At 42.8% G+C, this 62,459-nt stretch overlaps 1 long non-coding RNA gene across 2 annotated transcripts; it reads left to right on the top strand.

Annotated features, from left to right (window-relative positions):
- The first annotated feature begins 41,247 nt into the window (after positions 1–41,247).
- Positions 41,248–58,529, top strand: LOC135968465 (uncharacterized). 2 transcript variants are annotated; one of them, XR_010583295.1, is made up of 4 exons: positions 41,248–42,104; positions 43,755–43,863; positions 46,395–46,463; positions 57,920–58,529. It is a non-coding gene; the product is annotated as an uncharacterized lncRNA (long non-coding RNA). The 2 variants fall into 2 exon arrangements; XR_012428102.1 differs by lacking the exon at positions 41,248–42,104 and adding an exon at positions 43,473–43,568.
- The last annotated feature ends 3,930 nt before the right edge of the window (positions 58,530–62,459 follow it).

Here is a 62,459-nt window from a genome sequence, read left to right as displayed (position 1 = left end):
TTTTGGTCTTGTAGGCATGCTTTGCGTTTACAAGATTTAAGAGCAGTAAATATCACTATGATCCTTATGGGTGCCTTACAACCAGGATTACCTTCACCGGTTGCGATTCCTCAAAAATATTTTAAAATCATTATTGACCTTAAAGATTGCTTTTTTACAATTCCCCTTCATACTGCTGACCAGAAAAGATTTGCCTTTAGTCTTCCATCTACAAATTTTAAACAACCAATGAAACGCTATCAATGGAAAGTCTTACCTCAGGGTATGGCTAATAGTCCTACCTTGTGTCAAAAATATGTAGCTGCCGCTATAGAGCCAGTCAGAAAAACGTGGGCACAAATGTATATTATACATTATATGGATGATATTTTAATAGCAGGAGAAATTGGCGAACAAGTCTTACAGTGCTTTGCTCAACTCAAACAAGAGTTAGCAGCAGCTGGACTACAAATAGCCCCAGAAAAGGTACAATTACAAGATCCATACACCTATCTTGGTTTTCAAATTAATGGACCCAAAATCATTAATCAAAAGGCCGTTATACGTCGTGATCATTTAAAAACTTTAAATGATTTCCAAAAATTACTGGGAGACATAAATTGGCTTCGACCGTACTTAAAACTCACTACAGGAGAGTTAAAACCTCTTTTCGATATATTAAAAGGAGACTCTAATCCAAAATCTCCCAGGTCCATTACTAAAGAAGCATTAATGGCACTCCAACAGGTAGAACATGCCATTGCAACACAATTTGTTACCGGTATTGACTATTCTCAGCCATTAATATTCCTTATTTTTAACACAACAATAACCCCTACTGGCCTATTTTGGCAGAACAATCCCATTATGTGGGTACACCTGCCCTCCTCCCCTAAAAAGGTTTTGTTGCCTTATTATGATGCCATAGCTGATCTAATTATCTTGGGAAGAGAAAACAGTAGAAAATACTTTGGAAAAGAATCCTCTACCATTATACAGCCCTACACTCAATCACACATTCATTGGCTATTACAAAATACGGAAGCCTGGCCAATTGCTTGCGCTTCTTATACTGGCTCAATTGACAACCATTACCCACCTAACAAACTTATTCAATTTTGTAAACTTCATGCGTTTGTGTTTCCCCATATTACCAGTAAAGAACCTCTCAATGACGCATTACTAATTTTCACTGATGGATCTTCCACAGGACTTGCCGCTTACACCTACAATAATGTAGTCGTTAAATTCCAGACCACTTATACATCAGCTCAGCTGGTCGAATTGCAAGCTATAATTGCAGCACTATTAGCTTTTCCTTGTCAGCCACTTAACATTTATACAGACAGCACCTATCTGGCTCATTCAATACCCCTCTTAGAGACTGTGCCTCAAATTAAACATATTTCAGACACAGCTGACCTATTTTTACAATGTCAACAACTTATTCGAAAAAGGACTACTCCCTTTTTTCTTGGGCATATTAGAGCACATTCAGGATTACCGGGACCTTTAACACAAGGTAACGCAACAGCTGACGCGGCAACAAAAATCATAGCCACAGTCACTACAGACAATTTGCAACAAGCACAAAAAGCACATGCCTTGCATCATTTAAACGCCCAAACCTTAAGACTCATGTTTAAACTTACCAGAGAACAAGCTCGACAAATAGTTAAACAATGCGCCAACTGCATAACGTATTTGCCTGTTCCCTATCTAGGAGTTAACCCCCAAGGACTCATCCCCAATGAAATTTGGCAAATGGACGTTACTCACCACTTAGAATTCGGTCAGCTAAAATATATCCATGTATGCATAGACACCTATAGTGGATTCGTCAGTGCAACTCTCCAAACAGGAGAGGCCACCAAACATGTCATAGCTCATTTATTGCATTGCTTTTCTATTTTAGGAATACCCAAACAAATCAAAACAGACAATGGCCCTGGTTATATAGCCAAAACCTTTTTACAATTCTGTAATACCCTACAAATTAAACATACCACAGGTATTCCCTACAATCCCCAAGGACAAGGTATAGTAGAAAGAGCTCATCTGTCTTTAAAAACTGTTATCACAAAATTAAAAGGGGGGAGCTGGTACCCCGTGAAGGGTACCCCTAGAAACATACTCAATCATGCCCTGTTTATCCTTAATTTTTAAATTTGGACAGTCATGGAAAATCGGCTGCCGATCGTTTCTGGCATCCTGAATCTCAAAAACAGTTTGCAATGGTAAAATGGAAAGATCCACTTGATAGTTCATGGCATGGCCCCGATCCAGTTTTAATTTGGGGAAGAGGCTCAGTATGCATCTTCTCACAAAAAAATGATGCAGCCAGATGGCTGCCTGAAAGATTGGTAAGACAAATCATAACCATTGTCAGTCCAGGGAAGATAAATCTCCCTGAGAAGTTCTCTCCTTCTTGTTTTTCAGAAAATGAAGCCTAACATGAGATTCCTTTGGAGAATAATCGCTCTATATAACATAGTGACAGTCTATGCAGGTTTTGGTGACCCTCGTAAGGCAAGAGAATTATTACGAAAACAATACGGCCAGCCTTGTGATTGCAGAGGGGGACAGGTATCTGAACCTCCGTCAGACAGAATCACCCAGGTGACTTGCTCGGGCAAGACAGCTTACCTAATGCCAGATCAGTCATGGAAATGAAAAGTGTTGTTTTTACGCCAACAAATCCGGAATCGTCAGAGATAAGATAAAGACTTTACAGGAAGAACTAGAAGAGCGCAGAAAAGGTCTGGTCGCTAATCCCTTGTGGACTGGACTCGATGGACTTCTCCCCTATCTCCTGCCATTTCTTGGTCCTTTACTTACTCTTCTACTCTTTCTCACTCTCGGGCCTATAATCTTTAATAAGCTTATGGCATTCGTCAGACAACAAATCGAGGCCTTCCAGGCCAAACCTATACAGGTCCATTATCATCGCCTTGAGATGACTGAAAATGGTGAGTCTTATTTACCTTAATAAGACCACCTCCCCTGTGTGCTGAACTGGACGGTCAATGACGGGTAAGAGGACACTATCTCCATCGGAGCCTAAGACAGGAGGGCCGCCCTTGCTGCTGCCTTATCCCATGACGGGCCTAGAAGGTGGGGATGAGTTGACCCAACCTAAGACAGGCGCAGTTCCCGAGGGGTCGTTTTCTCATCATAAAATAATTAAAAGGGGGACCTGTCCGGAGCTGCACGCCCCGGCCATAGCGAATGATAGCTGACGATTGGGAACGCCTGAGCTCTATTCATTTCCACCCCACGCCTTCTCCCTATCTTTGCCTTTTCTCCCTGTATTAATACCTCATAAAAGATGGCGCTCTTCCTGCTTCTTCTTCACCTATTTTTCCCGCGCCCGTGAAAATTACTACCTGACAGCGCAGGTGCAACATGACGTTCGACCAGAGAAACCAATACCTATCTGGCCACGCCTCCACTATGAGATCATTTTCGCCTTGGCCCAACCCTTTTCCCTCCAAGTGTATATAAGGCACTGCATTACCGCCATTAAAAGAGAGAGACTTGATCAGAGCACTGTCTTGTCTCCATTTCTCGTATCTCTTGTTCCCCAAATTCCCACCCCCTCCTCCAGGGCCTGCTTCGACTATCCCGCGGGCCGGGAGAGAAAGAGATACAGATGGAAAGAGTTTAATGCAATTTAGATAAATTTTTATTGTGTTTATACTTACTTTCTTGGGACTTGTGAATCAACTACTAGATCTGCAGGAACAGAAAACAAGTTGCTAAATAATGTTTCTGCAAGCACTGGTTTTAATAAAAAAATTTGAAAAGTAAGATCCTATAATACATACTTTATGTTTCCCATTTATCTGTTGGGTTGCAGAAAATGTTGAGCAGCAGCTCTAAAAAGGCAACAGGATTCATGACCCAAAACTCTGATCTCTTCTAATCAGTTCTGCGAGGCAAGACGCCAGGGTAGAGCCAAACATAAATAAGGACTCTAAAAAGGGTGAATATGAACAGGGCTGGGGCAGAGTGTACAGCCGATGTACAATTAAGTTCTCTGTGCCACTGGGGGGTATTGTCAGTTCATTTTTTTAAAGCTTACTTAAGTAAACCTAAGTCTGAGTTTGTATAATTTTAATCTTTTTTGCCACTGCCCTGCAAATTTTATATTATATGCTAATAAGCAATTTTTAAAAATCCCTTAAGGTTATCTAGAATAATTTTTTTAGAAGAAAAGTAAGTATTCTGGCCAGGTGCGGTGGCTCACGCCTAGAATCCCAGCACTTTGGGAGGCTGAGGTGGGTGGATCACAAGGTCAGGAAATCGAGACCATCCTGACTAACACGGTGAAACCTGTCTCTACTAAAAATACAAAAAAAAAAAAAAAAAAAAAAATTAGCTGGGCGTGGTGGCAGGCGCCTGTGGTCCCGGCGACTCAGAAACCTGAGGCAGGAGAATAGCATGAACCCGGGAGGAGGAGCTTGCCGTGAGCCGAGATCGCGCCACTGGACTCCAGCCTGGGCGACAGAGCGAGACTTTGTCTCAAATAAAAAAAAAAAGAAAAGTATTCTTAGCAGGCTAAAATAAATACAAATAATAATGACGACTCTTCTAAGTTCAGGTGTAGACATCAGAAGCCACAGTATAAAGAAAGTGGCCCAAATAAAGCCCCAATTTTTTGCACACGTCTATTTACTGTACCCACCATCTGATGTATATTTCAACCATATTTCCAGTTGCTAGTCTAGGCTAAAACTGCCAGGATGGTAGGAACTATGACTGCTTCATCTATTTTTCTTTTCTTTTTCTGTTTTTTGAGATGAAGTCTCACTTTGTTGCCCAGGCTGGAGTGCAAAGATGGGATCTCGGCTTACTGCAGCCTCCACTTCCCAGGTTCAAGAGATTCTCCTGCCTCAGCCTTGCAAGTAGCCAAGCCTACAGGCATGAGCCACCACACCCAGCTACTTTTGGTATTTTTAGTAGAGATAGGATTTCACCATGTTGGCCAGGCTGGTCTCAAACTCCTGATCTCAGATGATCCACCCATCTTGGCTTCCCAAAGTGCTGGGGTTACAGGTATGAGCCACTGCACCTGGCCTGCTTCATCTATTTTTTTTAATGACTATATGAAATGAAAGCAATTAGTTTATCTATTTGAGCCTCCAGACCTCCTGATTTTTTACCCAAGTACCAGGGAACTGGAAAAACTCTCATCTGGGTACCAATCAAAGATACTTCTTGTGTAAGGGGCAAAACAAACACAGGATGACTCATTTCTCTCACACTGGGACAGAAGCAGAATTAATCACTCTTGTCAGCCTGACACAATTCTGTTCTGGACATTCTCAAATGTCTCAAAGATTCACAGGTGATTGTGAGAGGGTTCCCAGTGACCTGGGGCTGATGGTCCACTGATAAGCCAGGCAGAGAAGACTCAGGATGATTCTAAATAAAAAATGGAACTGCCTTGGTTGAACTCCAGAACCTGGCTCATCCATCCTGATTTGCTAGCTGTCCTGATTTGCTAGCTGTTGGGTAAGTAGAAGGACAAGAATACTTTACTCCAGTATCACATTTTACAGGTAGGTATAGTTGTGGTCGTGGCTCTGGATACTTTGTGGCCTTAAGATGCTTGTTTACACTTACAGATTCTGCCATCAGATTCTATTTACCCCTGGAGCCTCTCACATAACTATGGCAAGTTAATGAAAAAGATGTGAAAAGGTCAAAAAGCCACACTCTCAAAAGAGGAATTCAAAATGTCTATGTTGATATCTCACAATGCAGAAAATGCCTCCTGTTGGTTTTCTATAAATTCTAAATCCAAAGTCCGGCCCTGCCTTGTAAATCCCAGGCAGAGGTCAGCCAGACCTTATTTGCAAATTCTAGGTGAAATCAACCTCACTCTGCATTTTTGGGTGTTACAGCAAGTAAAGTGAAATCAAAGGAGAGATTCCCTCATAGAGGCTGCTCTAGAACATTCTAAATAATAGTTAACCTTTAAAAAGCTGACACGACATGAACAAAAGCAGACAGTTTATTTGGGTCAAGCTGAAGGATTTTAACTTGAGACGAAATATTCAAGTTGCCTGGAACCTACACTTTGATTAGCAGCACTTACAAGTGGATTTGTAAAGGCAAAAAAAAAAAAAAAAAAAAAAAAAAAAAAGGAACAGTGAGTGCTCACTGATGCAAAATTGGTTGTGAGAAATTCTTATTTCTGTAAAGAAATAACTTTAATAATTCATTGGATATACATCAATGTTAAGGATATGGAATGTAGTGTCCAGTGTGGAATTAGTTTAATTTATAGCTACTTGTGGCAACAGTGAACAGTTTCAAGAGATATATAGCTGAAAAAAAAGGGAGAGAAACATGACTGTGCTCTCATTTTAATGTCTCTCTGAGTTTGATACCTAAAAGGACTTGCATTCCTCAGATAAAAACTTGTTTTTTCCGTCTCAATTCTCAAGACCTAGATTTAGAATTTGGAGCTGCAAATTCAGGCCCTGCATGGGTAAAGTAGCAGCAATATTCAAGGTAAATGTTACCTGAACATTTGTGGGCATTTTAGCATGAGGAAGGAGGGAGAAATGGAGATTCTCATGTCTACAGGTCTACTCAATGCACATATTTTACTGATTGGGTTTCGGTGACACATGGTCACTGAATCAGTTTCAAGTCTGAAGACACAAGTCATCAGAAGAGGTAAAATGGTTAATATCTGACCTACGAAGTTTGTAGACATCTGGTCTAGCCTCTCTAAAAGTGACTGTAGAGGATGATAGATACCAAGTAGGCAGAGACACAATTCCACCTGCATATTTAGGGGACAGCATGCACTTCACTGCACAATTGTGAACTGACTGGAAGCCAAAAAGGCCCATCTAGAGTAAAGCTTAGTTGGTACCTTATGTGTTTACATTATGTCTGGTAATTCTAGACTGGGTTTGGAAAATATAATTAAAAGCAATATTTTCTTTAGCCCCAAAGGAACTCCACAATAACAGAACAGAAAGAAAACTGTTTTATGATACAATTACACGTGAATGTGACATGCATTACAGTCAATTTGCTCAAGAGATTGCAAAGACAGAAAGACAATCACCATAATTCATCTACAAGTAGAATTTACAGCACCATGTCACACATAGTTCATCCTAAATTCACCTGGTAGTTGGGAAGGCCATCCATGTATGCTAAGTGGTTATAAACAATGAAAGAATAAACTTTTCACATCTTCATGACTGGAGGTAGTTGTGCAACTTGAACCCCAGTGTCTGGTTAAGGTAGGCTTTGACTCTTCTACAAAAATTGTTGATTCGGGTGCTATCTTATCGGCTATTTAAATTTTAAAGTAATAGCTCTCTACTTCCCGAGCATTGGGCTTGGGCACTCCTGTTTCCCTCTCCTGGTGGCTAGTGTATTCTCTTGACCCCTACCATCTGCCACTGAGGCACGGCCCACAGCACAGGGCTCACAGTTGGAAACTCACATCTTAGTTGAATCCCAATTGCCACAGCAGCACTCCGGTGCCACATCAGAGAGTGAAGCCTGAGCAGCAGGAGGAGAGTCTGCAGACCTCCTGGGTAGAATTGCACCTTCACAATAATAGAAAAAGGAGCAGTGTTTCAGCCTGAGTTTTTATTTATAATGGTGACATGAAAAAATACTGCTGGGTTTTAGCATGACTCCAGATAGAGATAGCTCTCAGAGTTCTCACGGTGACAGCCCACATCTTTCACAGATACCATTGGATACTAATAGGGTTTCTGAAACAGACACGCAATGCATTCGAGAGAAAAACAGCTCTTGTTCTGAGAAAAATTATATTGAGAGAAAAAAGTTAAAATGTCTTAAGAAAAAACTGAGATTGGATATAAAATTGATCAAGTCAGCCAGAAAACACCTCCCTAAGAAGAATTTCTCTCCAAACACCCAAAGTGCATAGCTACTCTCAGCAAGAGAAACATGAGCATTATTGAATAAAGGGGGCATATTCTCAGCAGAATTTTTTTTTTTTTTTTTTGAGATGGAGTTTCATTCTTGTTGCCCAGGTTGGAGTGCAATGGTGTGATCTTGGCTCACTGCAACCTTTGCCTCCTGGGTTCAAGTGATTCTCCTGTCTGAGCCTCACAAATAGCTGGGACTACAGGCATGCGCCACCACACCCGGCTAATTTTGTATTTTTGGTAGAGACAAGTTTTCACTATGTTGTCCAGGCTGGTCTCAAACTCCTGACCTCAGGTGATTCACCCACCTTGGCCTCCCAAAGTCCTGGGATTAGAGGCATGAGCCACCATGCCCAGTTCTCAGCAGAATTTTAAAAGATTTATCTTCCATCTCTGCTGCTCTCTTATTTCCTAACCATTGAATGTGAGATCTATATTGGAATATATCTGACAGATTCCACCAGCACTTTTTTATAAAACATTGAAATCTGTGTTAATATAGTAGAATATATTAGAGCTTGCAACATAGCTAACTGGAGAGCTATTATGGTTTTTGGGTAGCCATATCACCTGTCTTTATTTGTTCCGTAATAGCAGCATACTAATTTGGTAAAATATGACACTAAAATTATGCTTACCTATAATTATTACTATTGGATAAATTAATAAGCATGTCAGACTAATATCTACTGTAACAATTTAATGGTAAATTTCTTTGGATATCAGATATACATATATGACTAATTTTATGTACTTGTCATAAGGTATGTAAGATTTTAAAAAATTATCTGAACTATAATTCAGTTAAAACACTGTATTTCAAAAGTATGAATAACAATATTAAAATAACTAAGGAATTCAGAGTAAACATTGTGGCCTTATATTCATACTATTGTAGAAAATACTGTTTAATTTATATGAATGCAAGTTGTCTACAAACACTACACATAACTGCACTAACTATACTGAAGTAACCCAAGTACAACAGACTCCACTGTTCAGTTTATACACTGAACTCTTCTGGCTTTTGCAGTGTAAGTATGTCAGCCTGCAAATAATCATCTTGGATAATCAGGTTTCTGCCAAAGAACTTACTCAGTATCTTTTAGTCTATATTATTCTGTATTACTAAATTTATTCTGATCTTCGTGCTCAACTTTTTAATGCTCTTGAAATGAAGTTTACTCTGAACAAATCTGTGTCTAGTTTAAAGACTAAAGATAAAAAAAAAATAATCTTTTGCCAAGACAAAAAGAAAGCAATGAATCTCAGGTCCCAAATAAAGACAATTCTGATACAAAAAGAATGACAAAAGGTTTGTTTCATTGTTAATATGATTTACATATATTTCAAAAAGCAGAAGAAATATATACACATAATCTAAACCTTTTTTAAAAAATCAGCAAGTTATCCTCCCTTATTTTCACATATGAGAATAAAGCCTCTTGTTGCAAATTTATATTTTCTCTTAAAACAGCCAGGTCTCTGGACAAGTTCTTGAACTCTTGGACATCTGAATTTTGCACACTGTGTGCACTTGAAAGGACGTTTATGGGGGGGAAAGCAGAAGAGAGAAAGGTGTTATAAAAAAATCCATGGGTTCACATGAATAAAGCAAGTTCTTAGAGACCTATGAAGAGACTTAGAATCTGACACAGTAATAATCAGAGACTACATCTCACAGGCACTAACGGACAGATCACTGAAGAAAAAAATTAACAACAATATTAGGACCTGAACTCAACACTTGACCAAATAGTCCTAATAGACATCTACAGAACTCTTCATCTAAAAATACCATAATACACATTCTTCTCATTACCACGTGCCACATACTCTAAAATTGACCACACAATCAGAAATAAAACCATTCTCAACAAATTCAAAAATCCCAAAATGATGCAAACCACACACACAGACTATAGCTTAAGAAAAATATAATTCAATACCAATAAAACAACTGGAAACCATACAATTAAATAAAAATTAAATGGCCTACACTTGAATAACCTTTTGGTAAATAATGAAATTAAAGCAGAAACCAAGAAGTCTTTTGAAACAAATAAGAACAAAAATACAACATACCAGAATCCCTGCAATACAGCTAAGGCAGTATAACAAGAAAAATTTATGGCATTAAATCCTCACATCAAAAAGTTAGATCTCAGTTTAACAACCTGACAACATAAACAAAAGACTGAGAGCAGCAAAAGCAAATCAGCCGCTAAGCTAGCAAAAGACAAGAAATAACCAAAATCAGATCTGAACTGAAGGAGATTTAGACATGAAAAACTACAAAATATCAAGAAATCCAGGCATTCAATCTATTTTTTTAAAAAAAGGTAAATAAACTACTAGCTAGATTAATGAAGAAGATAAAAATAAACACAATTAGAAATGAGAAAAAGATACATTACCACTGACCCCACAAAAATATACTGAAGTCTATGAATATACTATGCACTTAAGCAAATATGAAATAAAAATATATATATATATACTGAAGTCTGTATGAACATACTATGCACATAAAAAAACAAAACAAAACTCTAGAAGAAATGAAAAAATTCTGGAACAAATACATCCTCCCAAGACTGAATACACACAAAAACATCAAAGCCCTAAGTAGAAAGATAAGCTCAAAAAACTGAAAGAGTAATAAATAACCTACCGATCAAATGAAGCTCAGGACCAGACATATTCACAGCTGAATTCTACCAGATGTACAAATAGAAGCTGATATTATTTCTACTAAAACAATTTCAAAAGATTAAATTATTTCTACTAAAACAAAATCAAAAAATTAAAAAGAAGAAACTCCACTCCAACTCATTGTGTAAGAACAGCATCATTCTGATACCAAAACCTAACAGAGAAAAAACAAACAAAAAAAAAGGCAACTTCAGGCCAATATCCTTGATGAACATTGATGCCAAAATCTTCAACAAACGGCTGGGCCTGGTGGCTCACACCTGTAATCCCAGCACTTTGGGAGGCCAAGATGGGCTGATTACCTGAGGTCAGGAGTTCAAGACCAGCCTGGCCAACACGATTAAACCCCATCACTTCTAAAAACACAAAAAAAATTAGCTGGGTATGGTACCACACAACTGTAAGCCCAGCTACTCAAGAGGCTGAGACAGGGGAATCACTTGAACCTGGGAGGCAGAAGTTGCAGTGAGCCAAGATCACACCACTGCACTCCGGCCTGGGTGACACAGCAAGACTCCATCTCAAAAAAAGAAAAAAAAAAAGAAATCGTCAACAAACTACTGGCAAACCAAATCCAGCAGCTTATCAAAAAGCTAACCCGCTGTGATAAACTACGGTTTATTTTGGGGATTCAAGGTTTGTTCAACATACACAAATCAATAAATGTGATTCATCACATAAACAGAATTAAAGAGAGAAACCACAAGACTATCTCAATAGATGCACAAAAGGCTTTCAATAAAATTTAACATTTTTCACGTTAAAAACCCTCAACAAACTAGGCATTGAAGGTACATACGTCAAAATAGTAAGTTATCTATGACAAACTCACAGCCAACATACTGAATGGACAAAACCTGGAAGCATTCCTTCTTGATAACTGGCACAAGACAAGGACGTCTTCTCTCAACACTCCTATTCAACATAAAATTGGAAGTCTTAGCCACAGCAATCAGGCAAAAGATAAAAATAAAAGGCATCCAAACAAAAAGAGAGAAAGTCAAACTATCCCTATTTGCAAACAACACGATTCTACATCTGGAAACCCATATACTCTAAGCAGAAAAGCTCTTTAAACTGACAACTTGAGTAAAGTCTCAGGATACAAAAGAAATGTACAAAAATTAGTAGCAACCCTATATATCAAAACATCTAGGCCAAATCTGAATGGAAAACACAACCCCATTCACAACTGCCACAGAAAAGAATAACATATCTAGAAATACAGATAACCAGAAAGGGAAAAGATCTCTATGACAAGAATTACAAAACAATGCTTAAAGAAGCCAGAGATGATACAAACAAATGGAAAACCACTTTATGCTCATGAATAAAAAAGATCACTATCATAAAACGGTCATACTGCTGAAATAAATTTACAGATGTAATGCTAATTTAATCAAACCACCAAAATATTTTTTAACAGAACTAAAAAAACAATTTTAAAATTCACACGGAACCAAAAAAGAGCCTGAATAGCCAAGGCAATCATAAGCAAAAACAACAAAGTTGGAGGCATTACATTACCTGACTTCAAACTATACAACAGGGCTACAGTAAACCAAGCAACATGGTACTGGTACAAAAACAAACTCATAGACCAATGCAACAGAATAGGGAGCCCAGAAATAATGACACACACCTAAAACCATCTGATCTTCAACAAAGGTGACAACAGGAATGTGGGAAGAACTTCCTATTTAATAAATGGTACTGGAACAACTAGCTACCACTATGTAGCAGATTGAAATTGGATCCTTTTATAACACCATATAAAAAAATCAACTCAAGGTAAATGAAAGACTTAAATGTTAATCTGAAAAATTATGTATATAAAAAAAGAAACCCTGGAAGGTAAGAAGTGCCATTCTAGACATAGAAACTGGCAAAGATAATGAAGATATCAAAAGTAATTGCAACAAAAGCAAAAATTGACAAATGGGACCTAATTAAACTAATGATCTTTTTCACAGCGAAGGAAAGTATCAACACAGTAAAGTGACAACCTACAGAATAATAGAAAATACTTGCAAACTATGCTTCTGACAAAGGTCTGCTATCCAGAATTCATTAGGAACTAAAACAAGTTTACAAGAAAAACCTCACTTAAAAGATAAAAACATTAAGAAGATGCTTGTCTTCAAAAGAAGACAAACATGTGGCTAACAAGCATATAAAAAAATGCTCATCACTAATCATTACAGAAATGCAAAAGAAAACCACAACAAGAAATCATCTCAAACCAGTGAGAATGGCCATTATCATAATTCAACCATTGTGAAAAGCAGTGTGGTGATTCCTCACTAAACTAAAAACAAAATTACCATTTGACCCAGTAACCTCACAATTGGGTATATACCTAAAAATATACAGATGATTCTATCACAAAGACACATGCACAATCACGTTCATCGCAGCACTATTCACAATAGCAAAGACATGGAATCAGCCTAAATGCCTATCACTGGTAGACTGGATAAACAAAATATGGTATGGTTATATGATGGCACATGCCTGTAATCCAGCACTTTGGGGGCCGAGCCAGGTGGACTGCCTGAGCTCAGGAGTTTGAGACCGGCATGGACAACATGGCAAAATCCCATCTATAAAAAAAAAAAAAAAAAATACAAAAAGAAAAATTAGCTAGGCATGGTGGCACAAGCCTTTATTCTTAGCTACTTGGGGAGCTTAGGTAGAAGCGGATAGCTTGAGCCTGAGAAGTTGAGGTTTTAGTGAGCCAAGACCACACCACTGCACTCCAGCCTGAGAAAAAGAGTGAGACCCTGTCTCCAAATATAACAAAACACAAAAAACTTAATAAAAACAAAATATGGGCCAGGTGCAATGGCTCACACTTGTAATCCCAACACTTTGGGAGGCCAAGGCGACGGATCATCGGAAGTCAGGAGTTTGAGACCAGCCTGGCCTACATGGTAAAACCCCATCTATACTAAAAATACAAAAATTAGCTGGGTGTTGTGGCACACACCTGTAATCCTTGTTACTCGGGAGGCAGTGGCAGAAGAACTGCTTGAACCTGGGAGGTGGAGGTTGCAGTGAACTGAGATCATGCCACTGTACTCCAGCATGAGTGACATAGCGAGACTCCATCTCAAAACAAACAAACAAATAATGGTACATAAACATCATGAAATCATGAAATCCTGTGTGGCCATAAAACAAAACAAAAAAACAAAACAAAAAAAAAAGATTATGTCCTTTGCAGCAACATGGAATGAAGCTGGAGATCACTATTCTTAGAAAACTGATGCAGAAACAGAAAACCAAATGCATGCTATTATTTATAAGTAAGAGCTAAATAACAAGAACAAATGAACACAGAGGGGAAAAAAAGACACTGAGGCCTAGTTGAGGATGGAGGGTGGCAGAACTAAAAGGGTCAGAAAAAGTACCTTTTTAGTGCTATGATTAGTACTGCAGTGACAAAATAATCTGCACACCAAACTTCATGACACAATTTTAGCTGTACAACAAACCTGCATGTGTACCCCTGAACCAACCAAAAATAAAAGTTAAAAGAAAAAAAAGTCCCTGGGTTAGAGAGAGTGCAATGCAGGTGGACAGACTGGTCTGCGCAATAGATAGTGGCTCAGGTGGGGCTGTGCAGGGAGATATGATCATGAACACGTGGTCGACAACCCTAGGCTGGTGGAGAAACAGGTCACTACTGCAGATTCAGTGTCTGAAAACAGAGATATGCCAGGAGACTTGTAGATACTTTTGTAGGTTTTTGGCCAAAAAAACCACTAGGGTCAAAAATGCTGTGGTAAAATTCCTGAGGGTGGTGCCTTGTCCTGAGAGGGGTGTGGACACATCAATGTCTAGTGTTTGTGAGTGGGTGGAAATCCTCTGCTGGCAGCTTTCGCAAAAAGGGGTTTGTCATCAGATCTCTAAGTTTTCAGTCCTCTGTCACCCTGGGAGGAGATCTGAAATCAAAGAACAAGGGGCAGTGTGACAGCCTGTGTAGAGGAGAGCAGAGCCTCCCATTCCCAGACACCTAGAGTTTCATTCCAGGCCAGAAGTCTGTGCTATTTTTCTTCTGGCACCAAATCTGCAGAGTTTGATGAACACCAACAATTCTCCAACATCACCTCATTGTCTAACACTTGAATTCTGACACCACCCAGAGTCAGCATAGATCCTGATTCAGGGCTCAGTCCCAAAACACTGTCCTCACTGCAGATGCCAGTCACAAACTCCATGGGCTCATCTATGCTTCTGACCTACTGTTTAAAAGTTGGGGACTCCCATAACCTTTTTGAAATTCAGTAACCCGATAGTTACTCACAGAACTCAGCAGAACACTGTAGTTATATTTACTGGTTTCAAATAAAATATACAACTCCCAAAAAGCCAAATGGAAGTATAGAACCAAGAAAAGAGGTGGGAAAAGATGAAGCACATAGACAATAAACAGCTGTGATTAATAAAATTCTCTATCCTCTGTGTTCTCCAGGAACACTTTATGAAAAGACTCACCCTTCCCATTATGACTTAGATGGTGCTCTCTTTACTTACCTAATACACAGCCAGGAAAACACTCGCATATTTTCTTCTTTTTCTCATTAAAAAAGCAGCTGAATTTGTCTTCAGTGATCAACATAAAATATTTCTTAATCAAAATTCACTTAAGTTTATTTTCTTCCCACAGACTCCTGAACTCTGAGCTATGCTCAGTCTAAGCCACCATACAACCTCATTTTATATCCCTCCTAAGAACACACTGACTTCAGGGTAAAACATTCTCTGATCTAAAACCTGATTATTTCAACCTTCATTTAAACATTCCCCTCACCTTTTTACTAAACTTATTTTCTTATCCTTAGGAAAAAATGCCCTTTTCTGCCTAATCTTTGCAATCCTTAAAGATCTTATAGTTGGTACTTCCTCCTGTTGCCATACTCCTTTGGAATTCAATTTTTTTTTTTTATTAACATACATGTAACTGGTTTAAAACCTCTCAAAACTGCCTCAAAACAGTAACAATTTTATCTTCAGTAAGACACTCCCAAACCCTTTCTATCTTAACCTTAACTGCATCTGCCTGTGGGGCCCCAGCTTTGCAGGGCTCTGTAGCTTCTCTCACTATGGAGGCTTCTTCCACCGCTGGGGTAAGCAGGCTGGGACATCTGCAGGAAAGGCTTTCCAGAAGGAACTAACTGGGCCTTTAATAACCTCCTTTTGCTCGCTCAAAATTAACCTCAGTTTGCAGTCATTCGGCTCAAGCTTTAATTACCATGTCAGAGTCATTCACTTAGTTTTTGAAACTAAGTGTTTGAAAAAATCCAGCAAAATGATCCAAAAACATATAAGAAAATTTTAAGGTGCTTGTATTTTGTACCTCAGTAAGAGAAAGAAAGGTATTTATTTCTTTTGGACAATAAAGTATTATTTTACATTTTGTATTAAAAATCATGTGGTAAACAGTTATATGGGAACACTTCTAGGAGGTACCAAGTTTCATCACATAAAATTTAGCATTAAACTCAGAAATCGAAATAACAGGATATAGAACAAAGATATTTACTTTAGGAAATTCACCCTGTAAAAAAAGAAACTGATGTTTTCACGAATCTATGTAACTCCCCAATTATCTACCACATTTGCTTGTGGAAATATATTAATTCTCTACAGCCGAAATGGAAGAACAATTTTTCTTAATTTTTTTCTCAGTAGCTAACATTCTAAAAGCTAGATGGAATTCTGTTTGAAATCATTCAGCCATAAACAACACACCAGAAGGCTGGGCACAGTGGCTTACACCCGTAATCCCAGCACTTTGGGGGGCCAAGGCAGGCGGATCATGAGGTCAGGAGATCGAGAGCACCCTGGCTAACAAGGTGAAAACCCGTCTCTGCTAAAAATACAAAAAAATTAGCTGGGCATGATGGTGGGCACATGTAGTCCCAGCAACTCGGGAGAGTGAATCAGGAGAACGGCATGAACCTGGGAGGCAGAGTTTGCAGTGAGCTGAGATCCCACCACTGCACTCCAGCCTGGGTGACAGAGTGAGACTCTGTCTCAACAAAAAACAAAACAAAACAAAACAAACCTGAGAAAACTTCTAAATTCACTCTGAGAAAAAGGTGAATGAGAATTTTCAACAAATATATAATTAGGTATTATTTTCTGAAACTCACCTTTTTTATGCCCTTTGTAAATATTTTCTTACCTTTCAAGCCCTACTAATAAAATGCAATTTACAGTTAAAAAACTGAGGTCAGCCGGGCACAGTGGCTCACACCTGCAATCCCAGCACTTTGGGAGGCCAAGGTGGGCAGATTACTTGAGGTCAGAATTTTGAGCTCAAACAGCCTGGCCAACATGGCAAACCCCCATCTCTACTAAAAATACAAAAAGTAGCACTGCAGAGATTGCACCACTGCACTACAGCCTGGGCGACAGAGGAAAACACTGTCAAAAAAAAAAAAAAAAAAAACACACACACACACACACACACACACAAAAACCTGGTCAAAATAAGTGAAGAAATCACTTAATCATTTCAAGGTACAGATATGTCTGACTCGTGTGTCAAGTCAGGCCATTCAATTACTTTAGAGATTCTCCCACCCCATCCTGTTCACTTAAGTGCTCAATAATCATTCTCTCAGGAGACTCTGAACAAACTCTGCCCCAGTGAGTGCCCCAGGTATATTTCACTTTGCAAGTTCTTGCACCATCTCACTGGGATCAGTTTTTTTTCTTTGTCTTTGGAGTGCTATTTTGTTTCACAAACTTTTTACCATTTTTCTATCACTATTTTTCTGTCCCCTAAGAGAATCCAGGGGCAAAAATAATTTTGGTTTCCCCTTCACTACCAGCATCTGATTGTCTGAACAGCAACGCGTCTCCAAGAAATGGAAGCTGGGTTGGGTAAAGACAGTATTAGTATCTCAAGGGGGTAGCTTTCCAAAAAAACAGCGCACCAGAAGATGCCTCTCAGTCAAAGGGCATTCACCTGCTCTCTTCAGAGGCTCCACTCCATACCTCAGGTTGTCTTAGGGGAGAAAATGACCCAGGAACTGATATTCACTAGACACTCTCGCAGACATAGCCATGGCGGGTATCCTGGTTTTTCCCCAGACAGTACTGAATCTCAGGTCCAAGAAAAAATTGAAGGGTAGCTGAGGACACATCTCTCTATAAAGTTTCCAAAGGGAAACCTTGACCCAAAAACATTCTGGTATCTGTGTCTAGAAAAAATATTTACAAACAGAAAACAAATTTTTTTAAATGTGCCATCAAATGCTTTGTCAAAAAAATGATTAAAACAGGTATCAAAATGTACACTAAAGGACAAATAGTTGATAATATGAATAAGGGAGGGGAAATTGGCATTTGGGAATGTCACAAGGAAGTGGAAATTAAGTATTTTACTGCAAGCCAGAGTCAGGCTGGAGAAATAGGGGATGGGGGATAGACTTGAGGCCCTGCTTGGGACACATGTGAAAAATGCAATGAAACAGCAGTTTCTTGTGGGGTGTGCAAATAATTAAGTGGCTGGCAGTTAGATTGAAGAGGCTCTAGTTCCTAAATTCTACTTTTAAAAAACCTAATCCGGCCAGGCGCGGTGGCTTACACCTGTAATCCCAGCACTTTGGGAGGCCGAGGCGGGTGAAACACGAGGTCAGGAGATCGAGACCATCCTGGCTAACACCGCGAAACCCCATCTCTACTAAAAATAGAAAAATTAGCCGGGCGTGATGGCGGGTGCCTGTAGTCCCAGCTACTCGGGAGGCTCTGAGTCCGGAGACTGGCGTGAATCCGGGAGTCGGAGCTTGCAGTGAGCCTAGATCGCGCCACCGCCCTCCAGCCTGGGCCACAGGGCCAGACTCCGTCTCAAAAAAAAAAAAAAAAAAAAAAGTTAAGGGGGCGTGGTGGCGCATGCCTGTAATCCCAGCTACTTGGGAGGCTAAGTCAGGAGAATCACTTGAACCTGGTAGGCGGAGATTGCAGTGAGCCCAGACGGTGCCACTGAGCTCCAGCCTAGGCGACAGAGTGAGACTTTGTCTCAAAAAAACAAACTAATTCAAATGCACTTTTTGTAAATTACTATATTGGGGAAAAAAATTCAGGCTTAAGAAACTATAAACTGCCAATTAATCTCTGACAACATAATCAAGAAATTTCCATCTTGATAGTACAAACTAAGAAACTACCTAACTGTACCTAACCAATTACTGAATTTGGTTTTCTTCATTATGCGCCTTATAAAACTCTTCCGTCAAATCCCTTCAATAGACCATAAACTACAACCCATAGCTGGGTGCTCTACAATTTTGGAATCACTCTTTGGATAAATTCTTTAATATTTGTGCGCTGACTTCCGCAAATTTTTAATAGGAAGAAACAGGAGCTGGGAACCTCAGGGACCAAAGCTCTTTCCATTCATGAACCCGGACGCGGAGTCAGGATTCTCCTCTGACGACCCTACCATGGTCCCTGCACATATGGGAGAGACTCCGCGCTGCGGGTGCAGAGCTGCCCCAAGAGGTCTCCAGGCCAGGGCACAGTTATAGCGCAGGTTAGAGACAGGACGCCCGGGGGCCGGGTGTCAGCGCAGCCGCCATCTTATGGCTGAAGCGGACTGAGGTAGAGCTAGGCAAGGAGAACTTCGGGCACAGATTGTGGAGCTGACTGCGGGGAGGCCTGAGTCCCGCCACAGCCGGTTCCAACCAGCCCCGGCCACTCTCTCCGGATGTCGGACCCGGCACACTCACCATGTCTAGGCTTCCAGGGGGTCCTGGCGACTTAGCTGTGGATCTCCCAATACCTGCAGGTCACAGGACCACAGGAGCTGGGCCTCTAGGAGGAGAGGACACACAGCAGCAAGCACCACACCTTGACCTCCGGCTGCGGCGAGAGCCAAAGGTCCGACCACATCCCGGAAGTCGCCCTGTCCGCTCCAGCTGAATGCCTGATTGGACGGTCCCAGCCCAGAGTCCCTGATTGGATGATGTTTAAGGCCCCGCCCCTTCGGGCCCTGAGTGACAGAAGATGTTATCAGATGCTTCTGATGACAAAAGGCTGCAGCCTTTCCAGGCAGGGCTTCCTCCCTGAGCTGAGCCAGGCCCACCCCAGAGCACGGGAAAATTCTTTCTCTTCTTTACTCTCTTTTTAAATGTATTCGAAATGTGAACAAATATAGTTTACTGCCATGTTAATAATACATAAAACTTTTGTTCAACAGTAAATCATTTTTTACTTTAGTAATAGTGTATTATCAATACTGAAGGCCGGGCGTGATGGCTTACTCCTTTAATGGCGTCAGTTTGGGTGGCCGAGGCGGGCGGATCACCTGAGGTCAGAAGTTCAAGACCAGCCTGGTCGACCTGGTGAAACCCCTTCTCCACTAAAAATACAAAAATTAGTCAGCTGTGGTGATGGGTGCCTGTAATCCCAGCTACTCAGGAAGCTGAGGCAGGAGAATCATTTGAACCCAGGAGGTGGAGGTTGTAGTGAGCCGAGATTGGGCCATTGCACTCCAGCCTGGGCAACAAGAGTGAAACGCCATCTCTAAAAAACAAAACAAAAAAAACCTAAACCTAATTTTAGTAAAATCTTATAAATAAATCCATCAAATTTGTCATTTTTGAACACTCTAGATTTTCACATAAATTTTATACTCTCTTTTTTGTTTGTTTGTTTGTTTGTTTGTGACAGTCTCCCTCTGCCGCCCAGGCTGGAGTGCAGTGGCGCGATCTCAGCTCACCGAAAGCTCCACCTCCCGGGTGCAAGTAATTCTCCTGCCCCAGCCTCCCCAGAAGCTGGGATTACAGGCGCTTGCCACCACGCCTGGCTAATTTTTGTTTTTTTAGTAGAGACAGGGTTTCACCATGTTGAGGTCAGGTCTCAAACTCCTGACCTCAGGCAATCCGCCCACCTCAGCCTCCCAAAGTGCTGGGATTACAGGCATGAGCCATGGCGCCTGGCCTTATAATCTCTTATAATTTTTTAACTTTTTCTATTTTATTTTATTAGACTTTTTTTTTTTTTAACTTGAAACCACCTTTATTTTTATCTTTTTTTGTTTTTAGACAAATGTTGCTCTGCCAGCCAGGCCAGAATGCAATGGCATGATCTCAGCTCACTGCAACCTCCCCCTTCCTGGGTTCAAGCGATTCTTCTGCCTCAGCCTCCCAAGTAGCTGGGATTACAATCGCCCACCACCACACCCAGCTAATTTAGCATGATGGCCTGAACCTGTAGTACCAGTTATTCAGGGACTGAAGTAGGAGGACTGCCTGAGCCCAGGAGGTTGTGGCTGCAGTGAGCCCTGATCAAGCCACTGCTCTCCATTCTGGGTGACAGAGTGAGACCATTTCTGGGAAAAAAAAGCCAAAGCATATAAACTTCAACTTATGGGGTTTTGGGGGTTTTATTTTTGTCTTAAATTGTTATATTTCAGTAGTTTTGGGGTACAGGTAGTATTTGGTTACATGGATAAGTTCTTTTGTGGTGATTTCTGAGATTTAGGTGCACCAATCGCCCAAGCAGTGTGCACTGTATCCAACATGTAGTCTCTCATCCCTCACTCCCTCTCCCACCCTTCCCGCTGTGTGCCCAGAGTCCATTATATAATTCTTTTTAATTTTTAATTTTTTAATTTTTTTTTTTTTTTTTTTTTTTTGAGACGGAGTATTGCTCCTGTTGCCCAGGCTAGAGTACAATGGTGCGATCTCGGCTCACCGCCACCTCCGCCTCCCAGGTTCTAGCGATTCTCCTGCCTCAGTCTTCCCGAGTAGCTGGGATTACAGGCATGCGCCACCATGCCCGGCTAATTTTGTATTTTTAGTAGAGACAGGGTTTCTCCATGTTGGTCAGGCTGGTCTTGAACTCCCAACCTCAGGTGATCGCCTGCCTCGGCCTCCCAGAGTGCTGGGATTACAAGCGTGAGCCACCGCGCCTGGCCCCATTATATAACTTTTATGCCTTTGCATCTTCATAGCTTAGCTCCCACTCATAAGTGAGGACACACAATATTTGGGGTTTTATCCCTTCTTTTCTTTACTTTTCTTCTTTTTTTTTTTTTCCGAGAGGGAGTTTGCTGTGATTACAGGCATGAGCCACCCGTGCCTGGTCCATTTTTTGATGTTTTAATTATGGTCTTTTCTGTTTGTATGTTTGTTTGTTTTTGAGATGGAGTCTCGCTCTCTGGCCCAGACTGGAGTGCAGTGGTGCAATCTCGGCTCACTGCAACCTCCGCCTCCCGGGTTCAAGCGATTCTCCAGCCTCAGCCTCCGGAGCAGCAGGGATTACAGACATAAGCCATCGCACCCTGCTAATTTTTGTGTTTTTAGTAGAGGCGGGGTTTTACCATGTTGGCCAGGCTCCTCTGGAACTCCTGACCTCAGGTGATCCACCAGTCTTGGTCTCCCAAAGTGCTGGGATTACAGGCATCAGCCAAAATGACCAGTCAATTATGGTCATTCTTGCAAGAGTAAGGTGGTATCACATTGTGGTTTTGATTTGCATTTCCCTGATCATTAATCATCAGTGATGTTCAGTATTTTTTGTTGTTGTTGGCCATTTGTATATTTTCTTTTGAGAATTGTTTAAGTCACATCTGTCTTTGTTTTTGTTGCATTTGCTTTGGGGTTCTTGGTCATGCACTCTTTGCCCACGTCAATGTCTAGAAGAGTTTTTCCAATGCTTTAGAATTCGGGTAGTTTCAGGTCTTAGATTAAAGTATTTGATCCATCTTGAGTTAATTTTTTTATAAGGTGAGAGATGAAGATCCATTTTTTTTTTTTTTTTGAGACGGAGTCTCGCTGTGTCGCCCAGGCTGGAGTGCAGTGGCGTGATCTCAGCTCTGCCCCCCAGGTTCAAGCAATTCTCTGCCTCAGCCTCCTGAGTAGCTGGAATTACAGGCACCCGCCACCATACCCAGCTAAATTTTTTTTTGTATTTTTAGTAGAGACGGGGTTTCACCATCTTGTCCAGGCTGGTCTTGAACTCCTGACCTCGTGATCCACCCACCTCAACCTCCCTAAAGTCTGGGATAACAGGTATGACCCTCTGTGCCCAGCCGAAGACCCAGTTTTATTCTTCAATATGTGGCTTCCCAATTATGCCAGCACCATTTATTGAATAGGGTGTTCTTTCCACACTTTATATCTTTGTTTACTTTGTCAAAGATCAGTTGGCTGTAAGTATTTGGGTTTATTTCTGGTTTCGCTATTCTGTTTCATTGGTCTAAATGTCTATTTTTATACCCATACAATGCTGTTTTGGTAACTATACCCTTGTAGTATAGTTCGAAGTCAGATAATGTGATGCCTTCAGATTTTTGTGTGTGTGTGTTTTTGGTTTTGTTGGTTTTTTTTTTCTTCTTGCTTTAACTATGGAGGCTCTCTTTTTATTTTATATAAATTTTAGGATTTTTTTTAGTTCTGTGAAGAAGAAGAATGCTATTTTGATGGAAATTACATTGAATTTGCAGATTGCTTTTGGTTGGTTTATCATTGTTGCAATAGGATTGCTACCCATCCATAAGCATGAAATATGTTTCCATTTGTTTCCACTGTCTGTGATTTCTTTTAGCAACATTTTGTAATTTTTCTTGTAGAGATCTTTCACCACCTTGGTTAGACATATTCCTAATTATTATTTTTTTTGCAGCTATTTTTAAATGAGTTGAGTTCTTAATTTAATTCCTAGTTTGGTCACTGTTAGTGTACACCAGTGCCACTAATCTGTGCACATTGATTTTGTATCCTGAAATTTTACTGAATTTACGTATCAGATCGAAAAGCTTTTTTTTCTTTTCTTTTCTTTTTTTTGAGAAAAGTCTTACTCTGTTGCCCAGGCTGGAGTGCAGTAGCATGATCTCAGCTCACTGCAACCTCTGCCTCCTGGGTTCAAGTGATTCTCCTGTCTCAGCCTCCCTAGTAGCTGGGATTACACCCACTTGCCACCGCGCCTGGCTAATTTTTGTATTATTGGTAGAGACGGGGTTTTACCACGTTGGCCAGGCTGGTCTTGGACTCCTGACCTCAGGTGATCCACCTGCCTCCACCTCCCCAATTGCTGGGATTACAGGCTTGAGTCGCTGCACCCAGCCCTAAAAGCTTTTTAGATGAGTGTTTAGGGTTTCCCAGCTATACAATTATATCATTGATAAGCAGTGACAGTTTGACTTCCTTTTTACCAATTTAGATGCTGTTTATTTTTTGCTTTACTCTGATTGCTCTGGCTAAGACTTCCATTACTATGTTGAATAGAAGTGGTGAGAGTGGGCATTATTGTCTTGTGTTCTCAGAAAAAATCCTTCCAACTTTTTCCCGTTCAGTGTAATGTTGGCTGTTTATCATAGATAGTTTTTTGTTTTGTTTTGTTTTGTTTTGTTTTTCCCGTACGGAGTCTTGTTCTGTCACCCAGGCTGGAGTGCAATGGCACAATCTCCGCTCACTGCAATTTCCACCTCTGGGACTCAGCCTCCCCAGTAGCTGGGACCACAGGCACCCGCCATCATTCCTGGCTAATTTTTGTATTTTTGTACAGATGAGGTTTCACTATGTTGACCAGGCTGATCTCAAACTCCTGACCTCAGGTGATCCGCCCACCTCTGCCTCTCAAAGTATTGGAATTACAGGCGTGAGCCACCACACCTGGCCTGTCATAGATGGCTTTTATGACCTTACAATATGTTCCCTCTATCCCAATTTTGCTGAGGATTTTAATCATAAAGGGATGCTGGATTTTGCCAAATGATTTTTCTGTGTATTTTGAGATAATCATATAATTTTTGGTTTTAATTCTGTTTATTTGGTGGATAACATGTATTGACTTACCTATGTTTAAATCATCTCTGCATCCCTAGCAGACTGACTTCAAGTGATCCACCCGCCTCATCCTACCAAAGTGCTAGGATTACAAGCATGAGCCACTGCACCCAGCGGCAATTTTTTATTACTAGTTTAATCTTGCTACTTGTTATTGGTCTGTTCAGAGTTTTTATTTCTTCCTGGTTTAATTTAGGAGGGTTGTATATTTCCAGGAATTTATGGAATTCCTCTAGATTTTCTAGTTTGAGCATGTAAAGGTATTCATAGTAGCTTTGAATGATCTTTTATTTCTTTCTTTTTATTTTTTTTTTTTTGAGATGGAGTCTCGCTCTCTCGCCCAGGCTGGAATGCAGTGGCCGGATCTTGGCTCACTGCAAGCTCCGCCTCCCGGGTTTACACCATTCTCCTGCCTCAGCCTCCCGAGTAGCTGGGACTAGAGGCGCTGGTCACCACACCTGGCTAGTTTTTTGTATATTTTAGTAGAGATGGGGTTTCACCGTGTTAGCCAGGATGGTCTCAATCTTCTGACCTCGTGATCTGCCTGTCTCGGCCTCCCAAAGTGCTGGGATTACAGGCTTGAGCCATCGCGCCTGGCCAAAAACTCAGAATGATCTTTTATTTCTTATTGAGCATATTTGGATCTTCCTTCTGCTTTTCTGGGTTAATCTCACCAATAGTCTATCAATTTGGTTTATCTTTTCAAATAACTAGTTTATTGTTTTATTTAACTTTTATATTTTTTAAGTTTCAATTTTATTTAGTTCTGCTCTGATTTTTTTTTTTTTTTTTTTCTGCTGGGTTTGGTTTGTTCTTATTTCTCTTGTTCCTTGAGGTGTAATCTTAGGTTGTTTATTGTGGTGTTTTGAACTTTTTGATGTGTGTATTTAATGCTATGAACTTTCCTCTTAGCACTGCTTTTGCTGTATCCCAGAGGTTTTAATATGTTGTGTCACTATTATTCAGTTTAAAGAGTTCTTTAATTTCCATCTTGATTTCATTGTGGATGCAACAGTCATTCAGGAGCAGGTTATTTAATTTTCATGTATTTGTATGGTTTTGAGTGTTCCTATTGGAATTGATTTCTAATTTTATTCCACTGCGGTCTAAGACAGTACTTGATAAAATTTTGATATTGTTAAATTTATTCAGGGGCTGGGCATGGTGGCTCACGCTTTAATCCCAGTACTTTGGGAGGCCAAGGCAGGCAGATAACCTGAGGTCAGAAGTTCAAAACCAGCCTGGCCAATATGGTGAAACCCCATCTCTACTAAAAATACAAAGCAGGCACGCATGGCGGCATGTGCCTGTAATCCCAGCTACTTGGAAGGCTGAGGCAGCAGAATCCCTTGAACCTGGGAGGCAGAGGTTGCTGTGAGCTAAAATTGCACCATTGCACTCCAGCCTTAGTGACGGAGTGAGACGCTGTTACAAAAAAAAAAAAAAAAATTCAGACTTGTGTTGTGACCTATTGTATGGTCTATCTTGAAGAATGTTTTATGTGCTGATGAAAAAAATATATATTCTGCAGTTGCTGGGTAGAATATTCTGTAAAGATGTGTTAAGTCCATTTGTTCTAAGTTATAGTTTAAGCCCATTGATTTTTGTTTGTTTGTTTGTTTGACTTTCTGTCATGATGACCTGTGTAATGCTGTAAGTAACGTATAAAAGTCCCCCACTATTTTTATGTTGTTGTCTATCTCACTGCATTTCTTAAGGTACAACTTAGGTGAAACAAGAAAATTTATCTTTCTGAAGCATGGAGTTAATATTTTAGGCTAAAATATATTCTTTTTCTTTGAGATGGAGTCTTACTCTGTTGCCCAAGCTGGAGTGCAGTGGCGTGATCTTGGCTCACTGCAACCTCTGCCTCCCTGCAACCTCTGCCTCCCAGGTTCATGTGATTCTCCTGCCTCAGACTCTTGAGTAGCTGGAACTGTAGGCGCCCCCCACCAGGCATGGCTAATTTTTCTGTTTTCAGTAGAAACAAAGTTTTACCATATTGGCCAGGCTGGTTCCGAATTCCTAACCTCTGGTGATCTGCCTGCCTTGGCCTCCCCAAGTGTTGGGATTACGGACATGAGACACCATGCCTGGCCTTAAATTTACCGTTTATGGTTTTTTAAAAATATATAATATTATATGATCTGCAAACAGCAACTCTTTACTTACTTGTCTTCAATTTCCATGGCTTTAAACAATGTATTTTTGCCTAACTCTTCTGCTACATACTTCCAGGGTTATGTTAAAATGGAAACATTGACAATGGGCACAATATAGTTTTGCTTTGCATTGGTTTTTGAAAATTTCATTGAACGAAAACCTCTGCAAGTTTATATAAACTGGTAACAAGAGGCAAAGATCCCATATTTATAGGATGACCTCTTCATTTGTAATAGGCAGAGGTGGTAGATTGGTCACAAGGCTGCTGCGTCTACAGAGGATTTACCTTTAGTTGGCTTGTTACAAAAGGCTTGGGTAGTTGTAATTCCCATTTTATTATTGGACAGACTGAATATCCTTCAGGACATTCATCTGCAGAGCAGACACTAGGGGAAGTTGTTGCAGTCAGGTCTGCATATGGTGGGCCTTATGTCACGATGTGGATGAGGATGCCTTTCACTGAGTACCAGAGAGCATCTTCCCAGGTCACTGTGTGGGATTCTACTTCAGCAAAATCGGCCATGAACTGTGGCTTGGAGCTAGAAGTAAAATGTTAAACTGTATGGCTACAAATGGGTGTTTTCCTCCAGGCCTCTGGAAGAGCAGAAGCTCTCCCAGGTTTTGACTGGGAGGAGTTTGGAATGGTTATAGGGTAAGTTCAGAATTCTCAGTGGGAGCAAGTTGGGTTGGTTATTTTTTGGTCTATAGCCAAGAACAGAGGTTCTGTAGTTTGCCACCTTAATAGAAGCCTGTCTCCTAAAAAGAACGTTCCAGGCCGGGCGCAGTGGCTCAAGCCTGTAATCCTAGCACTTTGGGAGGCCGAGGCGGGCGGATCACAAGGTCAGGAGATCGAGACCACAGTGAAACCCCGTCTCTACTAAAAATACAAAAAATTAGCCGGGCGCGGTGGCGGGCGCCTGTAGTCCCGGCTACTCGGGAGGCTGAGGCAGGAGAATGGCGTGAACCCGGGAGGCGGAGCTTGTAGTGAGCTGAGATCCGGCCACTGCACTCCAGCCTGGGCGACAGAGCGAGACTCCGTCTCAAAAAAATAAATAAATAAATAAATAAATAATAAATAATAAAAAATAAAAAGAACGTTCCTCAATCTTGGGCTTTAGGAGGGTTTGACAACTCCATTCCTGTATCTCAAAGCTCTTTTGAAGGTACTTGTTTGAGACATGAAGTCTTTTTACATAATACAGGCTGGTCTTGAAATTCTGGCCTGAAGAAATTCTTCAACCTCAATGTATTATGTAGCTATCATTACAGGTATGAGCCAGGTTGCCTGGATCTTTCATAAAGACATTTTTGTCAGGGATGGCTCACAAGTTTTTTGCTATCAGGGGATAAAAAAATAGGTCACCTGGCCGGGCATGGTGGCTCACACCTATAATCCCAGCACTTTGGGAGGCCAAGGTGGGTGGATCACAAGGTCAGGAGATCGAGACCATCCTGGCCAACATGGTGAAACCCCGTCTCTGCTAAAAATACAAAAATTAGCTGGACATGGTGGTGGACACCTGTAATCCCAGCTACTCGGGAGGCTGAGGCAGAAGAATTGCTTGAACCCAGGAGGCGGAGGTTATAGTGAGCCAAGATTGAGCCACTGCACTCCAGCCTGGGTGACAGAGAGAGACTCCATCTCAGAAATAAAAAAAGAAAATAGGTCACCTTTTTTATTATTATTATTATTATTATTATTATTTTACTGATGTTGCTCTCCCTATACATTTTTACTTTCTATTTTCTATTTCAAATTTCTCTGTTATTTTAGATTCAGACATTTAGGACATGTTAGAATTTACGTGTTATGCCTGAAGTAAATTAGATAATTAGTAGGCATTCCATATTTACTAAAATATTTAGTTATACATTTAAGTTTGCTGCAGACAGAAAGGAATTATATGATTTCCATTCACTTTCTTCAGCTTATATTTAAATAATAAAGTAAGTTCTTCCCAGATATTTGTTTTATATATCAGAGGCTTTAATTATATTCTGCAAGATTTTTTTTTATTTATTTAGCAAGGTAAGACTATTCTTTTTTTTTTTCTTCTCTTTTTTTTTGACACGGAGTCTGGCTCTGTTGCCCAGGCTGGAGTTCACTGGCGGGATCTCAGCTCACTGCAAGCTCCACCTCCCGGGTTTACGCCATTCTCCTGGCTCAGCCTTCCAAGTAGCTGGGACTACAGGCGCCCGCCACTTTGTCCGGCTAGTTTTTTGTACTTTTTAGTAAAGACCGGGTTTCACCGTGTTAGCCAGGATGGTCTCAATCTCCTGACCTCGTGATCCGCCCGTCTCGGACTCCCAAAGTGCTGGGATTATAGGCTTGAGCCACCGCGCCCAGCCCCGGTAAGACTATTCTTTGCTTCTAAAGTTAAATTACAGCAGTTTCATTTTGTGTAAGAATAGCATAGATTCTTTAAGAATATATGTAGCATATATTGTGTAAGAATAGCATATATAAACATGACATTTATGAAATTTACCTCTAGTTTTCTTTAATGCTTATTTATTAAAAGCTTATCATTAGAATCTTCTATTTATGATTATATTGCAATTTCTCTTAAATTTTACTGCCATGCAGTGCATGTCGATGATTCAAAATACCTGCCTTCCATGAGTACACAGATACAGTCAAAGATTGTAGTTATCTAGGCAGTCTTTTTAATGGTACATCAATGTTGCATACCAGATCTTATGAGTAAACATTACTTTTATTATTATTTTGCAGTTCTATAGGTGTGCTTTTTAGTGTCAGTTTCTTAATATCAGTGTAATGTGTTTTCTTGTTTTACTTACATATTGTAATTCTAGACAATTTGCAATTCTGTTTGTGCACTTTAAGTCAATGTAGGGTTTAGTTAAGAAATAAATTAGCCATATGTCTATCACCATCAGATTATATGTTTCTGTTTTTATCTATAAATATGACCCCAATTATGATTATGGCTTATCTCGTATATATTCTTTCTTAGTTGATTTTCAGTGGTGGTTTTATCTTGTCTGAGCAGTTGTGGAAATAATCTTTTTTTTTTTTTTTTTTTTTGAGACGGAGTCTCGCTGTGTCTCCCAGGCTGGAGTGCAGTGGCGTGATCTCGGCTCACTGCAAGCTCCGCCTCCCGGGTTCACGCCATTCTCCCGCCTCAGCCTCCCAAGTAGCTGAGACTACAGGCGCCTGCCACCACGCCCGGCTAGTTTTTTGTATTTTTAGTAGAGACGGGGTTTCACCATGTTAGCCAGGATAGTCTCGATCTCCTGACCTCGTGATCCACCCGCCTCGGCCTCCCAAAGTGCTGGGATTACAGGCTTGAGCCACCGCGCCCGGCCGGAAATAATCTTATTTTCACCCTGTGTTTAATAATGAATATATATTTCCTTTGTGTGAGAGAAACACTTTTGTGATTTGAAGGTAATTTTAGAAAATATTTATAATTCTGCATTTAGTTTTCCTTCTAAAATAATTTTTTTAAAAACAGATAACATAAAATTGATTATTTAAAAATCTATTTAAGTGTACATTTTATGGCCAGGCATGGTAGTGGCTCACCTCTGTAATCCCAGAAACTTAAGAGGTCAAAACAGGAGGATCACTTGAGCCCAAACATTTGAGACAAGCTGAGGAAACATGCAAAGACCTGCTCTACACAAAAAACTTTAAAATAACAAGCCATGGTGGTGTGCACCTGTGGTTCCAGCAACCTGCGAGATCAAGGGACAAGGAGCACTTTATCCTGGGAGTTTGAGGCTGAAGTGAGCCATAATTTTGCCACTGCACACCAGCTTGGGTGACAAAGTGAGACCCTCTGTCAAACAAAAAGCTGTGGATTTCAGGCATGTTAAAGTATATTCACCTGGTTATGCGAAAGGCTTCTAGAGGTTCTACATCGTTTAAAACTAAAACTCAATACCCACTAAGTAACAACTGCCCATTTTACCCTCTCTCCAGCCCTTGGCAAACACCTTTCCAGTTTCTGTTTTTATGAGTCTGACTATTTAACTTGTCTCATGTAAATGGAATCATGTAGTATCTATCATTTTGTTACTGGTTTATTTCACGTTACATAATATTTTCAAAATTTACCTTAAAATGTGACAAGATTTTCTTTTTTAAGCCTGAATAGGCCGGGCGCGGTGGCTCAAGCCTGTAATCCCAGCACTTTGGGAGGCCGAGACGGGTGGATCACGAGGTCAGGAGATCGAGACCATCCTGGCTAACACGGTGAAACCCCGTCTCTACTAAAAAATACAAAAAACTAGCCGGGTGAGGTGGCAGGTGCCTGTAGTCCCAGCTACTGGGGAGGCTGAAGCAGGAGAAAGGCGTAAACCCGGGAGGCAGATCCATCAGTGAGCTGAGATCCGGCCACTGCACTCCAGCCTGGGAGACAGAGCGAGACTCCATCTCAAAAAAAAAAAAAAAAGCCTGAATAATATTCCATGTCTATATATGTTAAAATTTTTTTTGATGTATTTATAAATCAAGGGACATCTAAGTTGTTTCAGCCTTTTGACTTTTGTGAATTCTGGTACAATAAGCATAAACGTTTAAATATCTCTTCCAGGTTCTGTGTTGCATACTTTGGAAATAAATTTATAAGTAAGATTGCTATAATTGGTTATAATTTTATGTTTAATTATCTGAGGAACATTTGTAACATTTTAAAATAATGCCTGCATCTTTGTTTTCCACCAACAATTAACATAGGTTTCATTTTCATAGCATCATCAACAGATTTGGTTTTCTTAAAAAATCGTTAGTGGCTATTCTAATGGGTGTGAAGTTATTTTGTCTTTCATTGTAATTTTTATGCATTCCTCTACAAAATAGTAATTTTGTGTGTCTGTTCAAATACTCTTCCTGTTTATACTTTTGATAAAAATTTAGTTTAATTAGTTTTCCATTTCTAAATCCCATTATTCAACTTTATTGTTCAGTTTTAAGAGTTGCTTATATATTCTGAATATTAACTTCTATCACATGTGATTTGCAAATATTTTCACTGATTTCCTAGGAGGCATTGTCACTCTCTTGAATTTGTTTTTGATGTTCAAAAATTTCTAAGTATATTTCAGTTAAATTTTTCTGTTCTTTTCTTTGTTACTTATGCATTTAATGTCATTAAAGAAAATGATTCCAAGGCCAATGTCACGTCTTTTCTCCACATTTTTTTAAAGAGATTTGTTAGCTATTTTTTATATCTAAGTATTTTATTTAAATTTTTTTTGCATATGGTTCAAGGAAAAAATCCAGCTTTATCAGTGCAGATATTCAGTTTTCAGCATTAATTTTTGAAGATATTATCTTTTCTTTATTGTGTGCTCATGGTAGCTTTGTGGAAGATCGCTTATTTACAGAAGGATTCATTTCTGGGCTCCCTATTCTGATTTATCATCTGTTTATCCATCTTTGTGTCAGTACTACATTGTTTTGTTATAGCTTTTAACATGTTTTGAAATGAGAAAGTATATTGGCTCCTCTTTTTCATGGGCGTTTGGCTATAGTTCATAATCAAATTTAAAAACTTTAAAGAATATTTCTGTTTAAACAACCTGTGCTATTAGTATTTTTATAGAAATTACGTCGAATTTGTTTACCACTATAGGTTGTATTGACATCTTAACACAATTAAATATTTGAGCAAGAACATGTTAGTGATTGATTGATTGATTGATTGATTGATTGATTTTGAGATGGAGTCTCACTCTTGACACCCAGGCTGGAGTGCACTGGCAAGTTCTTGGCTCACTGCAACCTCCGCCTCCCGGGTTCAAGCAATTCTCCTGCCTCAGCCTCCCGAGTAGCTGGGATTACAGGCGCCTGCCACCACTCCCAGCTAATTTTTTGTAGTTTTAGTAGAGACAGGGTTTTGCCATGTTGGGAAGGCTGGTCTTGAACTCCTGACTTCAAGTGATCCACCCACCTCGGCCTCCCAAAGGATCTTGCTATATTTTTGGGGTTATTTTTGAGATAGAGCCTCACTGTGTCATCCAGGCAGGAGTGCAGTGGCATGATCTCAGCTCAACACAACCTCTACCTTCTGGGTTCAAGTGATTCTCCTGATTCAGTCTCCTGAATAGTTGGGATTACAGGCACCCTCCATCATGTCTGGCTAATTTTTTTTGTATTTTTAGTAGACACGGGGTTTCATCATGTTGGTCAGTCTGGTCTCAAACTCTTGACATTAGGTATTCCAGCCACCTCGGCCTCCAGCAAAGTGCTGGAATTACAGGCGTGAGCCACGGTGCCCAGTTCTTGTGTTTAATTTTTATATACTTTTGGGTTTTCCTGTTTTACATTTACTTTTAAGTTAGAATAATACCATCAGCAAATCTGTCCTGCCAAATAAAAAGAGAAAAACCTTTCAAAATAACCACATTTTGAAAAAGCACACTGGCACTGCATAAGCCCTACATACAAAGAATGCTGAAAAGCATCCCACTTATTCTAAAATTGACCACATAATTGGAAGTAAAACACTCCTCAGCAAATGCAAAAGAACAGAAATCATAACAAACAGTCTCTCAGACCACAGTGCAATCAAATTAAAACTCTGGATTAAGAAACTCACTCAAAACCACACAATTACATAGAAACTGAACAACCTGCTCCAGAATGACTACTGAGTAAATAACAAAATGAAGGCAGAAATAAATAAGTTCTTTGAAACCAATGAGAACAAAGACACAACATACCAGAATCTCTGGAACACAGACAAAGCAGTGTCTAGAGGAAAATTTATAGCACTAAATGCTCACAAGAGAAAGCAGAAAAGATCTAAAATCAATGCCCTAAAATCACAATTAAAAGAACTAGAGAAGCAAGAATAAACAAATTCAAAACCTAGCAGAAGACAAGAAATAACTAAGATCAGAGTGTTATGCCCAGACCGTTTATTCCCCGAAGAAGACCACCAGAGTCCGGAGTCAAAGCTAAGCAGCAAGAATCTTTATTACAGGTTCGAACCTGGAACTCTCCCTCGCTCGCAAAACGAGACGGGCAGGACAGCTCCCCCACTGAGCTCCGAGCAGTGTTATGTAGTCTAAGAAAAGTGGGCATAGAGTTATTATACAAATCAGATATATGATTGGCGAGTGTTTGAACAAGGCGATTTGGCTAACTATGATTGGTTCCCGCCATTTCTGATATTTCGGTTCAACCTTTGAGGCGGGAGAGCAGGTTTATGGCAGCAAGAGTTTATCTTACTTAAACACGTCTTGTGACCTTGCCTCAGAACTTACAAAATCTCTGGTATGTGCAAAACAAAATCTCTGGTACGTGCAGAAAACCAGGTACTCACAGAACTTACGAAATCTCTGGTATGTACAAAGATTAGAGAGCAGAACAAGGGTGTAGCGGGTGGGGGGCGGGTACACATCTATCTTTGTGTCCTTTCACTCCCAGTTGGATTTGTTAGAGTTTCTGCAGACTCCCCACTCAGTGAGAAGGGATGGATCGAGGTCTGGCCTAAAGAGGGAATCAGGCCATTGTCTGCAACAGCTGGTGTGCTGTGCTATAGGGAATACCTCTTAGGACCAAGCTATCTAACCTCCCTGGATCCAACAGGGGAATAGCATGGCCTGGAGCTATAGTGATGACTGCCACCCTCCCCTGGACCCAGGGGCTTAGTGTCTTTGGTAGCTAGCAGCTGCAGTGATGGCTGTTGCCCCTCCCCCAGGGAGTTCAGATGGCTTAGACAGCAGGCAGCCACATTATGTAACCCAGTCTGATCTCAAACTCCTGGGTTTAAGTAATCCTCCCACCTCAGCCTCCCAAAGTGCTGAAATTACAGGTGTGAGCCATCACATCCACACTGAGGTTTTATTTTTTATATCAAAATACAAAAAACAGCACTGACGTTCATTAATAGAATCCAAGGGAATATTATGCCATTTTAAAAAGTAATTTCAAGAGCAAATACTAAAATTGAAAGCAAATGAAAATAAATAATAATAACTAAACATTCTGTAGATAATATGACCAGAAGAGAAACATTTAGTTTTCCTGACTTTAAAGTGCTGTAGCCAGGCACGGTGGCTCACGTCTCTAATCCAAGCACTTTGGGAGGCCGAGGCAGGCAAATTACAAGGGCAGGAGTTGGAGACCAGCCTGGCGAACACAGTGATACCCCATCTCTACTAAAAATTTAAAAATTAGCTGGGCATGGTGGCAGGCACCTGTAAACCCAGCTATTTGGGAGGCTGAGGCAGGAGAATTGCTTAAACCCAGGAGGCGGAGGTTGCAGTGAGCCAAGATCACAGCATTGCACTCCAGCCTGGGCCACAGAGCTAGACTCTGTCTTGGAAAAAATAATAATAATAATGTGCAGTATACTAATGGGGTTTTTTAGTGGAGAAGATTCTATTTCCATAAGAAATTCAAAACGAGATAATTTACAGGTTTTAGAAACTGATGCAAAACATATAAATATAGAACATATAAATATAGAAAGCCTCTAAGGTGATCCCATGATCACCAGTTTTTATTACTTCGAATAAAAACTGGGCAAACTCAGCAAAAGGAAAGTTAAAGTTCATCTCAAGTGTCAGAATAGATACAGAAGTTCTAGTAATATAATATTAAATGGAATCCAGAATTTTATTAAAAATATGCTGTATATTTATGTATTGTATTATTAAAATGTAAATGTAATTAAAAATAGAAAATCTTTTGTTTAATTACATAAAAGGTTAAAATGTGATCATTCTCTGTGATTTTGAAAACAGCATTGTCTAAACAGATGTATATTTGCATCTACATTTATCTATACATACATTTATATAGTATCTGTCAACATATTCTACATCCATCCATTCATAGAATGTATAAAAAGATGAATGTAATAGAGTGATTAAAAATCGAGTGATTAAGAAAAGCATTTGAAATGTATTATCAGTTTTTCAGTGTCCAGATATTTATATGTTCACACACAAAATATAAAATATTTTTATATATTCACACACAAAAATATAAAATATATTTATATGTTCATACACAAAATATAAGATTATCTTATCAACTCTTCCAGATAATGTAATAAAATATTTTAAAACTATGTGGCCACGGTTATTAGCTGAAAATAGAAAAGAATATATTTATTTATACAAATAATAGAAACGCTATCTAAACTGAATATAAAATACCAAAATATCACTGAAAAAGGCAAATAATGTACATTATCTAAAAAATAAATAACTGTGTAATATACATTATCTAAAAAATAAACAGCTCTGTGCTACAAGAGTTATGCAGCATACAGGAATCATATATAAATATCAACTATTTATATATATCTTTTTTTTTTTTTTTTTTGACACGGAGTCTCACTCTGTCTCCCAGGCTGGAGTGCAGTGGTGCGATCTCGACTCACTGCAAGCTCAACCTCCCAGGTTCGCCATTCTCCTGCCTCAGCCTCCGGAGTAGCTGGGACTGCAGGCGCCGGCCACCACACCCGGCTATTTTTTTAAAGTTTGTTTTTAGTTTAAATAATTTCAGTGTGAAATGCTAAACATAATTCAAAATGTATTTTCCTTACATGCAATGAGGTAAACAGAGTTTCAAGTTCTAAATGATGAGTGAAAAAGAATTCCAACAACCTGCGGCATGATAATGCAAACAACTCACATGTGTGCTGCACTCTCACTGTGCCTGTCATGCGCGTCCGTGTGAAGAGACCACCAAACAGACAGGCTTTGTGTGAGCAATAAAGCTTTTTAATCACCTGGGTGCAGGCAGGCTGAGTCCGAAAAGAGTGTCAGCAAAGGGAGATAAGGGTGGCGCCACTTTATAGGGTTTGGGTAGGTAAAGGAAAATTACAGTCAAAGGGGGGTTGTTCTCTGGTGGGCAGGAGTGAGGGTCACAAGGTGCTCAGTGGGGGAGCTTGTTGAGCCAGGATGAGCCAGGAAAAGGAATTTCACAAGATAATGTCATCGCTTAAGGCAAGGACCGACCATTTTCACTTCTTTTGTGGTGGAATGTCATCAGTTAAGGCGGGGCAGGGCATTTTCACTTCTTTTGTGATTCTTCGGTTACTTCAGGCCAGCTGGGCGTATACATGCAAGTCACAGGGGATGCGATGGCTTGGCTTGGGCTCAGAGGCCTGACAGTGCCAGTCTGTGTTTAGAAGCATTTTAGATACTTTTGTGCATTAAATTCTCATCAGAAATAACTCAGGTAAGTTTAATTAATCTCCATGTCACAGATGAGGTGACTGAAAGGAAAAAAATTCGGGACTTATCCAAGGTCACCCAGGTAGGGAATGGGTGAGCTAAGGTGTGCTCTGACCTACTCCTTCTGCTTCCCTAGCACAGAGACAGCCATTGTTCATGGATTAAACAACTGCTCATTGAGCACCTCCCATGGGCCGAGTACTGTGCCTGGTATTGGGAACATAGCGGTGAACTAGACACAGCTCCAAGGAGCAAACACTAAAGAAGTAAACAACAAACAGCAAGATTATTGCAGACAATGCTGAGTTGCCAAGACAGGCTGCTGCTATAAAAGATGGGTGTGCACGGGGCTATTGGGGCTGGGTTCTAGTTGGAAGGAGGAGGGTGGAGTGAACGTCCCCAGGAGGAGTCAGAGCTGAGCCCGGACTGGAGGCTCCTGTCAGTGTGAGGATGTGGTTAGAATCTCAGTTTCTTTCTATGCATCCCCTAAAATCTTTGGAATGTCTGAAATGAGAAAGTGTCTACTGCATGTAGGCACTGGTCCTCACATATATTAGAGAACAGGGCCGGGCGCGGTGGCTCAAGCCTGTAATCCCAGCACTTTGGGAGGCCGAGACAGGAGGATCACGAGGTCAGGAAATCGGGACCATCCTGGCTAACACGGTGAAACCCCGTCTCTACTAAAAATACAAAAAACTAGCCGGGCGAGGTGGTGGGCGCCTATAGTCCCAGCTACTCGGGAGGCTGAGGCAGGAGAATGGCGTAAACCCGGGAGGCGGAGCTTGCAGTGAGCTGAGATCCGGCCACTGCACTCCAGCCTGGAGGACAGAGCAAGACTCCGTCTCAAAAAAAAAAAAAAAAAAAAAAAAAAAAGAGAACAGAACTCAGAACTCTTGCCGTGCCCACAGCCAGGGAAAGGGGGGCAATGTCTATCTACCTCGTGGGTCCTAGAGCACCTTGTCCTGCCAGGACACTCACCCTCACCCCTACAAGGTACAGATGGTAACCAGGGTGCTGCATACCACCCACTGGTGCACCCCAAAGGATGCTGAGTCCTGTAGGGGCCGTGGGCCTGAATAGTGTTTCCTAGTCACAGAGTCTTTCTGATTTTCTCACTCACTAGCCCTGTGCCTCCGTTCCCTCACTGTGGCATGAAGTCAACATCCCATTCTGCAGGCTAGGTGACCCAGAGAGGTCACCACAGTCCATTAAATGGCTATAGCATATGAAAGTGGGAAGTGAGAGTCCCTCCCTGCTTTAGGTCTTTTGCCCCAGGACAGGTGTTTATCAGGCCAGCTACCTGGGGAGGGCCACATCTCCTGCCTTGGGAACATTGTTTCCAAATTGAGGTCAATACAGTTAAGGACTCCCAGTGCACTGGGGGAAGCACGGGGGTGGGATGGGGTAGAGCAACATCGCATCACAAGAGCCTTGGATTGACCCTGGAGAGTGAGAATCAAATTCAGACTCCTGTCTGAAGCTAACCCCCCTCCCCACCCCGAGGAATTAGGATTTGGCAAAAAGAAAACAAGATCTTCTGGTTCCAGACTCTGTCGCTGTACTGGGTAGGGGACTTGTTTCCAACTATGTGCTTTAATTGAACCTAAGGGACAGGGCACCCATAAGGGACTCTGAAGCCAAGGGTGAGAGTCCTGCCTTCTGCCTCCCAAACTCTTTCCCCCATAGTAGATATTGGGCGGCAAAGTTTCTTTACCAAGAAAAAATATATATATCCAGAGCCCAGGCAGGCTAATAAATGCTTACCAGTATTATCCAGCCTCATCATCACAACAGTCCTGCTATATTCGTCCTGTGGGACAGGTGAGGAAACTGAGGTTGGCGGAGGACACCGGGAGCCTGGTCGGGCCACTGGCAGCCCGGAGCCCCAGAGGTACAGGCATTCATTGCCCTCCCACCTGGTCTCTCTCTCCTGGCCCCAGGAGGCTTCATTCCCAGCTCATTCACTTGTTGGTCACTCAGACTCACTGGGCCTCCAGCCCTACCTGAAGCTGAGAGTGGCCTGTTCCCAGGGGGCTGGCTTCCTCTTTGTTTGGCAGCCAGGAGTGTGGAGCGCAGGTGCCGGCAGCAGCACTGGGAGCGCACAGAGACTTGTCTGGAGGCCGAAGGTGCAGCCCCTCGGGGACGAGAACGCCTTTGCAAGGTGGGCCTCGCGCGCACTCCCCTCCCCTTCTGTGGCCCCGGGGCTCCTCCTAGAAGACCCTCATCATCTCCGGGGACCTTGACCGCCAGCAGCCCCACACTTGCTCCCTCTGCCTGGCGTTGGGTACGCACCTCTAGGAGCAGAGGGATCCCTTAGCCCAGCGGGCTTGACAGCAGGTTGGGGACAGTGGGGACTCCAGAGAGTCTTACTGCGTTATGCTGGCCACCGCCGGGCAAGAGCTGGGCTCAACTGATACCCTACATCCGCCCGCCAGATTCCAGCCTCTGACTTTGGCGAATATGGCCAGGACCTGGGGTCTGGGGCCGGGACTGTGGACGCCCCTGGGCAGGGCTGCCTCCGGGGGTCTCGTACTTGGGTGGGGACCCTGCGGTTCCAGGCGCCACACACACTAGTGCGCCCGCTCTGGCTGTGAATTTCGGGAAGTGTCGGCAGCAAAGCCTGGGGGCTGGCCCGTGGGGCACAATCACCCGCCAGTGCCTGCTCCCACCCAGGCGCCCTTTCCAGTCCACGCGTCACCTGCAGGGCCGTCCCTTCTCCGCCCGCTGGTCCCTCCCCACCCGCAGCTCTTCCGTCCGGCGCAACTCCGTAGCCGAGGCTCCAAGGCGGGGCTACCCACGACAGCCACTGGCAGGGACGGCGGGGGCAAATTTCCCAGAGCGGGAAGCCGGCCCCAGCCCGCCCCACGGCAGGGGTGGCTAGAAGTCCGAGCCCCCGACACCCTGGCCCTGCCCGCCCCGCCCGCACTCGCTCGGTCCCTCGGGCTGGGGGACCCGGCAGGCCGGGCGCGACCCAAGGCCACCGCGCGGGGCCTGAGCCCAAACCCCAACCCCAGATCGCAGGAACCCTGCCCTCCAGGCACCAGGATGGGCCCTCCTGGCGGGTGGTTGGGGACCGGGTGTGTATCTGTGGGAATAATTGGTCAAAAGTAGCTTTTTGTTTTCCCAAAGGTAAAGCCTCCTTTGTAATTATGTATTTTCTTCTTACTTACTTAAAACGGATAGAATCTCATTATTTAGGTATACCCATGATTGTGTCAGTGAATTTGAGTACACTTTTTAAAGTGTTTCTCAGTTTAGTCCTTATGTTTGTTTCTATTTTAAGAAGAATTTTAAATTCTACCTAAAATTAGTAAAGTGAACCCCAAAGTATCTGAGACAGGTCTCAATTTAGAAAGTTTATTTTGCCAAGATTAAAGACACACCCGTGACACACCCTCAGGAGGTCGTGACAACGCGGGCCTAAGGTGGTTGGGTCACAGCTTGATTTTATACATTTATACATTTTAGGATTTTATACATTTTAACTCTTAGGCAAATGGAAAAGTTTTTGGTTCTTCTCTTTATGAAGATCATAAAGAATTGACACCGTCTTGCGTATTTTGTAAAGCTCGCAGGTGACAGAGAGTGTCATCACAGAGCCTAGCACACAGGTAAGGTTGTGTTTCTCAGAGGCACAACACAACAGCCCTTAGGATTGTTACTCTCCCACATGAACAGAGCTAACTGGTGAGGTCCTCAATTTCACAAGTGGATACGGTCCACAGCTGCAATTTTGAATGTCATATGTGAACATCAGGCCAGAGTTGAAATGGCAAAACATTTCTTTTGTTTTGTTTTGTTTTGTTTGTTTTTGAGATGGAGTTTCACTCTTGTTGCCCAGGCTGGAGTGCAATGGCGCGATCTTGGCTCATGACAACCTTCGCCTCCTGGGTTCAAGCGATTCTCCCGCCTCAACCTCCCGAGTAGCTGGGATCACAGGCATGCACCACCGCACCCGGCTAATTTTGAATTTTTAGTAGATGTGGGGTTTCTCCATGTTGGTCAGGCTGGTCACAAACTCCCAACCTTAGTTGACCCGCCTGCCTCAGCCTCCCAAAGTGCTGGGATTATAGGCATGAGCCACCACACCCGGCCGAAATGGCAAAACATTTCTAAACCCAGCTCATAGGCAGTTAAGTAATCTGTTATCTGGACTAAGCCAACTGGAGACATGTTGACTCCCATACCTGGACTTAGGGCCACAGGTACAATTATGGGTCCATGTGGGCATAAAGGTCTCAGGCCGGATCATGACTCTTATGTATGCAGTATAAGGCCTTGAAGTAGTACAGAGAATGTCCTAATAGACCTCAGCATACAGGTGAGATTGTGATATCATATCCACACCCAGCCAACACTCATGATTGCCATCATTCCACATGAACACAGCACACTGTTGAGATTCTGAATTTCCACACCAAAAAAACATTTCAAAAGTTGGAAAATTGACTTTCATCATTGAATCTAGTTCACAGGTGAGTTGGTGACTCTCAGACCAAGATTCAGGACACCTGAAACCTAAGAGACTTTGACTCCACTAAGGAGACCCAGTGTGCAGGACAGATAGAAGCTCTCATGCAGAAATAGAGTCCACGGTTGAGACTGTGACTCCTGGACATGTGCAGGATTGTTCATCTCATTCATGGACCTTCCTGCAGCTGTGCTTGTGACATACGCCTTTGTCCAGCACTTGAGTGATTTGACTCTCCTGCCTGGGCTCAGGCCACAGATAGGATTGTGACACATCGCTGAACCCAGGACCTAGGTGATGGGAATCTATTCTCCTGACTTGGCGCTGCCCATAGGGAGCACTATGACATGTCACTGCACCCAATATCCAGGTTATGTGGCTCTCCTGCTTGTGCCTTACATGGGCCATTGTGGCATATTGTTGAGTGTAACACCCAGGTGATGTAACTCTCTTGCCTAGGCCTTGCCTACAGACAGTATTCTGACATATCACTGTGCCCATTACATCGGTGATGTGACTCTCCTTTCCTGCCTAGTCTCTGCTTACAGAGGGTATTGAATTGAAGCAGACTGCCAGGTCCAGCACCTAGATAATGTGATTCCTCTCTTTTGCCCACAGGGGACATTGTGATGTATCATTGGGCCCAACACCGAGGTTATGTTACTCTCTTTCCTTGGTCCTGCTCTCAAAAACATTGGAAACACTGCTGATCCCAGCACGAAGAAGATGTGAGTCTTCTGCCTGGACCCTGTTAGCAAGGGGCATTGTGACATATCTCTGGGCCCATCAACTATTTGACGTGACTCTTCTCTTTTTCCTGGGCTTTCTCCATAGAAGAGATTGTGGCATCACTCTGGGCCCAGCACCTAGGTAATGTGACTTTTTTCTTTTGCCTGAACCATGCCCACAGAGAGAGTGACTTATTACTAAGCCCAGCACACATGATGTAATCCTTCTGCCTGGTCTTTGCTCACAGGAATAATTTTGACATATTTCTGAGTTCATTACATGGTTGACGACTGATGTGGTCATTCTTTTTTTCAGCCCTGTCCACACTGGAGATTGCTACATATTGCTAGAGCCAGCTCCTACGTGATGTGACTCTTTTGTCATGCCTGGGTGATCCCCACTGGGGTTATCGTTACATATGGCTGGGCCCTGGACCTAGTTTATGTAATTTTTCTTTTCTTCCCGAGCCCTACTCACCTGAAGGCATTGTGACATATCTCTGAGCTCATCACCTAGGTGATGTGACTCTCCTGCCTGAGCCCGCTCCTCAGGGGGTATTGTTACATATTTTCAGACCAAGCAACTAGGAGATATGACTCTTCTCTACCACTTGCGCTCTGCCCAGTAAGAAACTGATTTATCACTGGGCCCAGCACCTAGGTTATGTGACTCTCCTCTTCTGCCTTGGCTATACATACATTGCTATTGTGACATGTGTCTGGGTGCAATGTCTGAGTTATGTGATTCTCCTGTATGGGCTCCGCCCCCAGGGACATTATTACCTATCATGTCGTTAGTCACCTAAGTGATGTGACTCACATTTTCTGCCCGGTCCCTGCCAGAAAGAGTAATAGTGACTTATCACTGGACCCAGCACCTCACTGATGTGACTCTCCTCTTTTACCTGGACCTTGCATATTTTTGGTATTGTGACATATTACTGGGTCCAACACCTAGAAGATAAGAGACTTTTACCTTGACCCTGATTAGAAGGGGTTTATTGTGTTTTCCCTGCATCTATCATGTAGGGGTTGTGTCTTTTTTCTGCCTGTTCCCTGACCTCAGGGGAGATTGTGACTGGGTCTGGCAACCAGGTCATGTGTCTCTCCAGCCTGGGCCTACTCCACTGGGAAGCACTGTGACATATTGCTGGTCCCAGAAACTAGATCATGTGATTCTCCTGCCTAGTCTTTGTTTTCAAGGAAGATTGCAATATATTCCTGCCCCAGCACCCAGGTGATGTAACAATACTCCTTGGACTCTTCCCTCAGGAGTTATTGTGACACATTGCTGGACTCAGCACATAGGTGATATGACTCTCCTTCACTGTTTAGACTCTGCCCAAGGAAGGATTGTGATGTATTACCAGTCCTAGCACCTAGATGATGTGACTCTCCTCTTATGTTTGGGCCCTGCCTACATTGGGTATTGTGACATGTCTGCGTCCACCACATAGTTGATGTGACTCTTCTGCATGGGTTCTATTTACAGGGGTATTATGAAATAGTTTTTCATTCATCCCCTCGGTGATGTGCCTCTTCTCTTCTGCCCGGGCCCTGCCAAAAAAAAGGGGGATTGTAACAAATCACTGGACCCAGAACCTAGGTGAGGTGACACTCCTATTTTGCCTGGGCCCTGAATATTTGGGTATTGTGTCATATCACTGGACTCAACACACAGGGGATGGGAGGCACATGCATGGGCCCTGCTCACAGAAGGCCTTGTGACGTATCTCCGCATCCATTACCTGAGAGATGTGACTGTCTTCTTTTACCTGCATTCTGTTTATAGATAGAAGATTGTAACATATTGCTGGGCCTACCGAACAGACGATGTGTTTCTTTTGCCTGAACCTTGCCCACACGGAGCATCGTGACATATCACTGGACTCAGCACCCAGGTGATGTTCCTCTCCTGCCTAGTCCCTTCCATCAGGGAATATTGTACAAATCTCTGGCCAAGCACCCAGGTGATGTGACTCTCCTGCTCACTACCTACTCCCAAGTTACATGTCCCATCTCACAGGTGAGATGATGACTCTCGTATCTTAAACCAGACAGTAGTTGATATGCTGTCTCTCATAGCTTGGCTTAGGAAAATGGATGAGATTCTAGGTCTCCTATTTTTATGAAGGTCAGAGTGGATTACCACACTCTCACCTATGGTATAAAGTCTTTGGATTGTACACAGTGTGCCATCACAGAGCCCAGCACACAGGTGAGATTGACTTGCATGTATGGACAACCAAGCACCTGTTAAAATTGTGACCCTCACAGATGGACAGACCCCAGTTGTGAATCTCACACATGGATGCAGTCCACAGTTGGAATTGTGACTGTCATAAGTGACCATCCATCCAGATTTGGGATTGTAAAACTGGTTGGTCTTTTTTTTTTTTTTTTTGAGATGGAGTCTTGCTCTGTCACCCAGGCTGGAGTGCAGGAGTGCAGTGGCACTATCTCTGGTCACTGCAAGCTCTGCCTCCCAGGTACTGCCATTCTCCTGCCTCAGCCTCTTGAGTAGCTGAGACTACAGGTGCCCGCCACCGTGCCTGGCTAATTTTTTGTATTTTTGGTAAGACGTGGTTTCACTGTATTAGCCAGGATGGTCTCCATCTCCTGACCTTGTGATCCGCCCACCTCAGTCTCCCAAAATGCTGGGATTACGGACATGAGCCACCGCATCTGGCGATAGCAAAACTTTTTTTTCTTTTTTTTTTTTTGAGATGGAGTCTCAGTCTGTCGCCCAGGCTGGAGTGCAGTGGCACTATCTGGGCTCACTGCAAGCTCCGCCTCCCAGGTTCACGCCATTCTTCTGCCTCAGCCTCCGGAGCAGCTGGGACTACAGGCGCCCGCCACCTCGCCTGGCTAATTTTTTTGTATTTTTTAGTAGAGACGGGGTTTCACTGTGTTAGCCAGGATGGTATTGATCTGACCTCGTGATCTGCCTGTCTCGGCCTCTCAAAGTGCTGGGATTACAGGCTTGAGCCACTGCGCCCGGCCAGCAAAACATTTTTAAATGCAGCTCATAGGAAAATGAGGGCTCTCCTATCTGAACCCAGAAAATCGGAGAGATGTTGACTGTCATAACTGGGCTTAGGGACACGGATACAATCACAGGTTTATACCAGCATGAAGATCTCAGGCTGGATTGCGACTCTCATGCAAACCATATAAAGCCCTAGGATAGTACAGAGAGTGTCCTAAAAGGGCCAAGCACACAGGTGAGATTATGCCACTCCTGTGCACACCCTGACTACAGTGAACATTGTCATTTTACCACGTGAACCCAGTCAACTTTTGAGACTCTGAACCTCACACCCAAAGGCAGCTGAAAGTTGAAAAATTGAATCACATACAAGGATCTGGTCCACAGGCGGGTTGGTGACTCTCAGACCAAGATTCAGCACACCTGTGAGCCTCTGACTCCACTAAGGGAACACAGTTCATGGGAGGGATTGAGGATTTAATCCACAGATCCAGTTCACCTTTGAGATGGTGACTCGTGTAATTAGACACAACATACAGTAGGTATTGACTCTCGTACCTTGAACCAGGACATGTGTGGGATCGTTAATCTCATTCTTAGACCTTCTTGCATATGTGATTGTATCATACAGCTCTTCCCAGCACCTGAGTGATCTGATCCTTCTGCCTAGGTCCTACAGGTGAAATTGTGGCATATCACTGAACCCAGCATCTAGGTGATGTGAGCCGATACTTTTGCCTTAGCACTTTTCACAGAGGGCATTGTGACATTTTGCTGGCCCTAGAACCCAGGGGAAGTGACTTTCCTTTTCTTGGTCTCTGCCCAAGAACAGATTGTGATATGGCACTGGGCTCAACACCTAGGTGATGTGACTTTCCATTCCTGCCTGGACCAAACACTTTTGTGATGCAAATCTGTTTGGGCCCTGCCTACAGAGGTATTATAAGGTATCTGCTCATTCATCACCTAGGTGGCATGACTCTTGTCTTCTGCTTGGGCCCTGACAAAATGGGGGAATTTGACACATCACTAAACCCAGCACCTAAGCGATGCTACTCTTCTGTTTTCCCTGGGCCCTGCATATCTTGGGTATTGTTACATATAGCTGGGCATCATTCCTTGAGGATGGGAGGCTCCTGCATGTGCCCTGCCCATGAGGAGCCTTGTAAAATGTCTCTTCCTCCATCACCTAAGAGATGTGACTCTCCTCTTTTGCCTGCATCCTGCCCGCAGAAAATACTGTAATATATTGCCGGACCCAGACACCAGATGATGTGTCTCTCCTGCCAAGGCTGTGCCCACAGAGAGCATTTTGACATATCACTGGGCTCAGCACCCAGGTGAAATGACTCCGCTGCCTGTGCTCTGCTTTCAGAGGGGATTGTAATATATCTGTGACTGAGCACCTGGGTGATATGACTTCTGTCTGGTTTCTGACCTCAGGAAACATTGTGACATATCTTTGCCAAAAACCTACGTGATGTGAATCTGCTGCTCACTTCCTACCCACAGGTAAAATTGTGACATATATTTTGCCCAGCTCACAGGTTCATTAATTGCTCTTATACCTCAAACCATCCAATAGAAGAGATACTGTCTCCCATAACTAGACTTAGGAAAATGAGAGAGATTGTGGGTCTTCTCTATGTATTAAGGTCGTAAAGGACTACTATTCTTTTACATATTATATAAAGCCCTTGAGTGGTACAGAAAGTGTCATTACAGGGCACACTAAACAACCACCAACTGTTAAGACTGTCATCCTCACAGATGGACAGAGCCCATTGGGGAGGTCCTGAATTTCATACATTGACACAGCCCACAGTTTGGATTGTGACTGTCATATGTGAACATCCAGCTACAGTTGGGATGGTGACTCATTTCTAATTCTGGCAAGTTAGATCCTTTCTACCTGGACATGTTCAATGGAGAGATGTTGACTCTTATTCCTGGGTTTGGGGCCACGGGTAGGATCATGAGTCTGTAAATGCACAAAGGTCTCAGAGCATACTGTGACTTTAATGTGTGTATATATGTGTATATATATACACACACACGTTATATATATAAAATATATGTATATATAATGTATACACACACACACACACACACACACACGGGGTGTCCTAGCAGAGCATGGCACAGAGGTGAGATTATGACACTCATGTATATATACCCAGCTGGCAGTAAGTATTGTCATTCTTCCACACGAACACAGCTGACTGTTGAGGTTCTGAATATTACATCCAAAGAACGTTGAAGTTGGAAAATTGATTCATATATGGATTTGGTTTGCAGGTGGGTTGGTGACTCTAAGACCAAGATCCAGCATATCTGTAAGGCTTTGACTCCACTAAAGGGACACAGTCTGTGGGAGGGATTGAGGCTCTTACGGATGGATTCAGCAAACTGTGGAGATTGTGAGTTATATACTTAGACCCAACATACAGGAGGTGGTGCCTCTCATACCTCGAACCAAGACATGTTCAGGATGGTTCATCTCATCTCTGGACTTTCCTGCAGCTGTGATTGTGACATATACCTCAGCCTAGCACTTGAGAAGTTTTATGCTCCTGCCTGGGCTCAGCCCACAGACCGGGTAGTGACAGCTTGCTGCACCCAGCACTTAGTCAATGTCTTGGTTCTGCCCATAGAGACAACTTTGACATATTGTGGCTCCTCGCACTTAGGTTATGTGACTCTCCTGCCTGTGTTTTGCCCACATGGGCCGTTTTGACATATTGCTGAGTCCAGCATACAAGTGATGTAATCCTCCACCCTGTCCTCTGCCTACAGAAGACATTGTAACATACCGTTTGGTCCCTCACATGGGTGATATTACTCTCTGGCTCGCCCTTCTTTCAAGGGATATTGGGACATACTGCCGTACCCAGCACCTAGGTTAGGTAACTTTTTCTACTGCTTTGGCTGTGCCCAGTGAGGGGTTATGAAGTACCTCTGGGCCCAGCACCGAGGTGATTTGACTCTTCTCTTTCTTTCTTTCTTTCTTTCTTTCTTTCTTTCTTTCTTTCTTTCTTTCTTTCTTTCTTTCTTTCTTTCTCTCTCTCTCTCTCTCTCTCTCTCTCTCTCTCTTTCTTTCTTTAAGACAGAGTCTCACTCTAGGCCGGAATGCAGTGGCATGATCTTGGCTCACTGCAGCTTCTGCTTCCTGGATTCAAGCGATTCTCTTGCCTCTAGCCTTGTGAGAAGCTGGGATTACAGGTACCTGCCACCATGCCTGGCTAATGTTTGTATTTTTAGTAGAGACAAGGCTTCACCATGTTGGCCAAGCTGGTCTTGAACTCCTGACCTCAGGTGATCCACTTGTCTTGGCCTCCCAAAGTGCTAGGATTACAAGCGTGAGTCACCATGCCCGGCCAGGTGAGAAAGCATCAGTATGACAAGGGCCATTTATAACTCTTGAGTTCTTAACAAAAGATGATATCTGCAAAATTGTTCTATTTAAGAAAACATTGAGCAAGCTTATGCTGCATTTCGACACAAAGAGCACAACAACAATATAATCCACAACAGTAAAGCAAAGTAAGTAAAATTATCCCACGTAAACTAAATAAGGGCAAGTGTTGGAACGAAGCTGTTATGGGTTTGCTACCTGATTCCAATATGTGTTCAGAATTAGAATACTGATCCGGAGTTTTGTTTTTTTTGTTTTTTTTGTTTTTTTTTGAGATGGAGTCTCACTCTGTTGGCCAGGCTGGAGTGCAGTGGTGCAATCTCGGCTCACTGCAAGTCCGCCTTCTGGGTTCAAGCGATTCTCCTGCCTCAGCCTCCCGAGTAGCTGGGATTACAGTCATGTGCCACCACGCCCGACTAATTTTTGTAGTTTTAGTAGAGACAGAGTTTCACCATGTTGGCCAGGCTGGTCTCGGACTCCTGACCTTGTGACCACCCACCTTGGCCTACCAAAGTGCTGGGAATACAGGCATGAGCACCTGGCCCCGATCCAGATTTGTAGATTACCTATCTCTCTTGGTTCTTTCCAGCTGCAGTCAGAGATCAGTGGTGTGTTCACAGGAATAAGCAGGATTAGTCTAAATAGCAGGGAAAATACTCAAAAACAACAAATGAGACTAGTGTCTAATAACAGGTGTACCATAGTTCTTGAAACATAATTTTTTTCTCTCTCCAGTTTTCCATTTCTACTAAAGACAAATCATGGTAAAACTGATTTTCTTGCATAAAAAGCTTTAGTATTATATTTGGCCTGATTAGATGTATAAAATGCAGCAAAAGTAATTATTTTTCACATAGGTTTTAAAAATTGGCTTTGATGTAACTACGTTCCATTAAAGGACTATCAGAAAAGACTTTTTAAAAGCCAAGCCCAGCCATGGGTCTGTACCATCAAATACCTATGAGTTGGGTGAATTTCTCTCTTCTTGGGGTCCCAAGATAACTTCGGGCTCCTGGTTCTGTCAGAAAGAGACATTCCTGGCCAGGCATGGTGGCTCACACTTGTAATCCCAAGCACTATGGGAGACCAAGGTGAGTGGATCACCTGAGGTCAGGAGTTCGAGACCAGCCTGGTTAACGTGGTGAAAACTCATCTTGACATGAAATACTAATATTAGCTGAGTGTGCTGGCGTGCACCTGTAGTTTCAGTTACTCAGGCAGCTGGGGTGGGAGGATCACTGGAACCTGGGAAGCAGAGGTTGCAGTGAGTTGAAATCACACCATTGTCCCCAGGCTGGGTGATGGAAACTCTGTTTGATAAAGAAAGAAAGAAAGAAAGAGAGAGAGAGAGAGAGAGAGGGAGGGAGGGAGGGAGGGAGGGAGGAAGGAAGGAAGGAAGGAAGGAAGGAAGGAAGGAAGGAAGGAAGGAAGGAAGGAAGGAAGGGAAAAGAAAGAAAAGAAAGAAAGAAAAAACATTTCTTATACTTACCACGGGTCAGGAACCCTGCATAGGGACTGCGCAAAGTCGGAGGCCAGCTTTCCCAAAAGGCTTATATTGACTCTACAAATTCAGTAGGATTTCTTCAAGGAAAGCACTCCATTCCAGTCAAAGTCTTCATGAAATTACCAGTGTCTCCAATCGTGCCCTGTTGCAAAAGAAAACATGCTTATGGCACATATGCAAATAACTATATTTCCATAAATAAAAAAAAATAATAGATTTCCACATTCTGGAGAAATCAGGTGGAGAAAAACAAATATGCTCCGAATTTTTTTTACAGAAGTATACATTCCTCAGTTGTTAAAAACTGTAAATAGCTAAAAATATTTTGACTCTGAAAAACAAAAAAAAGGATTTGCAGCATTTTAAGAAAAAGTTCAAAAAATATTACTTTTGTCTTCTATTAATTCAGTTCATGCCATAAACTCCTTTTCTGCTTGATATTCATTAACATTTCAGCTCTCCGTGACAGTCCTGAAAATTTTTCCTCTGTTCTAATGTTGCAGTCTCCAAAGTTATCAGAAACCTGCATTTAAAAGCACCTGGCAAATTTCTATAGCAGACTATAAATCATCTCTTGAAGAGGATCAAATCAAGACAGCAATCGTTTATGGGTGACAAAAAGTCTTAGGACAGCTGTTATTTATTTATTTCTTTATTTATTTATTTATTTATTTATTTAGAGATGGAGCCTCACCTTGCTCTGTCCCCAGGCTGGAGTGCAATTGCACAATCTCGGCTCACTGAAAGTTCTGTCTCCTGGGTTCAAGCAATTCTCCTGCCTCAGCCTCGGGAGTAGCTGGGATTACAGGCGTCTGCTACAAGGCCAGGCTAACTTTTTTTTTTTTTTTTTTTTTTTTTTTTTTTTTCCCAGTAGACACAGGGTTGCACCATGTTGGCCAGGCTGGTCTCGAACTCCTGACCTCAGGTGATCCATCCACCTGGGCCTCCCAAAGTGCTGGGATTATAGGCGTGAGCCACCATGCCCAACTAGAGAGCCATTATTAAAGCCACAATTGACTAGAAATTTTGCTTACTCCTGTGGGATACAACTATTTGACATAAAAATTATAATTATTAATAACACACTAAATCACATCAGATTTACAGTTTTCCATAATTTTGGGACACTCACCAACAACATATTTATACTGATATAACCTAAAGAAAGCCAACCACCATTTCATATTTGACAATACATCCTGCATGATTTTAATACCAAATAAGCTGAATATGTCACTTGGGGACTTTAGGTAACCTAATATTTAAAAGATTAACTAGGTCAGAAAAAGACAAAATTTGTAATTTAATATTGAAAAGTTTGTCAACTATCAAAGGTTTAAAACATTTGATAGTATGAAATCAAATTCCAGGTCACCATATGTCATTCTTTTAGCCAAGATGAGGTCAGGTGTGGTGGCTCATGCATGTAATCTCAGCACTTTGGAAGGTCCAGTTGGTTGGACTGCTTGAGGCCGGGAATTTAAGACCAGCCTGGCCAACATAGGGAAACTCCATCTCTACTAGAAATACAAAGGCAGATCACTTGAGGCCAGGAATTTAAGACCAGCCTGGCCAACATGATGAAACCCTGTCCCTTTCCCTTCCCTTCACCTCCCCTCCCCTCCCCTCCCCTTCCCTTTTTTTTTCCTTTTTTTTTTTTTGAGATGGAATCTTGCTTTGTCACCCAGACTGGAGTGTAATGGCTCGATCTTGTCTCACTGCAACCTCTGCCTCCCAGGATCAAGCGATTCTCCTGCCTCAACCTCCCGAGTAGCTGATATTACAGATGCATGCCACCACACCCAGCTAATTTTTGTATTGTTAGTAGAGACAGGGTTTCTCCATGTTGGTCAGGCTGGTCTTGAACTCCTGACCTCATGATTTGCCCACCTCGGCCTCCCAAAGTGCTGGGATTATAAGCGTGGGCCACCCCCCTGGCCCCAAACTTTGTTTCTACTAAAAATAGAAAAATTAGCTGTGTGTGGTGGTACTTGCCTGTAATCCCAGCTACTCAGGAGGCTGAGGCAGGAGAATTGCTTTAACCCAGGAGGCAGACATTGCAGTGAGCCAAGATCAGAACTTCAGCCTGGGCGATGGAGCTACAGTCCATCTCAAAAACAAACAAACAATGACAAAAACAAACGAAAAACAAACAAACAAAAACCCCACCAACAAAAAGAAAAACCATTTGTCTCCTGTCTTATTTTTCTTGTAGTTTATTCAAAAGGCACACAAAATTGTTCATTTTTCAAAATGTAATATAAAAATCTTGTTTAAAAGAGAAAGCCTACATTTCACTTTCGAATGAGTGTACTATTGGGGTTAAACCCACTTTTTTTTTTTTTTTCTTTTTGAGATGGAGTTTTGCTTTTGTCACCCAGGCTGGGAATGCAGTGGCTAGATCTCGGCTCACTGAAACCTCCACTTCCAGGGCTCAAGCAATTCTCCTGCCTCAGCCTCCCGAGCCTCCCTCCTGAGCTTCCCTCTACCACTGCACCCAGCCAAAACAAGTTTTTCATAAAATCTTGGCCGGGCGCAGTGGCTCACGCCTGTAATCCCAGCACTTTGGGAGGCCGAGATGGGCGGATCACGAGGTCAGGAGATCGAGACCATCCTGGCTAACATGGTGAAACCCCGTCTCTACTAAAAATACAAAAAATTAGCTGGGCATGGTGGCAGGCACCTGTAGTCCCAGCTACTCGGGAGGCTGAGGCAGGAGAATGGTGTGAACCTGTGAGGCAGAGCTTGCAGTGAGCGGAGATAAAGCCACTGCACTCCAGCCTGGGCAGCAGAACGAGACTCCGTCTCAAAAAATAAATAAAAAATAAAAAAAAATTCTTATATACAGATTTATCCAATCTTAATCAGTTTGACCGTAAGGCAAGATTCTCGTAAACTTTTAATAACTCTCTACAATTTTTGTTAAGGAACAGATCTGTGCTTTAAAAACAAAACAAAACAAAACACCTGTTGTACTTAAATTCCAATGTTTAATTTATTTAAAAAAAAAAAACTGAATACAGGCCAGGTGCGGTGGCTCAGGCCTATAAGCCCAGCACTTTGGGAGGCTGAGGCAGGTGGATCACGTGAGGTTGGGAGTTCGAGACCAGGCTGACCAATATGGAGAAACCCCATCGCTACTAAAAATACAAAATTAGCCCGGCGTGGTGGCCCATGCCTGTAATCCCAGCTACTAGGGAGGCTGAGGCAGGAGAATTACTTGAACCTGGGAGGCGGAGGTTGTGGTGAGCTGAGATTGCACCACTGCACTCCAGCCTGGGAAACAAGAACGAAACTCCGTCTCAAACAACAACAAAAAGAACTGCATAATATCTCTTTAACTTTAGCCAATATGTTCACACACAGAATTTTTTTTTTTTTTTTTTTTTGAGACGGAGTCTCGCTCTGTCGCCCAGGCTGGAGTGCAGTGGCCGGATCTCAGCTCACTGCAAGCTCCGCCTTCCGGGGTTTAGGCCATTCTCCTGCCTCAGCCTCCCGAGTAGCTGGGACTACAGGCGCCCGCCACCTCGCCCGGCTAGTTTTTTGTATTTTTTAGTGGAGACGGGGTTTCACCATGTTAGCCAGGATAGTCTCGATCTCCTGACCTCGTGATCCACCCATCTTGGCCTCCCAAAGTGCTGGGATTACAGGCTTGAGCCACCGCGCCCGGCCTGTTTTTTTTTTTTTTTTGAGACGGAGTCTCGCTCTGTCGCCCAGGCTGGAGTGCAGTGGCCGGATCTCAGCTCACTGGAAGCTCTGCCTCCTGGGTTCACGCCATTCTCCTGCCTCAGCCTCCCAAGTAGCTGGGACTACAGGCGCCCACAACCGCGCCTGGCTAATTTTTTGTATTTTTAGTAGAGACGGGGTTTCACCGTGGTCTCGATCTCCTGACCTTGTGATCCGCCCGTCTCGGCCTCCCAAAGCGCTGGGATTACAGGCGTGAGCCACCGTGCCCAGCCAAGCATTTATTATTCTTAAGTCAATTAATCAGAACTCTTTCATATACAAATATCACACATGACCGGGGTCGATGGCTCACGCCTGTAATCCCAGCACTTTGGGAGGCCAAGATGGGCAGATCACTTGAGGTCAGGAGTTCGAGACCAGCCTGGCCAACATGGTGAAACCCTGTCTTTACTAAAAATACAAAAATTAGGCCGGGCGCAGTGGCTCATGCCTGTAATCCCCGCACTTTGGGAGGCCGAGGCGGGTGGATCACTTGAGGTCGGGAGTTCCAGACCAGCCTGACCAACATGGAGAAACCCCGTCTCTACTAAAAATACAAAATTAGCTGGGCCTGGTGGCACATGCCTATAATCCCAGCTACTAGGGAGGCTGAGGCAGGAGAATTGCTTGAACCTGGGAGGCGGAGTTTGCGGTGAGCCGAGATCGTGCCATTGCACTGCAGCCTGGGCAACAAGAGTGAAACTCCACCTCAAAAAAAATAAAATAAAATAAAATAAATTGGCCGGGCGTGGTGGCAAATTCCTGTAGTCCCAGCTACTTGGGAGGCTAAGTCAGGAGAATCGCTTGAACCCGGTAGGCGGAGGTTGTGGTGAGCCAAGATTGCCCCATTGCACTTCAGCCTGGGCAATAACAGGGAAACTCCGTTTCAAAACAAACAAAAAAACAAAGGACAGTTGCCCTGAATAACCGAAAAGATAAGAAAGAAAGAGGATAGAAGGAAAGAAAAGCATTGCCTGAGGCAGGTTGGGGAAAGGGAGGCTCTCAGGGGTGCCAGTGAAAGACCCACCCATTGCAGCGACACTGAGAAATTCAGGCGGCGACTTCTCAGTCGCAAATTTCTCAGGAAATTTCCAGCAATTTCACTAGCTCTCAAGTTTCCCCTTTTGAGAATAGAAGCTCCCCATGTCTCATGATCCTGTACATGCCTAAGCGTGTCACGCACAACTGTCAGCAAAGAGCACAGGGAAAATTAATCTACAGAGTGTAGTGGCACGAGCTTGGCTCACTGCAACCTCTGCCTCCCGGGTTCAAGACATTCTCCTGCCTCAGCCTCCTGAGTAACTGGGATTACAGGCATGAGCCACAGCGCCTGGCCTGCTTCATCTATTTTTAACCAAGAGTGACATTACTGAGAGGGGCCTCTAACCGCCTAAATTTTTTTTTTTTTTTTTTTTTTTTTGAGCCAGAGTTTCCCTGTTGTTGCCCAGACTGGAGTGCAATGGCACGACCTTGGTTAACTGCATTTAAGTGATCTCCGCTTCCCATGTTCAAGTGATTCTCCCACCTCAGCCTCCCAAGTAGCTAGGATTACAGGTATGTGTCACCACGCCTAGCTAGTTTTTGTATTTTTAGTAGAGATGGGTTTCTACATGTTGTTCAGGTGGGTCTCGAACTCCTGACCTCAGGTGATCTGCCTGCCTCGGCTTCCCAAAGTGCTGGGATTACAGATGTGAACCACTATGCCCAGCCAACACCCTAAATCTTAGAAAGGACTCGAAGCTCCCTAACTTAGGCCTCAAGCTTTTTATTAAGAGAGGTCTTTAACCCAGTATGTCTTAAGAGAGACTGTAACTCTTCCATGTTGGGCCTGTAACCCAATCCCATTTTTTACCCTGGTAAAGTGTACCCCACTACTTACCCAAAGTTGGCTAATTAGTGCTGCAGTTTATTTCCTTCAGTTAAGTTTTCTCCTCAGTATGGTCCCTTTATAGTTTGCCAGAAAGCTGTTACTGAAAAGGGCTTTTGACCCAGACCCCAAGAAGTCAGGGTGAGTCCATGCAGTAAAACAAAAGCAAGTTTATTAGAGAAGTAAAGAAACAAACAAACAAAAAAATGGCTGCTCCATAGGCAGAGCAGCTAATATAATTCTTGTCTCTTAAATAGGCTTTGACCGTAGGAGGGCTTGAGACAATTCTGTAAGCCCAGCGGCTAGGTGATGTGACTTTCATCTTTTGCTTAAACCCTGTGCACAAAAGGAAGAGTGGCTTATCACTGGACTTCACACACAGGGGATGTAACACTTCAGTCTAGGGTAATTGTGATATGTTCCTGTGCTGATCAACCAGATAATGTGACTCTTCTATTTTCCTGAGACCTTCCTACAGTGGGGATTGTAACATATTGCTTGGCCCAGCACCTACGTGATGTGACTCTTCCTCATACCAGAGACTTGCACCTAGGGAAGTTGTGACATATAGCTGAGCCCAGCCCCTAGGTTGTGTGACTCTTTTGATTATCCTCAGCTCTACCCACAAGGAGCTCTGGGAAATATATCTTTGAGCCCCTCAATTAGGTGATGTGACTCCCCTTCCTGGACTCTTTCCTCGGGAGGTATTGTGACAAATTCCTGATCCAAGTACCCAGGTAATGTAACTCTTTTCTACTGCTTGGACTCTACCCAAGGAGGGATTATAATGTATCACTGAACCCAGCACCTACATTATGTGACTTTCTTCTTTTGTGTGAGTCTTGCATAAATTGTGTATTGTGACAAATAACTGGGTCTAAAACCTAGGTGATGAGACTCTTCTGCATGGGCCCTGCCTACAAGGGGTATTATGACATATCTTTTTGTTTGTTTTTTTAATCACCTAGGTGATGTGCCTTTGTTTGTGTGTGTGTGCGTCCTGTCCCTGCCAAGAGTGGGGATTGTAACATATCATTAAACTCCTTGTTTGCCTGAGCCCTGCTTATATTTGGTAGTGTGACATATGTCTGAGACAAACACCTAGGGTGTGAGAGCCTTCTGCCTGGGTCCTGCCCACAAGGAGCCTTTTGCCTTATCTCTGCATCCGTCAACTAGGAGATGTGACTCTTCTTTTCTGTCTGGGCTCTGCAAAAACAAGTGATTGTGACATATCATCAAATGCAGCAACTAGATCATGTGATTTTTCTTCCCTGCTTGAGCCCTGGGTATGCTGTGTATTGTGATATATGGCTGGGTCCAACATCAAGGTAATGTGACTCTGCTAAATGGACTCTGCCCACAGGAGTATTATGACATATCTTTACATTTATCACCTTAGTTATGTGACTCTTTTTATTTCCCTGAGCCGTCTTGAATTAGGGATTGTGACATATCATTGAACCTAGCACCTAGGTGATGTGACTCTGTTTTATTGCCTGGGTTCTGCATTTTTTAAGTATTGTGACATGTCCCTGACCACAACACCTAAAGAATTGGGAGGTACCTGCTTGTACTCTGCCTATGGGGGGCATTGTGACATATCTCTGGGTCCATCAACTGCTTCATTTGACCCTCCTCTCCTACTCATGCTTTGTCAACAGGAGAGATTATGACATATCTCTGGAACCAGAATCTTGGTGATGTGACTCTTCTCTCCTGCTGAAGCCATGCCCACACAAGGGAAAGTGACTTATCACTGGGCCCAGCACACAGGTGATATAATTCTTCTGCCTGGTTTTTGTACCCAGGAGCCATTGTAATCTACCTCTGGGCCTGTCATTTAAATGATGTGACTATCCTTTTCTCCCTGAGCCCTATTCACAGAGAAAATAGTGACCCATCTGTGGGGTTCTCACCTAAATGATGTGACTCTCTTGCCTGGGCTCACCTCTCAAGGGAATTGTGACATATTACTGGACCAAGCACCTAGGTGATGTGGCTCTGACAAAGGAGAAATTGTGATGTATCACTGTTTCCAGCACCTCAGAGATTTGACTCTCCTATTTTCATGAGCCCTGCATTTACTGTGTGTTGTGACATATGGCTTGGTGATGTGACTCTCTACTACACCTAGGTGATGTGACTCTCTACTTCTTCCTGAGCCATGCCAAAGAAGAGGATTGTGACATATCACTGGATCCAGCACCTAGATGATGTAAATCTTTTGTTTTGCTGAGCCATGCATATCTTTGGTGTTGTGACATGTCACTGGACCCAACACCTATAGGACTGGATCAGAGGTTACTGAATAAGCCCTGCCCATAGGCGGCCTTGTGACATATGTTTGCATGTATCACCAAAGTGATGTGACTCTTTTTCTGCCTGCAGCCTGCACATAGAGAAGATTGTGACATATCGCTGCACCCAGTAACCAGGTGATGTGTCTTTTCTGGCAGGTCTTTTCCCACAGTGAGCATTGTGAAATATCACTGGGCTCAGCCACCAGATTATGTGACTCTTCTGCCTGTGCCCTGCTTCCAGGAAATACTATGACATCCCTCATACAGCACCCAGGTGATGTGACTCTTCTGCTCGTTTTCTATTTATAGATGGAATTGTGACAAATATCCTGGCCCAACTCATAGGTGCTATGATGATTCCCATACCTGGAATCAGCCAATAGGGGAGATAGTGTCTTTTGTATTGTAGCCTAGGGAAACAAGTAAGATCCTGGGCCCCCTCTTTGTATGAATGTCATAAAGAATTACCAATCTGACTGGGCACAGTGGCTCATGCCTGTATTCCCAGCACTTTGGGAGGCCAAGGTGGGTGGATCACGAGGTTAGGAGTTGGAGACCAGTCTGGCCAACATAGTGAAACTCAGTCTCTACCGAAAATACAAAAATTAGCTGGGTGTGGTGGCATGTACCTGTAGTCCCAGCTACTCAAGAGGCTGAGGTGGGAGAATCACTTGAACCCAGGAGGCAGAGGTTGCAGTGAGCCAAGGCCATGCCATTGCCCTCCAGCCTGGGTGACAGCGTGAGATGAGGCTCCTTCTCAAAAAAAAAAAAAAAAAAAAAAAAGTCTTACCAATCTTTGATGTGTTTCGTAAACCTTTTGGGTGGCACAAAGAGTGTCTTCACAGGGTTTAGCACACAGGTGAGATTGTTTCTAAGATGCAGAAACTGCCAACTGTTAGGATTGTCACCCCCACACATGGCAAAAGACAACTAGTGAGCTCCTGAATCTCACAGGTGGACACAGTTCAAAGTTGGAATTGTTACTGTCATATATTAACATTTGGCCACAATTAAGGTGGTGACTCATTAATAAATGCAGTGCATAGACAGGTGAAGACTCTCCAATCTAGACCCTGCCGACTAGAGAGTGAGGACTCTCTAATCTGACCCTGCCAACTATGCTCACACCTGAACTTAGGGTCACGGATAGAATCATGGTGTACATACAAGCAGAAAGGCCTCAGAGCAGACTGTGACTTTTATGCACACTCTGTAAACCCCTTAGGTGATGCAGAAAGTGTTCCAACAGAGCCTAGCACACAGGTGACATTGTGAGACTCCTATGCACACCCAGTCAACAGTAAAGACTGTCATTCTGTCTCATGAAAACAGCCAATGATTGAGCTTCTGAATCTCAGACTTGGAGGTAGTCAAAATTAGAAAATTGACTATCATACCTGGATCCCATTCGCAGGTGGGTTGGTGACTCTCAGATTCAACACAACTCTGAGGCTGTGACTTCACTAAGGAGATACAGTCCACACGAGGAATTAAGGGTCTAATGGACAGATTATTCGACCATCTAGATTGTGACTCCTTTACTTAGGCCCAACCTACATGAGCTATTGAATCTTACACCTAGAACCTAGACATATATGGGATTGTTAATCTCATACCTGGACATTCCTGTAGGTGTGCTTGTGACCTAGATTCTGCCCGTCACCTCAGTGATTTAACTCTACTCCCTGGGCCCAGCCCACAGCTGAAATTATAAAATTTCACTGAAACCAGCAATTAGGTGATGTAGCTGCATGCTCCTGCCTTAGCATTGCAAAAAGGTAGCATGTGACATATTGCTTGGCCTTGCACCCAGGTAACGTGAGTCTCTTCTGTCTTCATGTTGCCCACAGGGGGCACTGTCACATATCACTGGCACCACATTCAGGTTATGTGACTCCCCTGCCTGTGCCCTGCCCATATGGGCCATTTTGCCATGTTGCTGAGTCCAATACCCAGGTGATGCAACTCTCTTGCCTGGCCCTGCCTACAAGGTTTTTATGACATATCTATGCACCAATCAACTTTGTGTTTTGATAATCATCTTCTACCAATTTCTGCTCAAAAGAAGAATTTTGACAAATAATTGGGACCAGCACCCAGCTGACGTTACTCTACTCTTCTTTCAAGGTTTGGTTTGAAACCAAGGGGATTTTGCGGCATGTCCCTGAGCTAACAGACAGGTTATATTCTTCTGTCTTGACTCTTCCAAAATAAAGCATTTTTACATAGTGCTGTGCCCAGGACCACAGTGACTGAGTCTCCTGCCCAGACCCTACCCACAGACAGATTGTAACGTATCTCTAGACCCATCAACTGTTTGATGTGAGTCTCTTCTTTTACCTGGTCTTTTTCCACAAAAGATATTGTGATATATATATCTGGGCCCAGCACCTAGGCGATGTGACTTCTTCTGCCTGGGTCATGCCCATAGAAAGGAGAGTAACTTACTACCGGGCCTACCACAGATATGCTGAGATACTTCTGCCTGTTGCTTGCCCAGATGCCTATGGCATATTTCTGGGCCCATCACCTAGATGATGGGACTCTCCTCTTCTTTCTGGGACCAGTACACAGTGGGAATTGTGATGCATTGTTTAGTTCATCAGCTACATGATGTGACAGTCTTCTCATGAGAGTCCTGCCCACTCAGGTAATTGTAACATATAATCTAGCCTAGTTGCTAGGAAACCTGACTCTTCTCTTATTCCTTTACCTTACACAGAATTGGCAACATCTCTGAGCTTCTCACGTAGGTGAGGTTACACTCCTCCCTGATCTCTCCCTTCAGGGAATATTTTGACATACAGCTACACCCAACAGCTGGGTAATAAGATTCTTCTATCTTTTGGGTTCTGTCCAAAAAGAAACTGGGATGTATTGCTAGGCTCAGTACCTAAGTTGTGTGACTCTTCTCTCCTGCCTGGGCCCTGCATACATTGTGTATTTTGATATATTGTGGGCTCCGACACCTAGGAAATTGGTGATTTCTACCTGTGGCCTGCCCACAGGAGGCCTTATGATGTATCTCTGTATTCATGACCTAAGATATATGACCCTCGTTTTTACCCTCCACTTTGCCCACAGGGAAAATTGTGACGTATCACTGGGCCCAGCAAGAAGGTGATGAGTTTCTTTTGCCTGCAGCTTGCCCACAGAAAACAGTGGAATATATCCCTTGGCCTAGCACTAAGGTGATGTTTCTTTTTTTTTTTTTTTTTTTTTGAGACGGAGTCTCGCTGTGTCACCCAGGCTGGAGTGCAGTGGCGCGATCTCGGCTCACTGCAAGCTCCGCCTCCCGGGTTTACGCCATTCTCCTGCCTCAGCCTCCGAGTAGCTGGGACTACAGGCGCCCGCCACCACGCCCGGCTAGTTTTTTGTATTTTTAGTAGAGACGGGGTTTCACCATGTTAGCCAGGATGGTCTCGATCTCCTGACCTCGTGATCCACCCGCCTCGGCCTCCCAAAGTACTGGGATTACAGGCTTGAGCCACCGCGCCCGGCCTTGATGTTTCTTTTATCACTGGTTCCTGGCCTCAAAAATGATTGTGACATAACCCTTTCCCAGCACTCAGGTGATGTGACCATCCTGCTCACTGTCTACTGACAAATGGGATTGTAACATACATCTTGGCCTGGCTTACAGGTGCAATAGTGACTCTCATACCAGTTACCAGGAGAGATACTGTCTCTTATAACTAAGCTTAGAGAAATGGGTAAGATCCTGGGTCTCCTTTTTGTAGGAAGGTCATAGAGAATTTCCACTCCCTCACATACTGTATAAAGCCCTCAGGTGATACAGAGAGTGTCATCACAGGGCCCAGCACACAGGTGAGACTGTTTTTCTTGTGAACACACCACCCCAATTGTTAGGATTATTGCATTCACGAAAGGACACGGTGTACTGATGAGGTCTTGAACTTCATACATGGATGCAGTTTACAGTTGGAATTGTGACTGTCATATGTACATATCCGACCACAATTGAAATGGTGACTCATTTCTAAAACCATCTCATAGGCAGTTGAGGAATCTCCTCTCTGGACAAAGTCAATTAAAGAGATGTTGACTCTCATACGTGGGCTTTAGGGCCGCGGGTACAATCAAGGGTTCATACCAGCATGGAGGTCTCAGAGCAAATTCTGACTCTCATGCATAGCATATAAAGCCCTTGAATGGCAGAGAGACTGTCCTCACAGGGCCCAGCACACAGGTAATATTGTGACACTCTTATGCACAGGTGGCCAATAGTAAAGATTATCATCCTTCCACATGAGCACAGTCCACTGTTGAGGCTCTGAATCTCCCACTCAGAGGCAATGGAAAGTTGAAGAATTAACTCTTACATGTGGATCTGATCCATAGGTGGGTTGGTTACTCTCAGACCAAGATTCCCCAGAGCTGTGAGGCTGTGGCTTCAATAAGGGGACACAGTCTTCAGGAGGGATCTTCAGGAGGGATTGGGTCTTTTTTGTACAAATCCTGTCCATTGTTGATATTGTGACTTAACCAGGTACTTAAACCAAACCTACAGAAGGTGTTGACTCTTACAATACCTGAAACTGGGACATGTATGGGATTGTTAATTTCATGTCAGGACTTTCCGGTAGGTGTGATTCTGATGTGTGCCCAGAATCTGAGTGACTTGACTTCCCAACCTTGGTCCAGCTCCCAGTAGGGATTATGACACATCACTTGA

The sequence above is a fragment of the Macaca fascicularis genome, chromosome 19, assembly GCF_037993035.2.
Source record: "Macaca fascicularis isolate 582-1 chromosome 19, T2T-MFA8v1.1".
In the NCBI taxonomy this organism is placed as follows: Eukaryota; Metazoa; Chordata; class Mammalia; order Primates; family Cercopithecidae; genus Macaca; species Macaca fascicularis.
The sequence above is the reverse complement of the archived record's forward strand: the minus strand, read 5'-3'. Positions and strand labels throughout refer to the sequence as shown.